At 39.2% G+C, this 71,438-nt stretch overlaps 5 protein-coding genes and 4 long non-coding RNA genes across 10 annotated transcripts in view; 5 read left to right on the forward strand and 4 right to left on the reverse strand.

Annotated features, from left to right (window-relative positions):
* Window positions 1-15,214: 15,214 nt before the first annotated feature.
* LOC133714492 (uncharacterized) lies at window positions 15,215-16,019 on the forward strand. The gene is made up of 3 exons (XR_009848696.1): window positions 15,215-15,449; window positions 15,536-15,607; window positions 15,956-16,019. It is a non-coding gene; the product is annotated as an uncharacterized LOC133714492 (long non-coding RNA).
* A 1,522-nt stretch (window positions 16,020-17,541) lies between these two features.
* LOC133714346 (uncharacterized) lies at window positions 17,542-18,752 on the forward strand. Its single transcript, XR_009848617.1, has 3 exons — window positions 17,542-17,787; window positions 18,245-18,373; window positions 18,481-18,752. It is a non-coding gene; the product is annotated as an uncharacterized LOC133714346 (long non-coding RNA).
* A 153-nt stretch (window positions 18,753-18,905) lies between these two features.
* LOC133713657 (uncharacterized) lies at window positions 18,906-20,884 on the forward strand. Its single transcript, XR_009848181.1, has 2 exons — window positions 18,906-20,406; window positions 20,564-20,884. It is a non-coding gene; the product is annotated as an uncharacterized LOC133713657 (long non-coding RNA).
* Window positions 20,885-26,743: 5,859 nt separating this feature from the next.
* LOC133717454 (protein NCA1) lies at window positions 26,744-33,746 on the forward strand. The gene is made up of 7 exons (XM_062144169.1): window positions 26,744-27,051; window positions 27,139-27,388; window positions 27,508-27,653; window positions 30,437-30,524; window positions 30,624-30,770; window positions 32,889-33,038; window positions 33,151-33,746. Exons 1-7 carry the CDS (start codon window positions 26,834-26,836, stop codon window positions 33,196-33,198), a joined length of 1,047 nt encoding a protein of 348 aa, XP_062000153.1. The 5' UTR covers window positions 26,744-26,833; the 3' UTR covers window positions 33,199-33,746.
* Window positions 33,747-35,008: 1,262 nt separating this feature from the next.
* Window positions 35,009-41,195, forward strand: LOC133715463 (CO(2)-response secreted protease-like). The gene is made up of 11 exons (XM_062141973.1): window positions 35,009-35,210; window positions 35,416-35,519; window positions 35,639-35,736; window positions 36,544-36,708; window positions 37,310-37,421; window positions 37,584-38,121; window positions 38,199-38,299; window positions 38,445-38,687; window positions 39,269-39,383; window positions 39,866-40,079; window positions 40,323-41,195. Exons 1-11 carry the CDS (start codon window positions 35,139-35,141, stop codon window positions 40,871-40,873), a joined length of 2,313 nt encoding a protein of 770 aa, XP_061997957.1. The 5' UTR covers window positions 35,009-35,138; the 3' UTR covers window positions 40,874-41,195.
* Window positions 41,196-41,800: 605 nt separating this feature from the next.
* LOC133718548 (putative germin-like protein 9-2) lies at window positions 41,801-42,673 on the reverse strand. Its single transcript, XM_062145410.1, has one exon. The coding sequence runs from the start codon at window positions 42,623-42,625 to the stop codon at window positions 42,008-42,010; it is 618 nt and encodes a 205-aa protein (XP_062001394.1). The 5' UTR covers window positions 42,626-42,673; the 3' UTR covers window positions 41,801-42,007.
* Window positions 42,674-61,190: 18,517 nt separating this feature from the next.
* Window positions 61,191-64,167, reverse strand: LOC133713476 (uncharacterized). The gene is made up of 3 exons (XR_009848035.1): window positions 63,227-64,167; window positions 62,391-62,467; window positions 61,191-61,460 (listed from the first exon to the last, which is right to left on the reverse strand). It is a non-coding gene; the product is annotated as an uncharacterized LOC133713476 (long non-coding RNA).
* Window positions 64,168-66,613: 2,446 nt separating this feature from the next.
* Window positions 66,614-68,494, reverse strand: LOC133713475 (putative germin-like protein 9-2). Its single transcript, XM_062139515.1, has one exon. The coding sequence runs from the start codon at window positions 68,334-68,336 to the stop codon at window positions 67,719-67,721; it is 618 nt and encodes a 205-aa protein (XP_061995499.1). The 5' UTR covers window positions 68,337-68,494; the 3' UTR covers window positions 66,614-67,718.
* A 1,901-nt stretch (window positions 68,495-70,395) lies between these two features.
* LOC133715468 (porphobilinogen deaminase, chloroplastic-like) overlaps window positions 70,396-71,438 on the reverse strand; it is a 2,352-nt gene continuing 1,309 nt past the window's right edge. For both annotated transcript variants that reach the window (XM_062141978.1, XM_062141979.1), the window contains exons 4-5: window positions 70,944-71,121; window positions 70,396-70,831 (exon numbers count right to left, since the gene is read on the reverse strand). In XM_062141978.1, coding sequence (XP_061997962.1) covers window positions 70,719-70,831; window positions 70,944-71,121 — 291 coding nt within the window. In that variant the 3' untranslated portion in view covers window positions 70,396-70,718. The remainder of the gene's footprint in view (window positions 70,832-70,943; window positions 71,122-71,438) is intronic.

Here is a 71,438-nt window from a genome sequence, read left to right on the forward strand (position 1 = left end):
TGGCTAGGAGGATACCCTAGTGACCTAATTTCCATTTCTTACTTTTCTTTCCTTTATTTAATTTAGTTGTTAATTAAAGATTTCATTTAAATTCTTGCACTTTAGTCTCTAGAAATTCAAATTACAATTTTGGCGACAATTTCTACCTCATTGTAAATAGCCATCACTAGGCTCTTAGTTTTGATTAGGCTTCGGTGCAAACCAAAGCCGAGCATTGCTAGGGCTTGGTGCCTTAGAGTAGCATTTTTATTTATTTTATTTTCTTTATTTTTCTTTTGTTTGCTTAGTGACTTTAGTTCCGACTACCCAAGGATTGTGGGTTAGCCACTAATCCCCGTGGTACGATAAACTTTGGGCTTAATATTTCCCTATCTTGACAATGATACGTACGCTTGCGTAAATGTGTATCAAGTCAGTGAACGGCAAGAGCTTGAGAATCTAGGTCGAAATCTACTTGTGACATCATTCAACCAATAAGAAAATTCCTTGAGAAGTAGAGAACAAGACACATTTGTAATGCCGAATTCTCCATGTACTTAGAGATAATTTCGGCCTCCTTGTATGTAGAGTCGTAATTCAATACTTATTCCTCTATTTTCTCTTCAAAAATTCCCAAGAAAATCCAAAATAATCCCAAAAAGATAATTGCCGAAATCTTTGATGTTCTCCTTTAATTTCCATGGCAAAATGCAATTAGAATGGGCCAATGACTCCTCTAAGACGTCAAGAAGGATCTAGAGACTCATGTGCAAGTCACATGCTTCAAACTTCAGGCCAAACTCTCCTAAAATGGGCCAATTCGAAATTATTCTTATGTATTGCCGAAATTCTTCTTTATTCTAGAACAATCTTGAACTATCTTGAGTCATCTTCAAGACACAACATCTCCTAGTCTCACCAGGTCTCCTTGCAGCATCAGGACTCTTAGTGTCATCAGGTTTCCTAGTCCAACTGGGACTCTGTCATTTCTCATTTTCGAACATCATTTTTCCGAGCTCACTCCTAGTTATGTAGGATTCCTAATTCAACTGGAATTCCTTTTCCGGGTAGGATTAGGAAAGCTTCATTTCTCCATTTCTGATCATTTATGCGCCTCATTTCCTCCTTGCCTTCATTTCTTTCATTTCTAGCTCTTCTTAGCTCATTTCCTTCGTTTGAAGCACAAATGTACCTAATTACAACAAAGTAAGTTAGAAATGATATTGTTAAGAGAATAACTAAGTAAAATGTAGAGAGAAATGTACTAAAAATGTAGTAGAAATTAGTCTCAACATTTGCCCTTCTACCTAAGAAAACCAATCGCTGATATCTCAGTTTACTCATTTTCTCCGTCTTCTCTCTCTCTCTCTCTGCGACTCTCCCAGGGAAGTGCTCTTTCTATCTCTTCATCCTCTGACGAACTATTCGTCACTTTTGTTTCTTCCGGCAACGGCGGTCAAGACGACTACGGCCTTCATCAACCATAGCTATGACCTGAAAGGCGAGAGATCTCGGCATTCTAAGCACGACGACCACTTGTCTAATTAAAGCATCTCGAGGTCCCTCTCACGACGCTAGCGATCGATTCTCTAATCAATTGCATCCACCTCCACTGGGAACGCGTTACATGATCAGCCGAAGCCATAACCGCAACGTTTTCGTCTTCGAGTCCCCGACTTGATTGCTTCGTCTTTGATGCGTTTCTCTTTTTTTATTTTGTTTGAAATTAATTTTGTTTCAATTCAAAACCTGAGCTTTGGAACTAATATAGAATTTAGATTGGATTCATTTCGTTGAAAGTGCAATTGGATGTGTTGTAAAGTGGATATGTATCATCATAAAGCCAATCGATTATGTTTGAATTGTGACTCATTCCCCTGTGTTTGGTTTGTGATTTTCATTTTGGTTCTACTGCTTTGGTCATAGAGTTATTTTGTGATTTTCGTTTTGATATCCTCTAGAAAAAGATACTGACCATCTCTAAAAATGTTACTGGAATAGTTTTGATAAGCTACTATTGCTATAAGACGAACCTATTATGCATTATTTGTTGGTTATCTGTTTTTTTTTTTTCTGGATAATTGATATACTGCAAAATAGCTACTGCTACATGTAACATCCCGTATCTTAATTCACCGGTTTACTAGTCATTTGGACAGTAAACGACAATTCGATTTACTTTTACTCTTTTTCGGTAACTTTAGTGGCCCTAAAAGTTGACTTTTTGTTCGGGTCAAAATTTGAGAAAATGTTCTTCATGAAAGTTGTAGAGGACGTTAAACCGAGCACGTGCATATGTGGTACGTAAAAATCGGTGCTCATATGCGAAAGTTATAAGCGAAATTGTGAAAGTTACTGTTCACGGTAAGTTTCTATAAATATAGGAAGTTACTGTGGTAAGTTTCCAAATTTGGGAAACTTACCCGGCTCTTTCTCTCTCCTCTCCCCCGACCTCTCTCTTTTCCGGTTCGGCCATTTTCGTCCTCCCTTCGATTCTTCACTTTCCGGCCACCAGCCGGCGTGCAACCGGTCACCAGAGGAGCGCCTCCTCCCTCCCAACACGCTAGTAACCTTGGTTTTCGAAGATTTGGCCGGAAAAGCTCGGAATTGACCTAAGAAGATCACTGTAGCAGTTGGGGTTTTTCGGCGATTTCCGGCGATTCCGACCACCTCCGGCCACCAAATCGCCGTCGAAGGTTTGGTTTTCATCACTGATCATTTCCCCTATGGCCTTGTATCATGATTTATTGTGTAGAAGTCGAATTGACGAAATGAAATTCTAGGATTCTTGGAAATTTCTGGGTTTGTGTTCATCAAATGATTTCGGCTGTTTTTACTTGTTATTTGGATGTGTTGTAGTTGAGAAAGAGGTTAGGTTTGTTGTTTTGCAGCTACTGCCAAAATTTGGTGGCCATCGGAGGTGGTGGCCGCCGGCGCGTGGGGCCCACGCGCTGCCACTGTTGGTGGCGCGTGGAGGTGTGTGGGGCAGTGTTTTAATTCCAGTTTTTAGCCCATTGAATTGTGTAAATGTTGTAGAGCTTGTATGTGAAGTTTGGTGATTTTTGGAGAAGCTTGGAATTAATTATGAATTTTTTGAAGTTTAGGGTTTCGATTATCGAATTATGAGAATCCGACCGTCGGATATCTCTCGGTTCTGACTTGGAACCTTTAAGATAACGAATTGGTATTAGTGGTAGAATGTGGGTTGAATCCGAGGAGAAGTGGAGATGTGATTATGAGGAATTGATTTTAGGAATCGTATTAATTTGTTGAATAGTTATTCACGGAATATAATTGTGTACAGGATGACGCACCGAGCGATTGCTCGACGAAGGAACTCGTATGCGTGATCACCGGAATAGTACTGTGAGTGGACTTTTATTTTTAAAGAATGATGCATGCATTTATTTTTCCCGAAATAATAATTCATTTATCATTTTATTATCGAGCATAATATTTTGCCTTGGATTATAATTTTGGCATTGTTTTTCCATATGAATTTCATATACGAATCTATTATGCTCAGATTTGGATTTCATGATTTGTTTTCGGAATATGATTAAATTTTCAGAGATTAATTATAATTTATTTTCAATTATGATTCGGGAATGGATTTTGAGCCTTTGATAAGTATCTCCGATATATGGTTTTTATTTGAAATCATGATTTAAGTGATTTTCGACGAATTACTTTCCGAGGTGATTTCCGGAATTTATTAATATATTTTATTCGTGGATATTGAGATTTTTTTTGGAATATTATCGGAAATGGGATTTCCTAAATAAATTATAATGATTTATTAATTCTCGCCCATTTGTTTATGATTTCGAGACTATCTTGGCGTGCGGGGTCACGTCGTTGAATACATGGATTTTATCTTGAGAGATTTTGGAGAAGCCTTATGGATTTACGGATTTACTGGTTTTCGATGGTTTCTCCTCACCATACGCGGGTCATGTGATTAGGTCTCCTCCTCACCGACTTTGTGTTGGTGAGTGGCAGTTGAGGTAGCTTATTCTCCTCCTCACTTACTTTGTGTTGGTGAGTGGCAGTAGAGGTGATTTATTCTCCTCCTCACGTGGGTGGCAGTCGAGGTTATTAGTTCTCCTCCTCGCACAATCTATGTGTGAGTGGCAGTCGAGGGTAGGTAGAGCCTGAGAGGCTCCATTCCCGTATGGTGAACTCTCTTCCCCGTATCATTTTATTGTTGTTCTTGACTAGCGGGGCTAGTCCGATTTCTGTTTAACCAGCGGGGCTGGTCCTATTTCTCGAGCATCGGAATTTATATTCTTCTTCGTGGTTATTTGTGACTAGCCCCATTTCTTGAGAGGAGCTTCTCGTGGATTGTTTTCATAATTATTGCATGCATCGAAAGTTTTTAATGAAATAATTGTGGGAAAGTATAAAAATCCATTTTGTTTAAAAATTGTTTATTTTTGTCCACTCACGCTAACGTTTTTATATACTTTTCCCCTGGGCCCTTCGGTTTCAAATGCCCAGTTTGCAGGCGAAATTAGTTGAGGTCGGGCGTACATGGAGTCAAGGCATAGCCAACAGCATTGCTTCCGCGTACTCATTCTATTTCTGTTTTCTTTGTTACTTAGGGGATTAGTATTGCTCTGATAATCTATGAGATTAATATTGTCTTTGGGTTGAGACTGATATTTGTGAAATTGGAGTTGTGATTTGGGGAGCAGATGGCTCCAGGAGAATAAGGATGGATGATTTAGAAGTGTAAATGTTTTCCTACAGGTTTTGGGTAGCCTACTTTTAGGGGAAGTTCCGCCAAATTTTTGGTAGAATTTCTTCTAAAGTGGGCCCCGCAGGGCCACTTCGGATTTCGGGGTGAAATCCGGGGCGGGTCTTGTCAGTTGGTATCAGAGCATTAGGTTGTCTGATTCTGTAGACCATTTTCTATCTTGTCACCTTATATGCTTGATGTTACACAGTACCTCCCGAGTGATGGCCCGACTGCAGCGGTTCCCCATCGTTTACTCTTCGGTGCTGATGTATGCATTAAGTGTGTAAGGTGCATGTCTAGATGGTGTTCCTTTAGGTGCTATGCCTCTTGTACGCCGACCTCCTAGGATTTTCGTTGCGTAGCGGAGTGTTTGCATGTTTTGCACATTTCCCTGCTGATGGTAGAGTAAGACTACTCTACATATTTGAGTTGTGCTGTGAAATACGATTCGAGGAAATGTTGTGAGTATCTCTTCCTTGATGCCAACAAGTTTGTTGGGGCATGGTTTGAGGTGCGAGACCGGAATTTGATTTTGCGCCTGAATGTTAGAGATGAGCGTCCATTGTTTTGGGCTGTCTCTGAGTATTATAATGGATTCAGAATCAGGATAGTGTTGGAATTGAATTAGTAATAATGATGGTTATGACTTTGAATCGAGTTTGGGGATTGTAGTACTTGACACAATCGGTCTTGTAAGTGGCATGTGGAACATTACTAGAATTCGATGGAGATTCTTTGTGAATCTTAGTGTTGGGAACTATTTGTAGAGGAATCCAGATTGCAATGATCTCTACTGGGCACCTTATGTCGGCGTCAAGTACGCATCACTCTCCGTTAGACAATAGAGAAATTTAAATAAATATTATGGGTGTTATGGCTAGAGGCTTCGTTTCAAGTGATTTTGGTCACTGATGTTGGCAAGTGAGAAGTGACGACAGTAATTGAGAGATATAAGTAGGATGAGATTTTTAGAAATTGTCATTCTGAGTCATACCCTAACCAGGGTGTATGGGTATAGTTTTGCTCGGAATAAAAGAATTGATTTCAGATACCACAACTTATAGTTTTGTCTTCCTGAGTCTTGGATGATAACGAGTAGGGAGATTAACAAGAGTGGGCTTTTGCAGTTGATATGTACTTGAAGTTCGAGAATCGGAAGAATGCTTAAGGTTTTATAATAGAGTTGCGACTTTGGTCGGTAAATAATTTGGAGAGTTGGAATCAACTCTTCGTATGTGATATTATGCAAATTGGTGTCCTTGGTTATCCGCTTTGAGTGAAACAGTTACACATAAGATTGGGGAATAGCGGTAATGACTTTGTTGGGTGTCCATAGAAGTTCGAACGGAATTACTATGTGATACGGAATCTGATTCGAGTTTTGAATCGCGGAGCCTTGAAGGTTGAATTGTGATAGGCTCTTGGTGGAAGTTTTGCTTGACAGATGGGTTGTGATATGATATTAGTGGTTGGTGGAATAATTTTAAGGAAATAAGTTTTCAGTTGGCTCCGAAAATTTTAAGTCAAGGCTTGACCAGGACTCTTGTTATTTTGGGGGGAAGGTATTGTAGCCTGTTTTTAAGTGACGTACTTCGGTAATGATTACTTTGAGGAAATTGGATCATTATTGTGGTGGGACCACGTTCGGATCCGGATATTGCTTGGTGTGATACAAAATGTTGGACGGGTGTCCTTTGATTTATTTTTAAGGATTGTCCAGGAAAGACCTTGTGAATTGTGTTACTACCTCGGGGAATTAGTTATTGCTTGAATTGAATACATGTAATGGACTTCTTTAGAGAAATTGAGCGAGTTTTACTACCATGGTGACCCTTAATTGGAAATGTATAGGAAGTTGTTGGTACGAGTGAATCCGGTCACCACTTGTCTGACGGTAAGATGACTTGAACAGGAAGTAGGAGTTGAGTTGGTATAAATTGATTGAACTTATGTTCTAGCAAGGTTTCAACAGATATTTAAGTACTAATTGTTGAGCTACTATGGTTAAGTTATGTTATTGGATTAAATCTTAGTGAGAAGATTTGGAAGAGTTTTGGGTACAAGTTTGGTTAGCACAGGAAAGTCATAGAGATTCTTGTTGTAGCTGAAATCTTATAAGTCAAGTGTCGATCGAGGAACGGATTTGTGGCTATTTTATCCTCTTTTCGATATGGATAATAGACGTTTATTAGTATTGGCCTTAAGTTAAATAAGAAGAGTTGGCTATATTCTAGTATTTACAAGTTCAACGTTGTTTGACATGACTGATTCTTACTGATTCTTGTAACATCAGATAGTGAACTTTTTCGATATCTTATTTTTCTTGTCTTAGGAGGTAGACTGTTTCCGTGGTACGCAAAGTGTTATTTGTTTAATTAATTGACTTTGAGCTTTTCTATTTGGGCTCTTATTCGACTTTCTTTCCAGGTTGTTTTGAGTAAAAGAGTAGTTGCAAATTTTTGCTTAGCAGTGGCTAAGAGTTTTCGGTAATGCTTGAGGGCATATCTATATTTTTTTAGGACTGTTGAGCCAACGGGGGATGCTGTGAATTTTGTTGGGATTGCTGTCACTGGCCAGATTCCAGCTGGAGGATTTGGTACATACTGGATTTGGAACATATCCTTGTTGTCGTACTTGTAGTAGAATTGTCATGAAGTGACGTCGGACAGTTGGTTGGAGATGTTCTGCATTGGGCTAGTGAAGCAGTATAAGAGCGAGTTTTCCTAGCTAACTAAGGAAGCTATTTTATTTGAGTTTGATCAGAGTTTTAGTCAAGTATTGTTTTCAGTGGTGGGAATTACATTGGCATATTAATTAGAATTATCGTTGTGGCATTAGAGGCCAGGGAGAACGACATAGATTCAACTAGATTTTAGACCTATGATTATTAAAGAAGTGTAGCCTCAGCTGAGAACAGCTTTAGTGTGATGCATCTCCTCTTGGATTTGAGTCTTTGGGCTGGAATAGAGTGAGTAGTTACGGATCTTTCTCTGCACCAGGTTTCGAAAGACGTTGTACATGTTGTGAGTAGTTTTGATTGGAGACGTTGGTAATTAGTAGATTCATTGGAACGCATTTGATTTAGAAGAGTTTTCCACCACATTATATTTATACGAAGTTTTCAAGGGACAACGCAAGATAGCTAGGTTGAGATGCTAGTGTGGCCAGCAGGGTGGCTATTAAATGAGTTTTTCTTGTGACTGGGAATGTCATTTCAAGGCGTGATCGATGTTCCAGTCAGTTATTTGAGTAGCGCAGAGAAAGTGTAGTGACCCTCTTAACTTACATGATTAAGAACTTATAGGTTTGTTCGGAGCTACCCCTTGTTATACTTGACAATTGTGGAACCTTTATGTGAATGATATTTGATTAACAATCTGTGCAAACAGACAAAAAGAAAGTGTTGTTTTGTGGTAACTAAGGAAATTACTTGTTTTGGACTTGTTGGGTAACAGTAACCATCTTGTGGTGTGTTAGTAGCGGTTGGGTTACCCCATGAATGCACGCACGGAGACAAAATGTTTTAAGTATGGATTATTATATATATATATTATCGCAATGTTGTTGGTGAACAGGGTGGATCTTCATCGTGCGACTTATATGAAAAGGTTATGGATACTTCTATTCCAACCGAATGACTTGTGATGTCAATACCTTGTGCTATCTGAGCTATAAACATGTTGTGATGTGCTTGGGTAGTTTGGATTGTCAGAGACTATATAGATTGTCAAAATGGTGACGTCTGAGCTAACCATTGAAATGAATTTTTTTTCTTTTACACCGGAATTCATGTGCTTGCAAGTTTATGGTGCAACATGGTTCAACAAGTCAAGTGATTTGACTTTGGACGTTGATGATTTTGGATTATGAGCATGTTTTCATTGCTTTTGTAGTGGGGATCATCAGAGTTTTGTTGGTTGTTGACTTGATGTTGCGAGAAGGAAAGTTTAATCTGAGGAAAAGTTGATAAATTTTGAGATTATGGTATTTTGAATCAAATGGTGTGTCATTTCTCCTCTAACCGGCGTGAAATTTCGAGGGCGAAATTTTTATAAGGAGGGGAGAATGTAACATCCCGTATCTTAATTCACCGGTTTACTAGTCATTTGGACAGTAAACGACAATTCGATTTACTTTTACTCTTTTTCGGTAACTTTAGTGGCCCTAAAAGTTGACTTTTTGTTCGGGTCAAAATTTGAGAAAATGTTCTTCATGAAAGTTGTAGAGGACGTTAAACCGAGCACGTGCATATGTGGTACGTAAAAATCGGTGCTCATATGCGAAAGTTATAAGCGAAATTGTGAAAGTTACTGTTCACGGTAAGTTTCTATAAATATAGGAAGTTACTGTGGTAAGTTTCCAAATTTGGGAAACTTACCCGGCTCTTTCTCTCTCCTCTCCCCCGACCTCTCTCTTTTCCGGTTCGGCCATTTTCGTCCTCCCTTCGATTCTTCACTTTCCGGCCACCAGCCGGCGTGCAACCGGTCACCAGAGGAGCGCCTCCTCCCTCCCAACACGCTAGTAACCTTGGTTTTCGAAGATTTGGCCGGAAAAGCTCGGAATTGACCTAAGAAGATCACTGTAGCAGTTGGGGTTTTTCGGCGATTTCCGGCGATTCCGACCACCTCCGGCCACCAAATCGCCGTCGAAGGTTTGGTTTTCATCACTGATCATTTCCCCTATGGCCTTGTATCATGATTTATTGTGTAGAAGTCGAATTGACGAAATGAAATTCTAGGATTCTTGGAAATTTCTGGGTTTGTGTTCATCAAATGATTTCGGCTGTTTTTACTTGTTATTTGGATGTGTTGTAGTTGAGAAAGAGGTTAGGTTTGTTGTTTTGCAGCTACTGCCAAAATTTGGTGGCCATCGGAGGTGGTGGCCGCCGGCGCGTGGGGCCCACGCGCTGCCACTGTTGGTGGCGCGTGGAGGTGTGTGGGGCAGTGTTTTAATTCCAGTTTTTAGCCCATTGAATTGTGTAAATGTTGTAGAGCTTGTATGTGAAGTTTGGTGATTTTTGGAGAAGCTTGGAATTAATTATGAATTTTTTGAAGTTTAGGGTTTCGATTATCGAATTATGAGAATCCGACCGTCGGATATCTCTCGGTTCTGACTTGGAACCTTTAAGATAACGAATTGGTATTAGTGGTAGAATGTGGGTTGAATCCGAGGAGAAGTGGAGATGTGATTATGAGGAATTGATTTTAGGAATCGTATTAATTTGTTGAATAGTTATTCACGGAATATAATTGTGTACAGGATGACGCACCGAGCGATTGCTCGACGAAGGAACTCGTATGCGTGATCACCGGAATAGTACTGTGAGTGGACTTTTATTTTTAAAGAATGATGCATGCATTTATTTTTCCCGAAATAATAATTCATTTATCATTTTATTATCGAGCATAATATTTTGCCTTGGATTATAATTTTGGCATTGTTTTTCCATATGAATTTCATATACGAATCTATTATGCTCAGATTTGGATTTCATGATTTGTTTTCGGAATATGATTAAATTTTCAGAGATTAATTATAATTTATTTTCAATTATGATTCGGGAATGGATTTTGAGCCTTTGATAAGTATCTCCGATATATGGTTTTTATTTGAAATCATGATTTAAGTGATTTTCGACGAATTACTTTCCGAGGTGATTTCCGGAATTTATTAATATATTTTATTCGTGGATATTGAGATTTTTTTTGGAATATTATCGGAAATGGGATTTCCTAAATAAATTATAATGATTTATTAATTCTCGCCCATTTGTTTATGATTTCGAGACTATCTTGGCGTGCGGGGTCACGTCGTTGAATACATGGATTTTATCTTGAGAGATTTTGGAGAAGCCTTATGGATTTACGGATTTACTGGTTTTCGATGGTTTCTCCTCACCATACGCGGGTCATGTGATTAGGTCTCCTCCTCACCGACTTTGTGTTGGTGAGTGGCAGTTGAGGTAGCTTATTCTCCTCCTCACTTACTTTGTGTTGGTGAGTGGCAGTAGAGGTGATTTATTCTCCTCCTCACGTGGGTGGCAGTCGAGGTTATTAGTTCTCCTCCTCGCACAATCTATGTGTGAGTGGCAGTCGAGGGTAGGTAGAGCCTGAGAGGCTCCATTCCCGTATGGTGAACTCTCTTCCCCGTATCATTTTATTGTTGTTCTTGACTAGCGGGGCTAGTCCGATTTCTGTTTAACCAGCGGGGCTGGTCCTATTTCTCGAGCATCGGAATTTATATTCTTCTTCGTGGTTATTTGTGACTAGCCCCATTTCTTGAGAGGAGCTTCTCGTGGATTGTTTTCATAATTATTGCATGCATCGAAAGTTTTTAATGAAATAATTGTGGGAAAGTATAAAAATCCATTTTGTTTAAAAATTGTTTATTTTTGTCCACTCACGCTAACGTTTTTATATACTTTTCCCCTGGGCCCTTCGGTTTCAAATGCCCAGTTTGCAGGCGAAATTAGTTGAGGTCGGGCGTACATGGAGTCAAGGCATAGCCAACAGCATTGCTTCCGCGTACTCATTCTATTTCTGTTTTCTTTGTTACTTAGGGGATTAGTATTGCTCTGATAATCTATGAGATTAATATTGTCTTTGGGTTGAGACTGATATTTGTGAAATTGGAGTTGTGATTTGGGGAGCAGATGGCTCCAGGAGAATAAGGATGGATGATTTAGAAGTGTAAATGTTTTCCTACAGGTTTTGGGTAGCCTACTTTTAGGGGAAGTTCCGCCAAATTTTTGGTAGAATTTCTTCTAAAGTGGGCCCCGCAGGGCCACTTCGGATTTCGAGGTGAAATCCGGGGCGGGTCTTGTCACTACAGTTTTGAAATGCTGCTGTCATGCTTTTCACAAGCTACTATCATTAGCAAACAAAGCTATTGTGCATTACTTATCAATTACACTTTGTTTTCATTCATATCAAAACTAAAAGCTATCTGATTAATAGAGTCCTCATTATTAGACTAATCTTTGTCATATCTTTGTTCTTCCATTATTTCTTCGTTGTTGAATGCACTTAGTAGCTTTGTATAACTATCATAGTGACTTTATTCTGTTCTGCTAGCATTTTTTCAATATGATTCCAGTAGCTTTTGTTTATTCTCTAAAGCTTCTATTATGAAGTCTCCATTGATTAGAAGGCCATCTGCCCGGTCAAAATCTGTTCGGATGAAGTCTATTGCAGAAGGTGGCATGATGAGACCTATCAAAGGGTGGTCGGTGTGGTGAGTAGGGGCTCCACAACAAGGCAACATGTATGGTGCAAATCTGAAAGCTGACACTAGTACATGAACAGATGCATAACTTTCTAAAACATTGAGAGTGGCTTTTGACAATATTGGGAGTATATTTCTTTACAGCAATGGGAGTAGTTTTTACATCAGCAATAGCTTTTACTATATTGGACTTTTTTTACAATGGGAACAACTTCTGCAATAACTTTCAAGATTGATGTTGAACTTTGGTGTTTAACTTTGTCAAAATTCCAACAGTTTCAATTTGTTGAGAATCTTATTAGATGTCTAAGCTTTTGAGTTCATTACATTTTTACAATTTTTGCTTTACCTATTTTTATTATGTTTTTAAGTTACACAATGGTTATGTAAGATTGGAGTTGCCGCCCTTTTCATTAGTCTAATTCATGGAAATATCAGACATAAATGTGCCAAACTGCCTATAGCAAGAACAATTACAAAATGAAGTTGGAAAAGGACATTCATGTTAAAGATGAAAATTAATGCTGAAAAGATCAAAATAGACATCATTTTCCATCAAATATCAAAGCTGAGAATTAAACATAAAGCTACTGTCAACATTTCATCAAGCCACTATCAATACTTCAAAATTTGTCGTGAGTAAATTTTTCATCAAATATCAAAGCTGGAAATAAAACAATCATAAAGCTACGATAACACATGAAAATGCTACTTTCATAGACTAAAAAATCTACTGCTTGTCACCACTACATGAAGCTACTGGTCTAATTATCATCTAATGCCTCTTGCCGCTCCTTGTTCTGTTATTGGCATAAATGAACTCCTTGTCTTCAGTAGGCTTGCTTTTTTATGCTTGATTCGAATAGAGAAATTCAGTCTTTCAGCTTGCTTCCTCCCTTTCCTCTTCTCTTTAACTAGTTCCTCTTCAAGTTCTTCTTCTTCAAGGAATTGGAAAACTACTGCCAATTAATATAAAAGCTACTGTTAATGAGCACAAAAGCTACTGACATATTCAACATTAATTAGGAATGCTGCTCCTATGAAACACAAAAGGTACTCCCATATATTAAGAACGCTACTCTCAAAGGTTCAGAAAAGTACTACCAAGCTAATCATATCAACTATTAGAAAAGCATAACAACAATTAAATGTCATGCAACTAAAGTACTAAGAAGTATGAGTGCTGCAAGAATAACAATTATGTAGTACTCATCATAAGAATTTGTATCCAACAATATCTTCCCAAGCATTTGTGCTACAGTAATAGCAAACAATGAAAAGCATGAGCACCGAAGCTTTGCTGCAACCAAGGAACACAAGCTACTCCCTGGGGCTAACAAAGCTATTCCAACGATTGAGAAAGCTGCTACTAAGAAACAGAAGTTGAAAGCTACTCCTAGAGACTGACAAACCTAGTACCAAACAACATGAAAGCTACTCCCAAATTGAGAACGCTATTCCATATGAGTGAGGAAGCTACTGCCCAGCAACACAAAAGCTACTCCTAGAGACATGGAAGGCTACTACGAAAGACTCAAAAAAATACTAACAACAAGCATGAAAGCTACTGTCGATATGAAAGTGAAAAACCTGAAAGCTCTACCAAACAGAAAGATATTGTAGATGAAGCATAAATCTATTGTTAGAGAACACTAAAGGTACTAATACAAAACTATAAAGCTCTTGCTAAACACAAAAGCCAGTAATCGTTTTAGAAGGTTTAAAAGCTACTGTACACATATGAAAGCTATTAGAGCAAGTTCACTCGTTGGGTCACCTGGTCACCTACTCTCACTAGGCCAATAACCTTAACATACAACACTTTTTACACAACGAAAAAAAAAATTTCGTTGTGTGATGTGGGAAAGTGAATCACACAACATGTTTACTAAACTTACGTTGTATAAGGTGGTTAAAATTCTAAATTTTTTTTTAGAAGGTCATTGCACAACGGTTACTGTTAATGCTCAAAGTCTGGCGGTAGCCAAACCTCCGCTTAACGCGGGTCCGGCGGGCGGACCGCTACTCTGTATACTTGGTGATTCTTGCTGGCTGCCAAATGAAAGACAGGACGTCAGAGGGAGACCGCGTTGGGCGGTCTTCACTTCTCCGATGCCTAAGTCAGTTGATATATAGGCAGCACAATAATAAATGAGTAGTTAATGCGTTCATAATGAAGGGAGAAGAGAGGACCTTTTATAGGTGAGGAGAGGTTTGATCTTCTCCTTGTTTTCGATGTGGGACTGATGTGCCTCAGTTCCCAGTTTCAGTAGCTTCTGATGCCGCCTTGGCAGAGTGCGTGGCGGCGCGTCAGCGGTGATCCTGGGGAACTCTTGTGCTCAGGCCGTGGCCCGCCTGGCTGCCTACCTGTGGGTTACTCCTTTGACGGTAGTTGGTACCTCTGGCGGTACGATGAGTGTGGCTGATTATAGCTAATTATGCTTTGCAAACGTACAAGTAGGTACAGTTACAAGAATAATCTGTTGTGTGAATCAAAAAAAAAAATGCGGCGGATTTCCCTCATAGATGGACTCAAATTTGGCTCCAAATTGTACCCTAGATGCCACTAAATTGTACAACAGTTTAGTTACTTGTGTTGTAGGAGTGTACTTGAAAATCATCATACAATGGTTTTTAATGTGCTGTTGTGCAAGTGAGTGGCAAAATTTGGAGAAGTCTCCAAAATGGCATTCATTCTCTCCCCAAAATGAGTAAATTTGGCTTCAATGGTTTGTTATGCTTACAAGTTCCTACAACACAATGAACTATTTCTGTTATGTGATTGAGAAATGTCTAACCTCAGCGCCAAAACTGAAATTTTGATTGCACAGGCTGGAAATTTCCATCTTTGTTCCCTCAGCTTTGCTACACTTCAACAACATATATAACTCCATATGTTGTCTGAGTAATTAAAAAAAAAAAAATTAATGCGTGGTGCCTTATACAACTCGAGGGCACCATTACACACACTTTCGTTTTTCAAGTCTAAGAGCAAAACCCCGAGCCCTTTCTTCACTTCGAGCAAAATCCCGAGCCTTCCATCTCTCACTCCCACTTTGGCCTTAGAGAGTTTTCAGCTAAAAAACTTCCACACTTCCCCTCTCTCTCATTTCAGTACTTCCCTCTCTGTGATTCTCTGAGTTACAACCCTAACCCTCTCTTTTCTTCGATTTCCGATTTTCAAACTTTAAGAGGTGTGTGATTCTCCTTTCTCCAGTATCTTGACTTGGGATTAGGGTTCTTCATACTGAAAAAAGAAGAAGAGGTTCTTCGATTTGCTAGTCCAGGGTATTGGGAAGAAGAGAGGCTTTGAGGCCGATCTCAGCGACTATCGCAACAACTAGCGGAGGCCGCCGTTCGCGAACACGGAGGAGAGAGAGAAGCGGAGGCTGGTTACGGCTAAAGAGAAGGAGGTGTGAGGAGGACGATGTTGTGATAGAGGGGTGTGAGGTGAGGACGAGGGAGAATACTGGGTTATTGAGCGTTTCGGTAATTGTTTATTGTGGTATGGTTCAGATCTGTTCTTGATATGGCTTGGACTTGTAATTTGTTGATGATCTATGTTAAAGCGAATTTGATTATGTGTTTCAGATGACCTGTACTAAGCAAACTACTTGTAAGTCAACTTGAGGAAAGGCTTCAAGGAAGCAGCTCGCCACCAAGGTTTGTAGCTGTGAATTTGCAATTCTGGGTTGTGTTTGTTATATGGGTTGTGATTCTTTTGTTTATGTTGATTGGTAATATGATTATTGTTTTGTAATAGGGAGTTGATTGATTGTTTCTTTTTAAGTAGTTTAAGTTTCCAGTGTCTTGGTTTCAATTGTGGGTTTCTTTGTTGGTGTAATTGCTTATTTGGCAATGAATTGTGTTTGTGCAGTGAAATCCATAACTGCCACAAATAGAAGTTTGGTGAAAAAAGAGATATTTAGGAGTATATATATACACCAACTAAAATTCAAGATTGCATCGATTTGTTTAATTTTTTAACATGTTCATGTTTTTCTTGGTCAGAGAGTCAGAGCCAAGTAGCTGCACATTGATATTATAATGCAGCAGCGAACAAACGGGATTAAATCACTACTAGAAATCTGTTCATAGACATCGCATGTTTTAAATCGGTCAGACTTGCCCACGATGTAAAAAAGTAATCTAACATCGTTTTACGAAAATACCGATTTAAATGTATGTCATTAACACCAGTTCTTAAAATGACCGGTGTTAAAAGTTTAGTTCGAAAATTTGCGGGAACCTATTTTTGCAAAAAATGCTAAGTTTTTAAGTGAAATGAAGAAGCGGGGACTAAAACTCAAAACTTTCACACTTAGAAAAAAAATTGCGCCCAAATAGAAACAGATGGAAAACCCTAATGTTACTCTCCCTCGACTCCTTCATTCTGAACTCCTCCCAAACTCGACCTCCATTCTGGACCCTAAGCTCACTCGAACTCGCCGCCATTCTGGAGCTCCTCATTGCTTCCTTCATCTCCCTCTCTCTCCCTCCCTAGTTTCACAAGTAGCTAGCTCACACAAATCGAGCCATGGCTCCTCCCAGTATTCTCGGTCCTCCCGAGTTCCACAAACCCTCACCCACCACCACCGCTCCGCGCGCCACCCCAACCCAAATCCAAACCCGACTCCAAACCCACCACCGGCGAATCCTTCGTGGACCTGATGGTGGCGAATTTCAACGACGTCGGAACCAAGCACGACCTCCCAATGGGCCTAACGGAGAACGGCTCTGCCACGTTTCTCTCCACCGGCAACCCCTGCCTCGATCTCTTCTTCCACGTCATCCCAAACACTCCAGGCGACTACCTCACGTCCTCACCGATGGGACTCCAATGGTGGCCAGTGTCGTGTCACTGGATTCTTCCTTTATCGCAATCACTTCATCTTCTTCACCTTCATATTCTTCTTCGTTTTTAACGAAACTAAGGCACGCGCCGAGTCTGTGACTTTGTTTTGCAGTCACGCCCTTGAGTGGGAAGAAGCACATGGCTCACACAATTGCTCACATCACTCTCGGCCTCACTCAGATTTCTTCTGTCTTTGAAGCCCCAAAGGTTTTGCTCTGCTCCGTTTCGCTGAAATATTTGGAATTTTAAAATTGCTTGGCATGTATGTGTTATTTGTATAGAGATTTTGTTATCTGGATTAGTTTTTGGTGTTAATTTTAGGAAAATAAAAATCTGATCTAGAACTACTTTGTAGTTGTTCATGATTGCTCTTATTAGTTGTTTGATTGATCTTGAGCTTTATACATGTAAAGGATCGATCTATTTTGATGTGGTGATTCGATTTTTGTGTTTATGTGATTGACTTTTGTGGAATTGAAGCTATACATAATATGTGAGCAATTTGATTTGATTGTAACTGGATTTCGTTGTGTGATGTATTGATTTGATTGTGATTTATGAAGCTCACTAGCAGAAGAGGCCTCAAACATTGCTTCCTTATATAGTGATGTTCTACAGGTAGAGGTTCTGGGCTGTTGGTTGGGCTGATTGGGAAAAGGTGAAGTTTTCAAAGGTTGAATTGCTCCCAAAAGGCTTGGAAATCCGGACTGAAGTTTTCAAATGTGAACTTTTTTATTTTTTGCGTATCTTGAACGAGGTTGAGTATGTTATACTGTTTCCACTCAATATTTGGAGTGCGAAATCTTGCCAATGTTCTCACACCTGGTTCATTTTAGCTTTACTATTGCCATTTTGGTGGGCCATACTTGTAATTTTTATGTTGATTGAGTTATATCTAGTATTGCTATGTGCTTGCTTCCTCGAAGGCTTGGAAATCCGGTTTCAATTGCTCGCAATAGGATTGGAAATCTGGTTTCTTTCACAGAAGGTATGGCCTTCAGCAATATTAGTTGCTCTGTTTTTTATTTTCCTCCAGTTCAATATTGCATGTAAAATCCTTTTCTGAACTCAACCATGCTTTGTTCTTTATTTATTCAACTCTTAAACTAAGGAGATATATCATTTGTGTTTATCTACTGGATGTGTGGTTGTAAATAGCATCATGGTCTCAGAGTTTACTGCATGATTATTTTTATTTGTTGTAAATAGGATCATGGTCTGAAAGTTACACATTTTGTTGAAAGAAGTTATTGTGCGTTTGTACTATTCTAACTTGCATCAGTTAGGATTACGAGGTTTAGGGAAATTGATATCAAAGAGGTGCCAACTTTTGCAAAAGGATCAAATTTCTCATTATTCATTGCACATGCTGAGATTAGTATAAACCTTGTGAGTGTGCTATTTCACTTTGTTCTCTATGATTGATGATATGTTTAAACTTACAGATTTTCCTCTGCTGAACTTGCTACGAGGACTGGTATAATCTAGGTGGTTTTCAGGTAGGAGGTGGGATCAATTCAGATAATTCTTTGCAATACATAGAAGAAGGGGCTACCCACGTCATTGTCACTTCTGTGAGTTCTGTTTTTCTCCTCTTCTAAAATTGAAAAACCATGTATATTTCTTAGAACAATTGATATCAGGAAAACATTTTCTAAAACTTGTCATGGTTTTCTTGCAGTATGTATTTAATAATGGGCAAAACCTTGAAAGGCTTAAAGATCTTGTTCGTGTTGTTGGAAAAGAAAGGCTTGTTTTAGACCTTAGCTGTAGAAAGAGGGTATGAAGTTATCCAGAATTATACGTCTTATGTCCTTCATTTGTTCACTTTCTTTACGAGGCTAAGCAGTCTCATTAGACTACGTATTCTTGAGCAGTTTTAATTATTGCCTTTGAAATATCAGTTTATTAAAACTCAGATCATATTATGAATGCTAGAACACAGTGGACGAGTTTTGCAGCAAGCTACTGGAACTATTGTATTTTTTTTTTCTTTAAGCATTTTCAAGTACCATGTTTAATATATAATAGGCTTTTGTGCTTTAGCCTAATAAGCAACTGTCACACATTCGCCATCTCATTAATTTAGATTTGGCTTACCAAGAGTCGAAGTAGTTTAGATTGAAAAGATTTGGCTTATTGCTGCTTTTTCCGTTAGTTTTAGGCAGTGTTTGGTGAGACTTCTTCTGATAATCAACTAGCAGAAGAACATATGTATAGCTGGTTTGACTTTTGAAGATGATCCAGTCGATAAAAGTGAAAAGCTGGAACGAGATGGGAAACAATGGGTTGATATGTGCTCTTCAAGGTGTTATGTACCCAGAGTGCATGATAATGTCCTGCTGCAAAAGTGGCTATGTGAGAATAATACAAAACGTTTTCTTTAGCATAATTTACCCCAACCTAACACTGGCTGACCTGAATAAAGAACTGTTCAGTAATTGGTGCTAGGGTAGGTATTCACAATCTGGTCAGTTCAAGTGTGTTTATTATACAAATAAATAAAAGCACATTTATGTAGATTATGTTAAATTTCTACTTGTTTCTGACTATATCAGGAGCTCAGTTAAGGCCCTGGAAGTCTCTCATTTTGCTAGTTACTGATGTCACTGAAAACATGTGCATATAAGTATACCATTTTTCTTGTGCTCCTTGAATCCTGTTTTCTTTTTCTTAATTTTTCTTTTTATGGAGAAGAGTGCTCCTTGAATCCTTAAGCCTGATACTCTTAACTTTCATTTTATCTTGTGCTTTACAGATTATGAAAATAATGTTTCTGAATACAGGGTTTGTGCATCTGGCTTCTGTTATCCTTATTCTTATCTTTTCCCATCAAGTTCTTTATATGGGCAGTTTTATTATACTGTTTTCCTATGATACATCATAACTGCTTCTTGGAGTTGTTGTGATAGTGTTTTTTTTTTTTTTTTCTTTTTCTCTTTTTTTCTTTTCTCTGTGATAGCTTCTCTGAGCGTTTATATAATTCGCTAGTATGTGATTTTCATTGTTATATCAAGAATCAGTTCAAATTGGAGCTAGTCTTATGGTTGCTCAGAATTATACTGAAATGTTCAACCAATGATACTTAAATTCAAATAATAAGTGATGCATTTTGAAATCCACAATCAGAAATTACGCAAGCATATATATTTGGCTGATTGTAAAGTTGCTCAAATGACATGGCATGTTAGCATTCTTCTTGTAGTTTGTCCCCTAAGTAGTGGTAAAATTAACAATAGCATTCTGCTGCCTATCAATGTTACTGCAGATCACTATCTTCTCTTTGATTTTCCAACACCAGGAATATTATCATGAAACTCATAAAGAAGTTAAACCTCAGGTTATGATTATATTCTTCTTTTGTGATATTGTTGCTTTGACCATTCACCATGACCATGAATGATTGATGTGCCTTCTGCTCTTCATTTGGTTGGCTTCCTGATTTTCTGCAGTTGGCTGCAACGCATTTAGTTGATGCCCATATATGCAGTGACGTTGCAAATTATGTTACTGCATTTCTTCTTTTTTATCAACCATGATACATATGGAGCTCCCACACATAAATGTCTTCTCTAAGATTGATTTGATACATAACTATGGAAGCTAGGTAATGGCTGCAGCTGTCTTCCCTTTTTTTTCTTTTTCCCTTTGCTTACACATGACTTGCAATGTAACTGTGTGGAAAGGTGATATGGGATTATGGGGTTTTGCTGCATTTGGAAAACGAGTTTGCTTGCAATTTCATGTCTTTGCTTTTGACACAGGTACTTGCATGAACTTCTTACTCAAAGAGATGAATTTGACACCATTGCTTTGTTGATCCGGCATCTACATATAATTGTCAAAGAGACGACTTTGTACGTATTGAAGTGGCTGATTATATACAGAGTTTGGCTACCAACATGATTTTGAGTAAGACTAGTTTTTGCTTTGAAGCAAAGTTTGGTGTTGAACTTTTGTAGTTGGTTGCTAATATGTTTATAGGCTAGCCTTTGTAGGTTTTGGGGTTTTATTTTGTGAATTATGTAGAATCATGAATGAAGATGAGAAAATTAATGGAAAGCCCCAATTTTTGAATGATGAGAATGTATTTCAAAATATTTTCCCACCACCAGCAGCTAGATGATTATTTGCACATCATTCTTATATATATGAACTGATGTATATAAATGGGGAACAAAACAATAATGACAGAAAATGATGTCAATTCAGAGATTAGAAATCAGTACCTAAAACTGGACTGATGTCTCATGAATATCAACATATCGAAATGTCACCCCAAAATCGATGTACACAAAATCAATGCACATCGATATCTAAACACCAGACCGTTATCTAGTGTCAACGTACAAATCAGCTGTTATAAAGTAAACCGATTTACCATGAAATACAGGACATCGGTTTTGAAAAATAGAAATGATGTCTACAAAACTACTAGACATCGTTTCAACTAACGAAAAGCGATGTTCCTAGTAACATAAAACATCATTCTTAATAGATTAACTGATGTTGCCTAAAGGTACATACATCGTTCTCTGGAGAATAAGACGGCAAGATGCACGTAAAAATGGACACGAACAAACAAATTTTTTTAGAGACTGATGTCTACGAGTGTATTAGACATCATTTCTGAAATTGTAATCGATTTAAATGTTCACTTAGGTATTGTTTGAGATATACTTTATTAAGCATAAAATGTGAAAATATGAAGAATTAGACATACCTAACATACAAAAATATGATGATTATAACGATTATACATCGATTTGTTTTTTAGAATCGATGTTGGTTGTTGTCTGGGACATCGGTTAAAAACGCGCTTATACTGATGTCTATATCTTTCTCTACACTCACTAAGACATCGGTCGAAAATTAGTTTAACATCGGTTCTGGGCTGATGTCTATGAACAAAATTCTAGTAGTGAATATGGAACTATGGAAGTAGGGAAAGACATGTAGGCCTTGGGAGTCATAAATTGTTTCTATTGATAGACCAAAACAATCAGGTTAAATTTCTTTGATTTTAATTTATGCTTTTGTCCAAGGACAAAAACATGTTTTCTCACAACAAATATATGGTATCAACAGCATGGGCATTTGCTTCCCTTAATCTTCAAACAAGCATATAATTAACTTGCTCAATTATAGGTGGAGAAGAAGGAGAAGGATATATAAGTTGAGTTTTGACAGTGTTGATCTAAATGCAATGCTTATTATCTATCAATATTCCTTTTGCTTTCTTCTTGATTTAGTATTATATATTATATTCTTCTGAACATAGAAGAACATCTAATCCTTTTTCTATAATCATCCAAAATAAAAGAACAAAATAATTGTCCTGATCAGGAAGTTGCCATTCTAGAGGCTTATTCGTGAAATTGACCAGGACTTCAAGGTATATATACATACAATCTATTGATGACTCTTCAACTCAATACAAACATAAGCCAAAGAGGGCTCATACAATGTATGAAACGAATTGGATTTCCTGTCATTAATTATATTATAAATGACACATAATGATAATGTTTTTGTTTCTTATAAATTTTGTTTTTGTATTTGCAGATTTTAATCGGCTCAATGTCGATATTGGACTGTCGAAATGTTCCTTGGACTTTGTTGTATCACAGGTCTTGTGCAGCAAGTAAAAAAGAAATTGTGCAGTAAGGTAGGAAAACTACTACTATGAGATTGTTTAATTACAAAATTACACATGAAGGAATAACTTGCTAAAAATAGTGCATTATCTGTAATTGATGCTAAAATTTGGTCCAAGTTGCACATGTTCTAATTATCCACCCCATAAGAGAGGTACAGGTCTTATCTCTTTGGTTTTCTAATAATTTTATTTTCATTTTACATATTTCTACTTCTTGCTGATAGACATTATTCTATGCTCTTTTTGCTGGTCTGAATGTTCTATGCTTGATATAAGCAATGACGGAAACATTCTACCACCATGATTTTCTTTTGTTCCAGTCTTTTCGCTGCAGGAATGGAAAAGCTTATCTTTTCAATAATGTGTAAGTGTTAAATCAAAGCTGTGCATGCGCTTATATATATCTACCTGATTTTTTCTTCAGGCAATTGAAGGTTTTTACTTATAAGACATGTAAGTGTTGTATAAAAAATAGTAATTATACAGAATCTTTTCTTATGCATGCCTAGGTTTGTATAATTCCAATTCCAATTCCTAACTGCCTAAGAAGATGCATCAATTTCATCTGATTGAGTTCTTTTGTCTGTGTAGGAATTTTGATAGAAATAATTTTAATTGATGTTAGATGGTGCAGCAGCTGCTTCATCAACTCAAGGCCTTGGTTGATGACGGCAAAAGGACCTTCCAGGTTATTTTCTTTAGGAATCTATTTGATTACTTCTGCTGTTAGCTTGCCATTAAATTGTTCTATGCTCCGTTTTCAAATTTGAAATGGAAAAGTTAGGTTTGTGTCATTGTGAAGCTTAATGAAGGCTAGAACTTATTGACAAGTGGCTTTATGTTTTAGACGTTTGTTTTGACAATATGCTTTAAAATGTTGTGCTTTCTAATTAATAATGGAATCTTGGTTTTAGAGGCATGAAGTCATCTGTTATAACTATTCATTGTAGTGTTACAAACTCATTAGTTCATAAGAGATGATTTTGTTGATTTTCAATTGTAGCCAAAGTAACGTAATTTCTTTATGCCTGCAGGTCAATAGATAAAGATAAGTTTATAAGATTCAAGGTTATTATTTTGGCAGTCCCTTGTAGGCTCCAGAGTTGATATCAGGTTTCTGTCTTTCTCATTTTCTTAAGCATTTTTCATATGCTTAATGCTTCCTGTGATGATTCATGTTGCATGGAGCCACATTGTGCAGCACAGACCTTGTCCTGCTTTCTAAGTTAATATATGACTTTTTTTTTTAATGCACAGGTAGATAGATTTGGTCTCATGCATCAACATCAAATGCTTTAGTTTTCTTGTGTTATGTGCCCAAGTTAATCTGATGTATGAACTAGATAATGTATATGAGCAGCAAGGTGAGACTTGTTTATGATCATTGATACTGCTTTGTAAATTTGAGGCATAATTACTAATTTTCTGAGGCATAATTACTAATTTTCTTGTCAATTTGAAAGCACACTCAGGCTGAGGCATAATTACTAATTTTCTTGTCAATTTGAAAGCACACTCAAGCTGAGGCATAATTACTAATTTTCTTGTCAATTGAAAGCACACTCAGGCTTAATTACAGATTTTATCTTAAGTGCACTTTTGGTGGCAGATTAAATATAGCATTGAAGAAAATAACAAGATTTACTTTTCTTAGTTACTGTTTGATACTATAGACGATGAGGTAAGTAAACTGTAAATAGTTTTGGATATGAGTTTATGCCTTCTTTCATTGCTTGGATTATATATAATTGAAATGATGAATAACTGGATCAATGTATTGTGTAGGTTGGAGCTGCGTTTTCCATGGTATACATATTTGGAGCTCCGGTCATGTTTGTTGGGTGTGGGCAGTGCTACACACACCTCAAAAAGTTGAATGTAAAATCAATTGTGAAGACCCCTTTGGTTAGAATGCTTAGGTTAGAATGTTTTTGTTCTTTTAATGTTGGTTTGGATGATTGGGAAATGCTCCTTTTTTACATTTGAAGTTTATAGTACGAGTTCGATTAATCATTTGATGTTTGCAATCAGTTTTGTCCAATTGATCAATGTTCATTAGGTAAAACTGAGCATTAATAATGCACAAAATTCAGGAAATGAAAATGATCATACAACCGATTTTAATAAATGGCAATCAATTTGGGTATCTATAGAACGCATTTTTATATATCACACAATGGTTTTACAAAAATTATGTCTTCTCATTTACAATCACACAACTGTAAAAATTGAACTATGTTGTCCAAAACTAAGTCACACAACAACCATACTCTACAACTGAAGTGTGAGTAGAAATCAGACGACAGTGAATTTCAAAAAAATGTTGTCTGACTAAGCTTTCCAACAACAGTTTGTAAACAAGTTCTGTTGTATGAAGGATGCACCTGCCATGCGCAGCATGGTTGCACGGCAGCTGTGCCTGACATCTTCCGAAAGAAGGCACAACGCTGATAACAAAAAAATGTTGAGTGTTTGTAAGTCATACAACGGTGCAGAACCGTTGTGCCATTTTTCATCACACAACGCCCCGATACACAACGGACATTGTCCATATCCCACAACGAAAAATGTCTGTTGTCTGTTTCGTTTTTTGGCCTAGTGTCTTCACTGTCTTTTAGTGTTAATTTCCACACTCTGGGTCACAGGCACAATTTCCAATAAGACCTGGGTCACCAGGTCAGCTTGCAAGTCACCATGGTGACCCAGAAAGTGACCCAGGGTGACCCAAGGCACGAAATACACTGTGCCCGTAACCTAGAGAGTAAAAATACACATAAAAAGCAGTGAATAGTAGGTGACCTGGTGACCCACGGGTGGACTTGCTCTTACCAAGCAATCTTAAAGCTACTACAAAGCATGAATGAAAAGCTATTACCAAAATCAACTACCACATATGTAAATGTTACTGCAATACTATTTAGAACTTTCTTAGACAAATACATAGTAATAGAACTGCATATTTTAGTGTCAATGACGCTTATGAAGCCGAAGTAATAGAAGAGAGGCGTTGATTCAAAAATGCTCAACTGATTTCTTTGATTCTTCATTCTTGCTTCTTTGCCGCTAAGACACGGGCCGACCGTCGACAACTCTTTGGAATTGTAGTCGGAGACTCGCCGCTTCTGCGAGGCTCGGTAGCGACTCGATTGTTGGCAGCGCCGGGGTCCTATCAAATTTCCATTCTAGAGAGAGAGAGAGAGAGAGAGAGAGAGAGAGAGAGAGAGAGAGAGAGAGAGAGAGAGAGAGAGAGAGAGAGAGAGAGAGAGAGGCGGTTTCTCATTCAAAATGACCTAGAACGTGAAATTGGATTTGTTTAGAGACCAGTAGACCTGTAAATAGACCGGATTTGGATTGGATCAACCTAAATCCAAATCCGTTTATTTAAAAAAAATTCGATCCAAACTCGCTCCGTTAACCCGGCGGATCATTAATAGCTCGATCCAAATCCGTATTCGCCGGATTAACGGATACCCGATCCGCTTATCCGACCTGTTTATAATTTCAAATATTTTAAAATTTTAAATAGTAATATTAAATTTATATCATGATATCTCATAAGATATTAATAAAATATTAAAACAACATGAAAAGTATCATTAAAAGTAGAATTACATTATCAAAATTCTTAATGCTTCTTGGAATTTTGAGTGATGGACTGTCCCTTAAATTTCTACAAAAAATTTGTATTAGAAATTCTTCATATTTTATATTTAAAGATAATAATAATATATTAATAATTAAAAATAATAATATATTAATAAAAATAATATTTTATTATTACGAAAACGGGCCGGATCATTAACGGATCGGATCGACCTAAATCCGTATTTGATCCGTTAAATAAACGGGTTAACGGATTTGGATCATTAACGGATCAACGGATCAAAATTTTCGATCCAAACCCGTCCAATAGCCACGGATCTGGAGCAGGTCCGGATCCAAAATCCGGTCCATTTACAGGTCTAGAGACGTTGGCATAGTTGTAATTTTCTTTATTTTTAATGTTTAAAATTTAACCCTATTCTGTATCTGGTGGCCTTATGAAGGAAGAAAATATTTGGTGGCTAAAATAACTCTTCAAAATACACTTATACATAATTAACCCTAAAGAACTCAAGTGATTGTTTTTTATCAGTCACGAGAAAAACAGAAAAAAAAAAAATTGGGAGAGAGATTATTGAATTGAAAGGAGGATAATCATTAATCACACAATTCCCCGTTCCCAATTCCAAGACGATCAAGTCGAGCTAGAATTCATACGGCGTCGTATCGGCAATCCTTTATATCTTATATCATACGGCGTCGTATCCGCAATCCTTTATATCTTATATCAAATCCAAAAGGGGAAGGGAAGGATTGGAAGAAGAAGAAGAAGATGAGACCGGTGTGTCCGTTCGTGAAAGCCGCTCGACCGGCGGAGCCAATCAAGAAAGAGAAAGAGCCGTCGTCGGCGGCGGCGGCGACAGTCTCCCCAAAATGCCCCTTGGGTTACGATTCGCAGACCTTCAAGCTGGGCCCTCTGAGCTGCATGATATGCCAAGCCCTTCTCTTCGACTCTGCTCAATGCGTCCCTTGTTCTCATTCCTTCTGCAAGTAAGTAACCTTCTTTCCTCTCAAATTGAATTGGGTTTCTCTCAATTTTCTTGATTTTGGATTGGGTCTGAACTGGGTTGGTTTTAGAGTCTGTGTGTCGAGATTTAAGGACTGCCCGCTGTGTGGAGCTGACATTGAGAAGACGGAACCCAGTTCCGAGCTCCAGGGTTTGGTGGATCGCTTCATCGAGGGGCATGCCAGAATCAAGAGGTCTCATAATGCAGAGGAGGACACTAATACTAATACTAATACTAATAGTGAGAGCCATAATAAGAGAGTGATTTATGAAGACGTGTCTTTGGAGAGAGGTGCTTTCTTGGTGCAACAAGCTATGAGGGTCAGTTGTTGTGTTTTTATTATTATTTTTTTTCCCTTTGAAATCTTGATATGTTTCGCATTTCGGCTTTTTTTTTTTTTATTTTGTTGTTGTTGAATTTGGTGGTTGTAATTTCGTAGGCATTCCGAGCCCAGAATATAGAAAGTGCCAAATCAAGGCTCAGTCTCTGTGCAGAAGATATCAGGGGTCAGTTGGAAACCATGGGTAACACTTCAGAGTTGTGTTCTCAGCTAGGAGCCGTTCTCGGAATGCTTGGCGACTGCTGGTTTGTCCCTCCCTCTCTCTTTCTCTCTCTATATGTATCTATACAGTATGCATTTGGATAATTGGATGTTTCCTTTATAGTGGTCATAGTACATTTTTTTTTCTTCTATTCAAGTCAAGTGTTAGCATAGAGAAAGAGTTATGTAAAGAAAAGCAATACCAGTAATATCCTAGTACGAACTAAGCGTGTGAGTTTATTCAATCTATTGGCTTTAAGTTTACCAAATGATGGAGAAAGCCTACAGGATTGGACTTTGGGATCGAGGCCCCAAATGCTTGGGGAATTAATCTTTTGTTTGGTTCTATTTTCTAATTGTTTCTCTCAATAGGATTCTTGTATGTCTCTGCCTGTCACCACGAAAAAAAAAAAAACAATTTGTCCTCCAACCACATATGTGCAGGTATAAAGGATAAATGCTGTCATTTGTATACAGGGAAACAGAAAATACTTGGTTTCATCTATGGATGCTTCCAAACAAATTGCGTAGGAGGTTTAATCTTTTCACAACAAATTGATTCTACATACCTCATATCGCAGTAGTATATTGGATATAACATTTATATAAATGTAAATGTAATTTATGTAGAATTTGATTGAATATACCAGTCTTCATTTATGTTACTCCTCCTTTTCATCTTGTCAGATTTTTAGTGCTCATTTTTAAGTTTAGTTCTTGCTTTCCCTGTGGTTAGACCCAAAAACACATAATTCACTTTGGCTTTAATATGTCACTTAAACCTTGTATCTTTTGTTACACCAGATGGCTAGTTTGATAGAAAGTAGTGTGTGTGGCACATTATGTTTTCTAACTTGAAGTGTAGAAACCAAGTGGTGAAATGGGTGAAAAGACTGTCACCCCCTTATTCCTCCATGCTAGCTGATATTTTAGCTGTATTGATCAGTTTAAGTCATTATTCCATTGTAATAGATTATCACAATATCATTATTTTTCATTGCTAGGATGTATACTAATCTTTCTTTTGAGTTGGGATTCTGAGTGAGAAGAAACTTGAGGGACAGGTTGAGAAATTTCTTTCATTGTTCTCTCAGTTTGATGGTGTTGTGAAATGCGAGACCTTATTAAGCATTGCAGAAGAAAGGGCCTGTTGATAAAGTTGGGCGGGAAGAGCGATACTAGTTTTCAGGTCAGAGAGACACCTGGCCCGTAAGATAGCCCCCTTAAAAACCCATTACTTAATAAGGATCTGTTATGCACAATAGTACTACTCGTGGGTAATACAAGAACTTTTTGCCCACTTCCTACAATCTGGCCTGAACCTCTGGCCTCATATAGACCAGACAATAGAAGGTGGTTGATGGAGGCTTCAAGATAGTTTGCTTGAAACTCCAATTTTAGGCAGTTGATGGACGTCCTCAACATATTGCCTCTATAGTTTGGAAGGCTGAAAGTTCATCCTAAAAACAGGTGTTAGGCAGTTGCAGAAATACCTGTTTCCCTCTTCAATTCTTGCAGATTGCTGTGCCTTTATTGGAGTTATTGTAATGGTCATTGCTGGTTGGGTCTGATGTGTTTGGTTTATTTGGCTGCTTTAGTAAGGTGTATTTTATCACTTTCTTTACCTGTAATGAAGTACTGGTGGCTTTAATTTAGTACAGTTATACCATGAGGAAAGGTCTCTAGATGCTTCTTGTGCATATGCTCTCTCTCTCTCTCTCTCTCACACACACACACACACACACACAATAGTGGTAATTTTCGTATGTGAGGATACAAAGGGTGGAGCAGTTGGATGCCTGAATTATAAATTGGCTTGCTCGTCATTGTAGTTCGACTTTGGTAGATATGTTGAGAGCCAGCCTGCAGGTTTAACTGCGTTATGTGGTGAAATCTGCCGTTGATTCTTTTGGCTGTTTGTAGCTAATGCGTCATGTTGTGTTGTTGAAGATTATGGAGGAATGAGTATTTATCTGGGATTTTCTGGTTGAGTATTTGTAGAGCTGGTGAAGTTTATTGGATGTGGATATATATACTCATCGGGCTTCATGCTGTTTGGTTGTGTGTACATCTCATTCGTTTCGGTTATTATTGGGCTTGTCTAAGCTGTTGCCATAGTCTAGGTTGTTTTGCCTAGCTTTATCTTCTGTGGATTCCTTGTCCACCCTTGTTGTGTTGTGCTTCTCTTGAGTTTTCAATAAAAGCTGTTTCTTTTGTTAAAAAAAAAAAATATTGGGCTTCAGTTTAAATAGAACTGCTTGACTTGTGTATGAATTGTTTCGATTTTTTATTTTTTTCCCTTTCTCTTTCGTTTTTTTGTGGTCTGAAGAATTTTGAGGAGGTTGTGACGCAGTGTTGTGTCTTCCATGGGTTGAACAGAAGCTTGTAACTTTTTGTTTTTTGGAGACGGAATGTTATTTTTCTTGAGGAAACATCCACATAAACCATAAGTCTTGTAATGGTGATTGGGCTTTCCAAGATAAGGGTAAGGCAGGTTTGGGTAGAACGTCAATGATTGCCGTAGTTAAATTGCAGATGTTTTGGTAATTGCAAGTTGCGGCCCAAAATGGACCTCTATGTCTTTGGAGCCTCCTTTCATAATTTATTTGGTGTTTGGCAATTATATGAAATGAGTCAGAGAGAACAGAAAAGATATTTAAGTACCTGAGTTGAGATTAATTTTCTGAAATTAGAGTTTTTGGAAAATTATAAATATAGAAAACACTCATACTCGAGTCTGTTACTGGCTTCATGATGATTGCAGCAATGATATTTGGTATGTTTGCTTGAATGAGCTTTTAACCCACTCCAATATATTTTATTTCAGTCGAGCAACAGGAGATGCTAGTTCTGCAGTCAATTATTTTGAAGAGAGCGTTGAATTTCTTTCAAAACTGCCAGGAAATGATCAGGAGGTTATTGCATTAAACCTTTATTGTGATATCAGCATTATGACATTATGTCCTCGATGTGCTTGCCCTGAAATTGTGATTTTTCCTTAATTTCTTTTACAGATAACACATACACTCTCTATCTCACTTAATAAAATTGGAGATCTTAAATACTATGATGGAGACCTGCAAGCTGCAAGATCTTACTACTTCAAGTCACTGAATGTTCGACGCGATGCTGTCAAGCATGATCCAAATCCTAAATCCCAGGTAGCAACTACTTTTTGTTTCTTCCACTTATTTCTTTATATTTTCCATTAGGGTAACAGCATAGTCATCAGACTAAAAAAAGAAAAAGGATTAAAGGTAACAGCATAATCAGGTTCTATGATAGTACAAAAGGAAAGAATAGTCACTGAACTCCTGAAGATACTAAAGCCTGTAAACTTGACCATTGAACTCTATCCCATAAGTGCTCCACCTTGTTCCCCCTACCGATCATAGAGGATCGTTCTATTTCTTTCATCCAATGTCCCCAAAAAAGGGCATCATCGCACCTCCCCAGTTTCTCTTTTCTTTCCACCAACAACTTGTTCCTGGAACAAAAGTTACCAAACAGAGATGGCATCAAGTTGGAGCCTTTCAACTCAAATCAACCTATCCTAAAAAGCCATCACCATTAAGACAGTGCAACTGGATAGTTAAGAACCAAATGATCCGAAGTTTCAGCTTAGTGTCTACACACCACACATCAAGGGGGATAGGCAAACAGAAGGTCGTTTACTATGAACCATATGACATGCACTCAACCTCCCATAGCAATAATACAAGTTAGCACCTGTCTTCAGAAAGAGCAAGAGAGAATTGTCCATTAACTGCCTTGAAACTGGTTTACAAGAGAATCCTGACAATTCCACCCTCCAAACTCTTCTGCCTAGATGGGACCACATTACATTTTCTAGACTAAACCGTAAAGAAGTTGACTCCTGCACTTTCGTATCAGTTGATTCCTAAAATGCCCAAAGTCACAGTTTTCCCTCCCTGTCAGCAAATGATCTTCCTTCCCCCCACCACGAATAGTTGTCATCCACTTATCTATCTCATCTGACCAAATGGAGGGGCAAAAAAAAAAGAAAAAAGAAAGCCTTCTCTATCTCTTAGCGCTACTCTTGGGAAACCTAAAGACCAGGAAACCCTATTACTTTGTAGGCCATCTGTTACTTCACAACCCAAAACCAAGGCTGGATGACCTTTCTGATTATTTGAATACATTGAAAACATGTGATATTGTGATATGAAATGCTTGATTTCAGACGTTTCTTGATCACATGAGGGTACATGTTACTGGATCATCATGATGGTTTGACTAAGCTGCAACCAGTCCATCCCAGTTATGTATTGAATATATATCTGAGTAAAAAATATACCGATTGAGGGTTAGCATTTCATTGAATTAGGACCAAAGTTTCAGCAAATATCATTGCTGCTAGACTATGACACTCCATTTTAAAGAAATTAGGTTTGGGAATCACGGTCCAGCACACAGGTTGTTAATGTATCTTGTTGTAGAATGCGTTGGTTCTTAAGTTGTAATAGTGGTCCTCAGACTGAAAGAAGTGAGACTAGGAATTTCTTGCTGTTTTGCCAGGACATTATGCGTATGATATTTTCTGTCATCATGATTAGTAGCAAGCGATTTGTTAATTTGAGAAGAGCAAAGGAATTTAAGTTTGAGTTTTGTATTTTGCTTTTATTGAAAAGGAAAGGTAATAAAAATATAATGCCTTGCATGAAAATATAAATGATAAGCCTCCATGAATTGCCAATATGCTTTTGATTGGAGTCGCCAACTATTATTTGAGCACGTAATGAGTCCATGCAGTTTTTACCATACGTACTCCGATAAACTTTTACCAGTCTGTGGCTGAATTAGGTCACACGAGAGAGGCAATGTTTGAGGATATATAGACACGCATCTGACATTCTAAGCTTGCATCACAATATTTACCCTCCTGAATCTCTGGCTGATGCCAATTTGTTTCGGGTTGGACAATACCTTACCAGAAGGTTAATTGAAAGACTTCAAGGACCTTAATTTAATTTCAAACTTTATTTTCATGGAGCTCTTTATATGTGGACATTTGACTCCTTTCTTTTCTCCCTGTCTAGACGATTTTAATCAACCAAAAGAAACAAGATTATATATTTTATTGGTTTATACCAACTGTAGAAGTTTGTGTAGTTAATTACATATGTGACCCAGATTGATAACAGAAATATGTTATGCTGGTCATTAGTGTTTTTCATATTTTAGTTAAAGACATAGTTTTATACAAATGTATTGTGGTTTTTAATTTTGTCATGTTGCATTGCTTTTTGCGATTACAGATTCTGGATCTAGCTGTTTCATTTGCAAAAGTCGCTGATGTTGACAGAAGTCTAGGGAATGAGGATGTGGCAATTAATGAATTTCAAGAAGGAATAAAATTGTTGGAATCTTTGACATTAAATTCTGAAGACACTGGTCTTGAGCAACGGGTAAGGTTCCCTTGGTTTGACTTCATTTCATTTCTCTGGGTCATGTGTTGATTTCATTTCATAGGTTGTTTGCATTCTAAAACACTGATTGAACAATTTGTTTAAAATTCAGCGGCTTTCGGTGTTGGAGTTCCTTAAGAATCAAATTGTGGAGAAATAAACCAAATACAATATCTGACTTCAGCTCTCCAACAGAAAGAGAGAACCAGAGGGAGATATTGAATAAATTAGCTTTGCTTCAGTAATAAGCTCAGTTAGTACTCGGATAGCATGGTCAATCTGAGGCGCATCTAGTGTTTTGAGGGATGGAGAATGAGGTACTGGGTGCTATTTGCTCCCATATTTCTTCACCGACTGATGCCTCCTAGTCGTCACTCATCACCACTCAGTTGTATATAAAAGTGTCGTCCCAATATTATTATTAGCAAGGGCATTTCCTTTTTTCTGTTCTTTTCCTCCTCACAATAATCCACTTCCCATCTTTGGCTGCATTTATTGAACTTTCTTTTGTGGTAGTAGGTACGAAATTTCTCTTCAGACCGTTTAGACCATAATAGTTCCACTTATTTGTATAATCCGATTTTATTTCCCTTTTTCTCCTGATGCGGATGGTGAACTTAATGTTGTGATGGAGCAATGTTGTAAAATTGTATAGATCAAGTACATAATTTTTAAATTTTATGTATTTATCTATTTTTGTTTCCTGAACTTAACCGTCACCAAAAAATGAAGAATGATCTTCCTGAGTAGGAACTTAATGTTGTTACCATGAGGTTAAAGTGTTCCTAATTAGTTTTGCAATTAACTTGGCAAGCAGGATCATATTGGATAATGTATTCGACTTTCAGATCAAGTGTCCTGTCTGATTCTGTTGATACCTTGGTGGTAGTTGGATGCGAGATTTAATTTGTTTCAGCAACCTGAATGTTTGAATTGCAAAAGCCTACCGGGCGAGAAACAAGATTGACGAGATTAGGATATGCTGATGTTTGCTCATGAAAGTTACAATATGATGGTGATAACATGTACCTAAATTTCATTCATCTGTTTTTGCCTAGTGATGCGACTCTTCATTACTGAGGAAATGGAGAGAGATCCTGTTTCATGTCACAGATAAACTGGATTATTGAATAGCGGTTTCAGCTTGTCATAGCTTTAAGCTAGTATAAAATGTAGATTATCAATTGCTTTTAGTCTTTTAGGTCTAATTTCGCTCCGTTTATTTTAGCTGGAGATTCAATCCCTAGTGCCAGTTGGATGTATCTAATAGACAGTTCTCTCTATCTTTAGCTTTATTAGAAGCTTACTGATTCGTATAATGCTTAAAGTCATAACATGCTACTTATGCTTTCAAGGATTGGAAGGTGTTGCGACAAAGCCTATAATGGTGCTTGCAAGGCTTAGCTGTACTACTTGTTATAATATAATTCCAGACAGCAGAAGGTATAAACTATACTGAGAAATGTGTGAAGGAGAGAATAATGGAAAGGAAACAGAGGAGTAGAGAATAAAGGAAACAGAAAAGAAAATAGCACATGGCCATCCATTCATGCAATTAATTCTCCTCCCCTTATACTCTTTTGTTGGGAAAGTGACATTGCTTACTTGCAGTTCAAGTTTATAATCTACTTTTTCCATGAATAATTGAAAATGATATAAAGAAAAAAGAGTGGGAAGTTGTAGTAGAAGTGAGACTGTGAAGTAGAATAGAAACTTATAATATTTCTGCTTAATATATTGTGTTATAGCTTATAATCATGTGAAGCTCTAATAAAGAAAAAAAATCCATACCATGATCTTTTAGTCTATTACATAATTGATTGCCAAGTGTCATGAAGATATTTATTGTGTTTTAGCAAGGATACATGGAAGATGCAATTATTTCTGAAAAATTAATTATATAACATGTATTTTTTCTATATAGGATTGCAGATCTAATGATGTTAATTATGAATCAAAAAAGTATCATAGATGCTTTGCTCAAGGTTCAAGCATAAAAAAAGCTTTTACTTCAAACTTAGCCTGCAAACTACATGTGTGGCTGCATAAGTACATATTCTAAACAACTCTTCAGCAGTTCACTCCCTACACTGATCTTCCATGACTCCCCTTCTTCTTCTACTCCCCTGCTTTCTTCTCTGCGTTGTAACCGCCACTTCAAACATCCCCAAGGTAATTTCAAGAGGGTTCATTTCCACAGTATCCTAATCTGCTTTACACTTCAGTAGTTTTACTCTTAATCTGCTTTATTTGTCAGAATATGAATACGAACATGAATTGTATTACATAATTGGAATTTTGCCAGAAGAATTTCACCCACATATCGAAATCACATGACATTTTTAATGTGAAATCAATGTTCTTGTTTCTTTGGCAGCATCATGTAGTTTACATGGGAAGTTCGTTATCCGATGGAAATAGAAGAGATGCTGAATCTGCAGAATCAGGTTATTTGGAAATGCTGTCATCCATTGTTCCAAGGTTATCAAATTATCATCACCATCATTCATCATGACCTTAATAATAGTGTTGAACTTTTTATTATTTGATCTTCTACGTACATACCCACTTTCAATTATATAAAAATGTTTTTCTGCCAGCCATCAGAAAGAAAGAACATCTATAATTCACAAGTATAATCATGCTTTTAGAGGATTCTCTGCCATGCTTACAGAGAGTGAAGCTTCAGTTCTGTCAGGTAATAATTTCCTGTCTGTTCTTTTTTTATCACATAGCACTTTATGTTTGTATTTTCGCATACATTACCTGTATGCTACAAAAAGAATTTTTACTGATAATTTGGTAGAAGGGTACTACTCTCTGATCCTTTTGTTGTTTATCTCCATGAATCAATCAAGAAAAATAAAATTAGAGAGTGATAGTTAAGTAGGTAGCTTCAAACATGAATTTACCATACCATAGAGCAACTCAATTTTGACATCAACAAATAGGCCAGCATGTATCAACTAAACCAACCACCCCAACAAAACCTTCTTTTTTTATTTTTCCTCGGATGAGAACTGGTAATGAGTTTAGATCATATTTAATACAACAGTCACTACTTAGTACTGTAAGTACCAAGTTACCAACATATTATGATACTAAGGAAGAAGCTATTTTGACATTTTCCAACTCATCGATATTGTTATTGTACCTCCTTGTCATGTAATGTGCACCATTAAAGAGTGAATCCAAGTGTTGATCAAAAATCTATAGCAAGTTGGTAAAAGAAGAGAAAAGGATGAAGAGTAATTTTAAGAGGTAAAACAGTAAAAGAGACTCTACTTTGTGTCACTTTTTTATTTTTTTATTTATATTTATACAAGAACCGGTGGTGTATGAGTCGAACTCAAACCTTGTGCCACTATGTTTTGTGTCACCTTTAAAAGCACATAACCTGTAGCACACTATTAAAAAAAAAAAAAAAAAAAACTTGTATGATAGTAATCATAGATTCATATTTCATAGTATGACTGAGCTGGTTCTTATTTCCAACATAATGTAGGGCATGATGATATCGTGTCCATATTCCCCGACTCAATACTTGAACTACACACAACGCGTTCTTGGGATTTCATACAAGAAGCGGCGGCAGAATCAGGCAGAGTCTCATATCGGGCACGCCCAACAACCACTAGTGATGACGTTATTATTGGAATGATAGACACAGGTACCACTTCCTCCATCATCACTTGGTTTCTGATTCCCATTAATATGTTTTGGCTGGTCTCTTTTGTCTTCTTGTTATTATATTTTCTATGCAAGGGGGCTGAGGAACAAAACCTTGATATATTTAAGTGTAATGAAAGTGATGAAATGGTAGCTAAGCCAGTTCCGAAGCTGCAAACAAAATTGGGGATGGAGATAGGGAAGGTAGGCTAAAGCCAGTACTCAATCAGTTTGAACTTTGAACTTATAGCCATTAAATAATGAATTACTAGTCAGACACACCAATTTCACACAAGATGAAAGGAAAAGAGTTTTACCATGATAGGTTGTGTGGGAAGGGAAAAAAAGCTAGAAAGGTTTGATACATAGAAAAAGAAACAAAAAAAAAAGGTTTGAGTTTGTAAACAACTTGTCATTGTTCTAGTGGTTTTTCGACAAAATATAAAGGTACAATGACCGCTACTCAACATTCTATATGGTCTAGAACTGCAAAAATATTTTGAGTATTTATGGATTCAACTAGTTAGCTCTGAAGTTGCAAATTTCTGACATGCAGTCGGTAATAGTACAAGCTTCTAACATAGCAAAATTTATTGGTAAAGGTATATGGCCCGAGTCTCCAAGTTTCAATGATGAGGGAATTGGTGCAGTCCCTTCAAGATGGAAAGGGGTCTGTATGGAGGGCCCCGACTTCAAGAAATCTAACTGTAACAGGTAATTACGTTCTCTCAAGATCTATCTAAAATTGCACTTCTTGGATTAGTGACAAAGCGCTTTTACAATGCTTCTAATTAATAAAATCAATACTTCAGAGTTATATTTAACAGTTATGAAATTGTCCTATATCTTGATTCATTACCATTATATTTGCCTTAGAAAGTTGATAGGTGCAAGATACTACAATATGCAAATGACAATGATTGGTAACCAGAGCCATTTAGCTGCACCAAAAGGCTCACCAAGAGATTTTGTTGGCCACGGGACTCACACTACATCCACAGCTGCGGGTGCACGAGTTCCCAATGCTAGTTACTATGGCTTGGCACAAGGTACAGCAAAGGGAGGCTTGCCATCAGCTAGGATTGCATGCTACAAGGCATGCTCGGATGTCGGTTGTTCTGGTGCCACCATATTGAAGGCCATTGATGACGCAATTAGAGATGGAGTAGACATGATATCAATTTCCATTGGGATGAGCTCACTATTTCAACCCGACTACTTAACTGACCCCATAGCCATTGGAACATTTCATGCTGAACAAATGGGAGTCATGGTCATTTGCTCTGGAGGAAATGATGGTCCTGATCCTTACACTGTTGTTAACACAGCGCCGTGGATCTTCACTGTTGCAGCTTCTAACATTGATAGGGATTTCCAATCTACTGTAGTCCTCGGAAATGGGAGAACTTTCACGGTTAGTTACTTAATCAAGTTGTGTATATGACATGTTATTCTGTTTTTGAAAAGTCTCTTGTATCCATGTTCTAATAGGGTTCAGCCATTAATTTCTCCAATCTGACTCGCTCGAGGACATATCCTCTTGTGTTTGGAAAGGATGCTGCTGCTAATTTTACACCTGTTTCAGAAGCAAGGTGGTCATAATTTTAACCCTCTTGCTTTTTGATTCCCTTTTTGGTTGTTATCCATTGGGAGGAATTTGATGGTGTCACATTTGGTAAATTCCACCAGGGCAATAGAATTTATCAGTTGACTTTTTATTTTTATCCTAAACTGCAGAAATTGCTATCCAGGATCATTTGATCCAGAAAAGGTAGTTAACAAAATTGTTGTGTGTGTTGCTGATGATCCGACTGTTTCAACAAAAATCAAGAAATTAGTTGTAGAAGATGCTAAAGCCAAAGGGTTGATTTTGATCGATGAAGATGAGAAAAGTGTGCCTTTTGATTCAGGCGTTTTCCCATTCACAGAAGTTGGAGATATTGCAGGGTTTCAGATTCTCAATTACATTAACTCTACCAAGTAAGCTCTGTAAAGTGTCCTCTTTGATTGGCTTGCGTGTTTACTTTTGTCCATGATCTTGGTTTCTATGCTGAATAGCGATTGCTTGTATTGTTTTTCCATTTTGAGATCTTGTCTGCCAGCTCTTTGCTCTGCCATATCACAACCTTCGGTCTTGTGTTATGTTCCCTATGTGATGTACAAGGTTGCTAGCCATCACCTAGACATCTCTTGTCGCAAAAATTTCAATTTGTTATTATAATATGCATATATCAGTTAGGACTGCAATTAAATAATTAGCATTCCATATTGTAGCTGCAATATATCTAATCAGTCTGGTCAGACCAATGTGATAGGATGAATCCTCGCTAAAGTCTGGTTAATGCTCCACTTGAGTCATATTCAAAGTTCTCTAGAAAATCTAAAGTTCCTCTCATCTAATTATTCAAATTATCATCATGCAGCATGTACTAATCTGAACTTCATGTTTTCTTTAACTGTTGTAAGGGCACTCTTGGGTTCTATAGCACAGCTTTCTTAAAAATGCATCGCTTCCCTTACAACTCTGACAGGACACTGACTTTGCTATGTCTTAAACACAGAAACCCTACAGCGACAATCCTCCCAACAGTTGACATTCAGAGGTATAGACCTGCACCAACAGTCGCGTATTTTTCATCAAGAGGTCCTGCACAGCTTACAGAAAATGTTCTCAAGGTAATTTTCTTTTGCTTTCACCTTCACAATATAAAGCTCGATGTATATTGACATGTGAAATTTGTATGGCTTGGGAGTTGGGATCAGTATGTAGGAGGCTCATTGATCAACATATTGAGAGCGCACTCTCACTCTCTCTAGGGTCACTGAGCCACCATTGACTCTGAAGAACCATGCTAGTTTTATTATACACCTGGAAGTAGTCATCTTATCCCCAGTATTTCTACACACACAAACCCTACTTTTTCATGGATCTATATCTGTCTCAACTGCTGTACTATCCATTTTAGGATTTCTCTTGCTTAATTCTCTAGTCTCTTTGCATTTCCACATATGTACTCAATTTTCACATATACTAAAGGGGTCCTGATTAACACATGTTTCTGACATGAATTAAAACATGTAAAGTATGCATATTCTAAACTTATTTGTACTATGAAACATTAACAGGAGTTTACACTCTTTCTTGATGTGCTTTTCAGCCTGACATAATGGCTCCGGGAGTGGCCATTTTAGCTGCCATCAGTCCCGAGAATGAATCAGGGAGTGTCCCCCATGGAGAAAAGCCATCCAAGTTTTCCATAAAGTCTGGAACATCAATGGCTTGCCCACATGTAACAGGCGCTGCTGCATTCATCAAGTCAGTGCATCGTGGATGGACATCTTCCATGATCAAATCAGCACTTATGACAACAGGTAATTTTATATGAGGTTGAAATTCATAACTAAGAGTCTCTTTTGCACCTTTTATATAGCATTACTTCTTTGATTTCACTATAAAAATTTAGGACAATACTGTGCATGCCAATGGATATAGCTGTTGAATACTTCAATTTTGAGAGATTACGTAGATTATGGTTATATCTATTTGACATGATTTTAATCCAAGTACCAGAACATCAGAAAAGATATTTAATTGGATCTGTGGTCTTATTTCAGCAACCATGTACAACAACATGAAAAAGCCTTTGATAAACAGCACAAACAACTATGCAAATCCACATGAAGTGGGGGTTGGAGAAATAAACCCAATCAAGGCTCTTAACCCAGGTCTAGTCTTTGAAACCATAACAGAAAATTATCTTGAGTTCCTCTGTTATTATGGCTACAAGGAGAAGAATATAAGATCAATGTCAAACACAAAGTTCAACTGCCCGAAAATCTCTACTGAAGAACTCATCTCTAATATCAACTACCCATCAATCTCTGTTAGTAAACTGAACCGGCACGAACCTGTAATGACAATTAAAAGAACTGCAACCAATGTCGGAGCCCCGAATTCTACATATATTGCAAAGGTGAATGCGCCTGTAGGCTTAGTAGTCAAGGTTCTACCAGAGAAGATAGTTTTTGCTGAAGGTGTGAGGAAGGTGTCTTTCCAAGTCTCATTTAATGGCAAGGAGGCTCCTACTGGCTACAGTTTTGGGTCAATAACATGGTTTGATGGTCGACATTCAGTTAATACTGTGTTTGGTGTGAATGTAGAATAATTAAGAATCTGTTAGTTTTACTGCTTGGAGTCAACTAAAAGATAAAGAGAATTAATCCTTGAGGGGGAATAGTGAAAAGAAATGAAATCAATAGTTCCATACATGTATATTTATGTATCTTTATGTCTGTGGGTGTGTATCTTAATATTAGAAGTCCCAGTTTGATTTCTCAAATTGGTCTATATGTCATCGTAAAACTCTTGAATATGTATAAAGAAAAACAGCCAGTTTGAGCCGAAGGCACTTACATGTTGTGTAATTTGATGAGATAAAGGCAGAATCTGGACCATTTTGATGTATTTACACATTATATTCCTCGTCCCCTTGACCCTATCTCAGTAATTGTCCTATCCTTCTGTTGCTTGAATTGTGACTAGTACTTTAAAGTTGATGTGCTCGCATTTTCATTAACACACAATTTGTATTACCCTTTTGTTGTTAATATTGATAACTTTTAGCCATTGTTATTTTCATTTACATTGCTAAATCGTTTAATTCCTTAATTGTAACAGTTTCATATAAATTGCATTTTACAAAGTATATTTGGCTGCAAAGTGATGTCACTGCAAAATATCAAGGTTAGAAATTTCAAGACTTCACACTTATATCAGAGTACATAAAAAACAAGTAAACGATAACTAAGAGTGAGCACCTTTGTCTTCTTACCTTTCGACACTTCAAACTTTAGCCATAGTTTGTTGCCAATATTCCTTTCGGTGATGGGCACATGCAAGTTTTTGAAAGTTGTGTTCTTAAACCTTGACTTGTTATGTTACGATTTCCATGTGAGGAAGATTCACTCTTGACATGAATTATGTTTCCTTAGCTAATAAAATATATTACTGGTTAATTGCTCTTCATGTTGCAGTGCTGACTATGGTTGTTATCTATGTAGCTGCATATAATGATTGAAACTATGGAGAGGGATACAACATAAGCGCAAAGGTAGCTGCATAATTCCACAAACAGAACAACACGATACATGAAACAAGGAAGTAATCAAATTTTGCTTGTGCAAATCTTAACATGGAAAAGAAATGGGGTGCTGTATGTGACCCTTTATTCTCTTTGTCCGAAGCCTGTTTTTACACAGGTGTACAGGACAAAGATTATGGTGTTGGTTGATCAATTATCTCATTTATGAGGAGCAAGGCCAGCCTTGATCTTCTCAATGGTATCAACGTCAGTTTTGAATGACTTGGCGAGGATTTCATCGTCAATCTCAGTAGCAAACACTGATAGTGGCACCGAAACTGTTCCGGCATTCGCACTTCCAAATGCTGAAACAGCAATGGCTGGCATGTTGGGCTGTGAGTTGTACTGATAGTGGACTAGTCCCTTTGGAAACACAAAGATGTCTCCAACTTGAAGCTTTTGACTATAGAGAACATTTTTTGTGTCGACGAACCCTACATCCAAGGAACCAGCAACAAGGAACAAAAGTTCAGCTGAGCGAGGGTGAGTGTGAGGGGGGTTTACTCCATTTGCTGGAAATTGAAGCACCGCATATGACACACTTTGGCCGTTAAGAGCAGGGAACTCAGTCAAGGCAGCTTTTGTTACCTTAAAGGTTTCAGGAACTCCATCAAATAGTCCACGGAATTTAGTGCAAGTGAAAAATGTTCCATTAACTTTGGTATTATTTTGCGGCACTATAAAGTCGGAAAGGATGTCAGGATCTGCTACGGCCCTTTTAGAAGTAGTGGCCAGGGCAAGTACTACTGTCAGTACTGCAAAATATCTCAAGGCCATGGTTAATGTAAGGATTGATCGCTAGGGAAATTATGGTGCTGTGTAATCATTATCATGCTAACCTGCTATTTATAATCTAAGAGATCATTTACTAGGAGCTAGTTTCTTGTTGCCAGCTGCTGTTGAAATTTACTATGTTGGTTCTGTGTTTTCTTCTTCTTCGGCATGATTGAAATGTTACTAGCCTGCCTGTATATGGCCTCTATATATCTCATTATCAGAACATCATTTTGACTGAACTTCTTACGATGCATTGTATGAAAATGACCGGAGTTTTGAAAAGCATCCAGTAGAATATGCCCTCTAATTAGAGGATGGATATATATAGCATTTGCATTGGTTTAACAGGTAGTATTTATACTGCCAAAACAAAAAACAAAACCCAGCAAGAATACAGATGTTCAACCCTTTTTTTTTTTTTTTTGGTCTGAAATACATCTATTGATAGCCAAGAAGCAAAAAGCTAGCATACAACCAAATGCACAGAACAACAAAAGTTCCAATGTCTATGACAAAAGAAGCCAAGACACAATAGGTATAAATACTAGGATGGTCTTCCTGGTCCTCCTCAGATGTTCAACCCTAAAACCCAAATAACCAGAGATAAATGATCTAGAATTTGTGAGAAAGTGAATTTTTAATGTCAGGAAATCAGGAACTATTGAAAGAGACTTTATTTCTCTGTTTTATGTTTTGTTATGGTTCTACTTGCTGTCTCTTTTGCTATTTGGTACTAGTTGTTTTATTTCTGTATATTTGTTAATGGCATTGTTTGTTTGTTAGTTAGATTTTGATCTTTTTTATCTGGTGACTTGCTGTTTTCTTGGGTTTTTGCCTATATATTTCTTCATATTTAGTTTTACTATATGTTTACTCAACTAATTAAATAAAGGAGTTATACATCATATATGCTTTTTCTTGGGTACTTTACTTGCACCATGCATCATGTTTGCTGGTAGCACTGTGTACAAACCTAATAGATGGTAGCTAGAGAAGTTCTGTGTGTTTTGCTGCGATTTCAGAATTTTGACCTCTCCCGACAATGTTGAAAAGAAATGCCTAATTTTTATATTTGGTTAATTATGACCAAAACGAAGTGTAAAGTGCAAAGTGACAACTTTCCAACTATCTAGTGCAAATATATAATATAATAACATCACTTGGGCAATGTTTTGAGTAATATGAGAAAATTCTGATTATTGTTTAAGTATATTGGTATTGAGAGAGATTGATGAGAGAAGTGCATTTCATTATAGAGAATAGGAGCCCTATATATAGGGATTACAAGTGCATAATCTAAGAGTACAAGGATTCCTTATCTAACTTGGAGTAGGAAACCTCTCCTATTACAACTATAGAACTTATCCTAGTTTGACTAGGCACACTAAGTGTCAATATCCTTCAACACTCCCCCTTGTGCCGCTCAAACTTGGTGGTGACGCTTCATCCGTTGCCTCGTTAAAAACCTTGCTCAAGTGAAAAACCCTGTGGGATAAAAATGAACTCGAGGAGGAGAAAAGAGTGCAACACGTCCTTGATCCTTCGAGACTGAGTAACTCCCCCTGATGTCGAAATCTCCCCCTGATTGCTACAATCATGGGAGTTCGGATAACCTTCTTAATCCGATACTCTTCACATGTTTCTCGAAGGTGGATTTAGGTAACGACTTAGTGAATAAGTCCGCTATATTATCCTCTGATCGGATTTGATTCACTTCAATCTTTAGAAGTGATTGTTGTTGCTGATTATAAAAGAGCTTAGGCGATATATGCTTGGTGTTGTCGCCCTTGATGAAACCTAACTTCATTTGTTCAATACAAGCTGCATTATCCTCATAAATGCATGTAGGTTCATCTGTGGTAGACTTCAAACCACAACTTCCTTCAATGTGTCGAATTACAGACCTTAGCCATACACATTCACGTACAGCTTCATGTAGAGCAATAATCTCTGCATGATTTGAGGAAGTAGCAACAAGGGTCTGTTTCGTAGACCTCCAAGATATCGCAGTGCTTCCCATGGTAAAGACATAACCTGTTTGGGAGCGACCTTTGTGAGGGTCAGAGAGGTACCCTGCATCAGCAAAACCCATCAAGACATCATTGTCGTTTTGATGGAGGGAGATAGGAGGACGCCGGCCACCATGAGCGGCGGCGGCGCCGGCGGCGGTAACATGGCCGGCGGCCATTCCATGGACGGGGGCGTTTTGCCTTTTGGGGTCCGATCCCAATTTTCCGTCATTCCTTTTCTCTCTGTAGGGATAGAATAGGCCCATATCAATCGTACCTCTTAGGTATCGAAAGATGGTCTTTACACCAATCCAATGGCGGCGTGTTGGCGCAGAGCTGTGTCGAGCTAACAAGTTCACTGCGAATGAGATATCCGGTCTTGTGCATTGAGCTAAGTACAATAATGCGCCTATTGCACTCAAATAGGGCACTTCGGCCTCTAAGGGTTCTTCGTCCTCATCCCTTGGACGAAACGGATCTTTTCCGGGCTCAAGACTACGGCCGATCATGGGAGTACTCGCAGGCTTCGCTTTATCTTCATTAAAGCGCCTTAGGACCTTCTGAGTATATGCAGACTGATGGATCAAAATCCCATCACTACGGTGCTCGAGTTCTAAACCGAGACAAAACCGTGTTTTCCCAAGATCTTTCATCTCAAATTCGGATTTCAAGTAATTAGCAGTTTCCTTTAACTCATCTAGAGTTCCAATTAGGTTCATGTCATCGACATAAACTGCTACGATTGCAAATCCGGAACTTGTTCTTTTAATGAACACGCATGGGCATATTTCATTGTTAATATATCCCTTACCAATCAAGTAGTCACTTAGACGGTTATACCACATCCGTCCAGATTGTTTTAATCCATATAGTGAGCGTTTTAATCTTATTGAAAACGCGCTCCGTGGTTTAGAGCCACTTGATTTGGGTAATTGAAGTCCATCTGGAACCTTCATATATATCTCTGAATCTAGATCCCCATAGAGATATGCTGTAACCACATCCATAAGCTGCATGTCAAGTTTTTCGGAAACTACCAAACTGACAAGGTAGCGGAACGTTATAACGTCCATTACGGGAGAATATGTCTCCTCGTAGTCGATTCCAGGGCGTTGTGAGAAACCTTGCGCCACAAGGCGGGCTTTATATCTTACCACCTCATTTTTCTCATTACGCTTTCTAACAAAGACCCATTTATGGCCAACAGGCTTTACACTTGGGGGTGTCTGCGTTACAGGCCCAAATACCTGTCTCTTTGTTAGTGAATCCAATTCAACCTGGATCGCATCTTTCCATTTAGGCCAATCTGCTCTTCGTTGACATTCTTCAACAGAGCGAGGTTCGATATCATCATATTCTATAATCCCTTTCGCAATATGATATGCAAATGCATCATCAATCGCCATAGAATTTCTATCCATCATCTCATGTACACTAGTGTAATTTATGGAGATCTCTCTATTCTCTGGAGTTGGTTCTGACATTGGAGCGTCCCCCAATGATGTCTCTTGGACATAACCATAATCCGGAATATTCTCATGAGATGGATTATTTATATCGATGATTAATGGATTATTTTGTGCCAAACTCGCTTTCTTTCTTGGGCGAGAATCCATCGAACCTATGGGCCTCCCGCGCTTCCTGGCGGGAGCCGTGGGCCTAGCCATAACGTCACCATCATTTAGAGATGGGACGTTGGCGCCATGCTCATGCATTCTTGAGTTGGCGTCATGTCCTCTACTTTTAGGGACATCAATCCTTGCAGGCACGTTTGCAGCAGGTATGTGTGATCTCGTCACTTTAGCGATATCAGAAAACGCATCAGGCATCGATTCTGCTACGTTCTGAAGATCGAGGATTCTCCGCACTTCAATTTCGGACTGTGCGGTTCGGGGATCAAGATGAGACAGAGTGGGAACAGACCACGACAATTCCTGTCGTTCCTGTTGAACATTGATGTTCTTATCTCCCCCTAACGACGGGAAGACTGTCTCATCGAAGTGACAATCCGCAAATCTAGCGGTAAAGAGATCGCCTGTCAAGGGTTCTATGTAGCGGATAATCGTTGGAGAATCATAACCAACGTAAACGCCTAATCGTCGTTGAGGACCCATTTTGGTGCGCTGTGGAGGCGCAATTGACACATAAACTGCGCACCCAAATATGCGTAAGTGTGAGACATTGGGCTCATACCCAGTCACCATCTGGGACGCAGAAAAGGGTTGAGTGGCAGTAGGCCTCAGACGAATAAGTACAGCTGCATGCAATATTGCATAGCCCCAAGCAGAAATAGGGAGATTGGTGCGCATCACCAATGCTCGAGCAACCATTTGTAGTCGTTTAATGGTGGCTTCTGCGAGACCATTTTGGGTATGAACATGAGGAACAGGATGTTCAACATCAATCCCAATGGACATGCAATAATCATCAAAAGTCTTTGATGTAAACTCTCCAGCATTGTCTAATCTTATAGACCTAATAGGATGATCAGGGTGGTGAGCCCTTAACTTAATTATTTGTGCTAGGAGTTTAGCAAATGCAGCGTTCCTTGTGGACAATAGCATGACATGTGACCAGCGTGTCGATGCATCAACCAATACCATAAAATATCGAAATGGTCCGCATGATGGTTGAATAGGTCCACAAATATCACCTTGGATTCTGTGCAAGAATGGTATATTTTCTTTGGTGTCCTTTGCATAGGATGGTCTCGATCCTAACTTTGCTAAAGAGCAGGCTTTGCAGAACGAATGATGGGCTTTAGAAACAACCAATGAGGAGTTTGGTTGAGCCATGAAGTCACAATGGACTTTAGAAGTAGAAATTCGAGTCAGAGGAGCAGAGGGGGCGTCAAAGCCACCCTTGAGCCGCAGGGGGATGGCGGCGCCGGCTAGTGGTGGCCGGACTTGAAAAGGGAAGGCGCCGTGAGGCGCAGGTGCTCCTCCTTGATCCAAATTTCGAGTTTTACTTCCTTTCGTTCTGAAAAAGGGATGTCCGTGTGAAGTCTTTAATATACGGATCATCATGTCACGACCTGGGTGTCCCAAACGGTCGTGCCAAAGCCTATATGTGTCGGAATCCCATAAATCGTCTCTCATGACATGGTTGGATTCAATGACTCGAATAGTGGTTGCGTACAACCCACTAGAGCGACACATAAGTTTCTCTAAGACTCGTTTATGTTCGTAGTCATTAGAGGTGATGCAAAGGAACTCTTGTCCATTCTCACAATGTGTTTCCACATGAAAACCATTGGCTCTTATATCTTTGAAGCTTAATAGGGTTCTTCCTGCCCTAGGAGCATAAAGAGCTTCGGTGACATTTAAACTCGTGCCATTTGGCAACATAAATTGGGCTGGTCCTCGACCATGGATCAATCGAGATGATCCAGCCATCGTAGTCACGGAAGATCGAGATGGTGTCATCCATAGAAATAGCTGTCTATTTCGAAGGATAGTATGTGTAGTTGCACTATCCACGAGGTATTCTAGCTCTCCAGGAAACATACTGAAAAATAATAAAGTTCGAATTAAAAATATGTCCAAGACATTGTATAGAACAAATCGAAAACTTTATTAAAATAGCCAATGATTACATCAAAGTTTCTTGACCAAAATCTAATCCAATATAAAAATCAAACTGTAGACAAATCGTAGTCACTCAATCCGTTCGGTAATTTCAATTTAGTTGTGACCAGGTAAGGTAAGGCGAGATTTTGGTGGAGCGTTGCTCACTTTTAAAACCGTTCTCTCAGATCAAACCTTGCCTAGACATCACAAGTACTCTTGAGTACGCCTAGAGGGAAAAAGTTAATACAATAAGTCATTTTATTGATTTAAGGCATAATTGTCATGACATAATTCTTGGAAAAGTAAAGGACTATACTAATCAAAATCTGCAGCATCCTTGTGCAATTCTTTGTCAGATTTGAAGTCCGCTATGGTGAGATTGACGTTGGCATCATCACCATCTTCTTCTATATTTTCGGCAAAATTGGCTTCATGCTCTCTGAAGTCTCTAAATGCCTTGTAATGCGCAGCCAATTGTTTGCTTGCTTTGCATTGTTTGAACCAGTGCTCACTAGATCCACATCGATGACACATGTCATTGTGATTTCCTCCCTTTAATTGAGGTGCATTGTTTGCACTTGGGTGGCGTCCCCCATAGGAGTTGGCGCCATTCCCACGGCCCTGGGTGGTTCCTCCATGTCCTGGAGCCCCACGGCCTCCTCTCCCACGTTGCCATGTATTGCCACGTGATCGTCCTTCATTCTGACGAGTACCTTCCTTTGTAGGGCGGTTATATGGACCAGAACGTCCGTTGTGTCCCTTATTCTTAGGGTTCCGCTCCTTGCGCCCTCCTTTGGGTGCATTAGTATAATTCGCCTCATGAACGCTCTTAGTTCCGATAGGCCTTGAATTATAATTCTTCACGAGGATATTATCATGCTTTTCAGCTACAGACATAATAGTAATGAGCTGATGAAATCTCGTGATCCGTCTAGTATCGAATTCCGTTCGATATTGCTTTGAGAGCAAAATTGCTGAGACGGGGAAGGTGGAGAGAGTTTTCTCAATTAGTTCTTGCTCTGTGACGGGTTGTCCACAGAACCCCAACATGGTTTTGAGGCGTAGAACTTCTGAATTATATTCAGCTACAGACTTGAAGTCGGCGAATCGTAGATTGCCCCATTGAACTTTCAAGTCAGGGAGGAGGGTATCCTTGATATTACCAAATCGCTCTTCTAGCGCGACCCATAATTCTCTAGCATCCTTGATTGCCATGTACTCCAATCGGAGTGATTTATCCATGTGGCGCCTCATCAAGATGAGGGCGGTGGCATTGTTCGTAGCCGTACGCTCAAATATGAGAGTAGGATTAGGAGCTTGAATTAAGGGTAGGATCCCTTTTGAAGTGAGATGGTGCTCAACATCCGTGGCCCAACTATGATATTCCGAGCCAGTTGAGGTAAGTGCAGGAAAGTCAAGTTTCGACATCCTGAAATAAGAAGAAGGAATATATTAGTTTCGGAGTTAAAACTTCCACGACAACTAAATATTAAGATTTCCGAGCTATGCTACCAAGAAATCGATTTCCAAGAAAATTGGATTAGACCGAAACAATGATGTTTATAAGGTCATAAATCGATGCTTGCGGACGCTCTTAGTCCGAAGTCTTTACGAACACTCTTAGTTCGTTTATAGCGCGAATCCCCACGATTCCGCTTTGAATCGAACCCACGTTCTATGAAAGGTGGGATGAAGAAGAAGGGAGGTTTTTAAGTCCCCGAGAAAAAGAAGAAATATTCAAATTTCAAATTTTAGGAACTTCAAAACTTACTCTTTTGAATACTTACTTTTTGGTTTTGGATCACGCGCGTGTCGATGCAGGCGTGATGGAACGAAGCGAGTCGAGTAAAGGTGTGCAGTGGTGCGCGGCAGCAGGGGCTGCAGTGGCAGCGAGTTGCAGGTGTGCTGCAGGGGGTGCAGGGGCTACGGGCGCGAAGTAGGCAGGCCGGTTGCGGGGCAGCAGTCGGTGCGGGCAAGGCAGCAGCGAACGTAGGTGTGCGTAGGGGCTGCGGGGGCAGGTGTACGCGGGGCAGCAGGGGCTGCGGAGGCGTGCGGGGCAGCAGGGGCTGCAGCGGTGGCTAGCACGGGCTAGGAGCTGCGGCAGTTTTGGTGATAGGGATTTCTTTTCGGGTTTTGGCTTTTGCTTTTTGTGGCTAGAGTCGTGCTGATAACGTGTTTAAGTATATTGGTATTGAGAGAGATTGATGAGAGAAGTGCATTTCATTATAGAGAATAGGAGCCCTATATATAGGGATTACAAGTGCATAATCTAAGAGTACAAGGATTCCTTATCTAACTTGGAGTAGGAAACCTCTCCTATTACAACTATAGAACTTATCCTAGTTTGACTAGGCACACTAAGTGTCAATATCCTTCAACAATTATTGAATTGTCCAAAAGCTATGATAAGAGGAAGATGGCTATTAGGAATTGGCAAATCAGAAGATGTATTGTTAATTTACCATCATTGGATTTGGAAGGGTAAGAGAATAATCATACAGAAAATAACAGATGGATATGCAAAATCAGTACCTTGAAAAGATGTTCAAATTAAGGTAAGAAAATGTGAAAGTCATCTCAAATTGTGGATTAAACTTTAGGGCGGTATTATGAGACTTTTTAGGCACCCTAGATTGATGCCTAAATGGGTTTTTGAATCATTTCTAATCTCAAATGCCTAAGTTTTGTTTATTTAGAACAAGTGGCTTGATGGGCGATCCATTGGATGAGATAGTTTAACTTGGAGAGCAAGTAAGCACAGGATACAAGGGAGTAATTATTCTATAGCTGCGGAGCAGCACCTATTCGTGGTCTTGACTCTTGACCAGGAGGGTGAATACACAGGCCAAAAGAAAGGCACACCTTGTAGTCTGGACCGTTTTTGTAGAATGCCAGATGCAGCACAGAGCAAATGCAAACTGCAGAAGAGCAAGGTGTAGAATCGCTGTAAATCTGTATGTAATTAGGATTTTATTTAATTAGGATATCCTGTAATTATGGAAAGATTGTTTCCTATTAGAGTTAGACTACTCCTTTGTACTTGTATATATACCCTCATTGTGGGATGAATAGAATTATCAAATTAACCCTGAATTGAAGTATTCTTTTCTACTTGGTATCAGAGCAGATTCAATCCTTTGAACTTGCACTGCATCCTTTGAATCCTGAATCTTGAAGAACACCACAAACCGCTGCGTACCACCACCATTGAAATCAAACCATCCTGAATTTCAAACCACCATCACCCTACATTTTTTCGAAAAAAAGAAAAGAAAAAAAAAATTTTCTTTTCCAAAACATTCATATCCATCTTGAAACCCTTGAAAATCCAAACCTGCTAAAATCATGAATTCCTCAATGATGCAATCAGAGAAACAGGCTATTGGGCATTCGGTGACTACCGAATTTTCTGTTATGGCTCAACGCAAACAGGGTCCTCCTCCAGGCTTCTCAGGACCTTCTCCACGCCGTCTTCTGGGTAAACCAAATCCATATGCAAACAAAAGGTGCGTTATCTGTGGGGAATTAGGTCATAGCAAGGAGCGGTGCTATGAAGTGATTGGTTACCCTGATTGGTGGGACTTCACCAAGAAACCGCGAAAGAATCTGGGCAAGGCCGCTGTTGCTACTACAGAGGAAGTTTACCTAGACAATGCCTCCGCTAATGTAGCGCAGTCAGGTATGAAGGGTAAGGTTACTTTTAATAGTACATGGATAATTGATACAGGTGCATCTGACCATATGACCAATGACCCAAGTCTTGTGAAAAACCTTAGACGTTCCCCTCAAGACGTTGTCTCTACTGCTGATGGTACTCCAACTCCGGTCACCGGAGAAGGTTCTATTGCTTTATCTGATACCTTAACCCTTGAATCTGTCCTAGTTGTTCCATCACTAGCCTATAATCTCCTGTCTGTTGGTCAAATTATTTTAGCTCTTGCATGTATTGTGACCTTCTATCCGTCTTTCTGTGTGTTTCAGGACATTCTGACTCGACAGATTCTTGGTTATGGTGTTAGAAGGGGGAAATTATACTATCTGGATCTGACAGAGACTGGAAAGAAACAGAAGCATCTTTTGGGACAAGCTAATCAGATCAACGGGGTAGAGAATGCGAAGGAAGCTGTATGGTTATGGCATCGCCGTTTAGGTCATCTATCCTTTCGTTATCTTAAGAAGCTGCAACCTCAATTGTTTTCAGTTGTTAGTGATTTGGATTTCCACTGTGACATTTGTGAACTGGCCAAGAGTCACCGTATTTCATATTCACCAAGTCTTAATAAAAGTCCTGTTCCTTTTATGAAGATTCACTCTGATGTCTGGGGTCCTGCGAAAATTCCTTCTCTTTCTGGAGCTCGGTATTTTGTAATGTTTATTGATGATTGCACTCGCATGACATGGGTGTCATTACTGAAGAATAAGAGTGATGTATTTGGAATGTTTACCGAATTTCACAAAATGGTGGCAACTCAGTATCAACAATCCATCAGAGTGTTTCAGTCTGACAATGGTGGAGAGTTTGTGAATGGCCCTATGATTGAGTTTTGCCGGTCACATGGAATTCATCATCAAACCTCCAATCCTTATACTCCTCAACAGAATGGTTTAGCAGAACGGAAGAACAGGCAGTTGATGGAAGTTGTTCGTGCTTCCTTGTTTGGAATGAATGTACCTCGGTCCTATTGGGGAGAAGCAGTGAAATCAGCAGCATATCTTATCAACCGTACTCCTTCACGGGTGATTGAGTTTCAAAATCCTCATCAGAAGCTTCATACACTTTTGACCATCCCTTCTATGCCTAATTTGGAGCCCCGGGTGTTTGGGTGCACAGCTTATGTTCATATTCCCAAGCCTCAACGCAGCAAGCTTGATCCCCGTGCCCGTAAATGTATATTTGTTGGTTATGCTGACTTCCAGAAGGGTTATCGATGTTATGATCCTCTTACTGGCACTTTACATGTCTCTCTTGATGTTGCTTTTCGTGAATCCGAGCCTTATTACTCAGGGGGAGCTTCTCAGTCTTCCCTTCAGGGGGAGAGAGGTTGTGAAGGGAATCCTCGTTCTATTATTGATTTTGATGTCTTTGAAGACTTGGAAAATTTGGAGGATACATTTGAGGGTAGAAATTTGGAAACAGAAAATGCAGTTGCCGAACAGAGCATTCTGAATTCCGAAATAGACAATGCGACTGCCGAACGAAGTGTTGCGAATTCTGTCACGCCCCGAATTTTGAATAACCAATTCAAATCCGAAACATGAATAAACAATTAATACAAATAACGTTCTGAATTTTTTTCTCACAAACAAACACACCACTCGCCACTCAACACAAAAACTCGAAAACCTCGAGTTAATTATTACAATTCACTCTTACAAAGTAAAATTGCAAAGCTCTAAATGAGCATAACAAACCTCACAATATAATGCTGTAATTCACATAACACTACTCTAAGCAGCCCGATCACCGTCCTGGTTCTCCTGACCTGTAGGATTTCCCGCTACACAATTTGAATAGTGTACCGGGAGTTGCAACAACACAAAACCCGGTAAGCTTTTTACAGCCAGTATGAGTAAACAAGAAAGAACTGTTGATTTTAAATTACAATTCTTATAACTCAACAACACAACCAACAATCTCAACATCCACGACGCAAACGTCAAACCCATTCAATATCACCATTTTGGTCCTATCTCACAACACTATCACCACTTGGGTCCCATCCCATAACACGTTAGAGCTCTAACTGCCTCGTTACCTCTGACACCTTGGCCTAGGGTCAAGCAACGGCAAAAATACTTCGGTTAACACTATAACCGTCGCGCTTTGGACATCCCCGTCCTCAGCACCATATACTTCGGTTAATAATAAACCGTCGCGCTTTGGACATCCCCGTCCTCAGCACACAACTTCGGTTAATAATAAACCGTCGCACCTTGGACATCCCCGTCCTCAGTACACAAACACTCCGGTTATCCTTAACCGTCGAACTTCGGACACCTCATCCTCAGAACCCTACATTCTCTGACTCTATACATCCTCCAATGTAAATCATGAATATTAACAAGAACTCATCAATCATGTTCATCACATATAAATATGGTAAGTCACATGTCAATTTATAATAATTTAATCATCTCAATTTCACACTCTTCAATGTCACGCCATTCACATATAATCACGTAAATATATATATACGTAATTATCCGCTCAGGGATAATCACTAATACCAACTATAGTTCACACAAGAAAATCGTGAAATTCATTTTGTATAATTAAAATCATTTTACTTACCTATGGACCGTAATTGATCAAGTCCATATGATTTTAAAACAAATATTTATTCCATAAATATTTTCACGCAATTACGACAAAATAAGGTAATTAAATTTATTCGGTTCGTAATATGAACCACGTGAGGTTTACTCACCTCGATAATCCCGCTGCGTCTTCAATTCAGCTCAAAATACGATCCACAATCGTCCACCAACTCAAACCGTCAATAACCTAATCCAATAATGATCTTAACTTAGCCAACAACTCATAAATGTAATTAAACGACGATCCAACGGTCAGATCTGAATATAATGATGATCCAACGGTCGGATTCAAATTAAACGATGATCCAACGGTCGGATCTGAATTTAATGATGATCCAACGGTCGGATCCTCACGGATCGCCCTTAGGATCATCCTCCAAAATTATCACGAAGATCCAACGGTCAGATCTTCCTGAATCGCCCTTACTAACATCTCCACAAAATTATATGAAAATCCGACGGTCGGATTCTCACGAATCGCCTTCCGAATAACTATTTCTCAATTATACGAAGATCCAACGGTCGGATCTTCGCCCGTGACCTCACAAAGTCATCGGGACAGTCATACGATCAACATACTAAAATTTGAAGTAAAACCGATGGTCTGATCTTCACAGATCGTAAACCGAAGATAAAACGTAAAAACCGTAAATAGTAACGTAAAAACGTAAATCCACTATTTATCAACTTTTTCTAACATGACCATGTTATATATCAAAACGCTCGTAAGGATGCGTAGATCATCACCTAGATAATAAAAACTCAAAATATGGTCGAATACGCCGCCACAAGCGGCGGTCAGTGGGCGGTCAACGGCGGTCAACGCGGCGGTCAACCACCTCCGATGCAAAAGTCGTCAACTACAAACTTGTTCAAAATGACGAGTTGATCCACTTTCATAACTAGCATGAAGTCTGAAAACGAAAGGAAGTGGTCGGAAATTACCTAGAACAGTCGAGGTGGCCGGAAAATTTCCAGAATCCGGCGAAATTTGCAGAATCCGGCAAGGCTTGATTTCGACGTCAAAACTTCAATTTCAGGCTTCGATTCCTTCTAGAGAGTTGTTAAGAAACTCAAGACGAACGCATTGGTTCAAGAATCACAGAAAAATATGGTCTGTAGCTCGAGATATACCGATCGAAAGCTTCGGTGGTCGGAAAATTTGCAGAATTTTGCAGAATCCGGCGAGGGCTCCGATCGACGTAAAAACTTCAATTTCAGGCCTCGATGCCTTCTGGAAAGTTGTTCAGATCCTCACTCTGAGTTCACCAGTTCAAGAAACACTCAAAACAACATCCTGTAGCGCGAGATATGTCGATCGAAGCTTTGGTTTTCGATTTGATCGGGTCTGGCTTCCAGCCGCCACCACGAGTAGCGCCGCCGTGCAAGGCCACTTCTGGGAGCTTCAGGACGTTGAGGTGAGCTTGTGGATGGAGTTTGGTGAGGAGTGGTGAATGGTAACTTGAGATATCAAGCTTGAAATCAAAACGGGGGTAAACCGGCCTCGTGCTCCACCGCCGTGTACGGCCCACGAGACGGCGAAAGGCTGTTACCGGCAGCTGCGAAAGGAAGAGGCGAAGCTGTGGAACGTGGTCTGGGTCGATTCAAAGGCCTGTGGAGCGAGAACAAGCTTGGAGAAGGAATGCTCTGTTTTGGTTGCTGGTTTCGGCAGAGAGGGAGAGAGTGAGAGATTTTCTTTCTTTTCTTCTGGAGCTGGTACACCACCATCTATCAACATGTAGAGTAAAATACAACTAGTGTCGCACTACCTCTCTTAATGCTTGAAACACAAAGAGCACACCTCAATTTTTTTAAACAAAGTATTTGCCACTATAAATTTGTGATAAAACCAGAAAATTCAATAACTAGTAAGTGGAAGATGAGGTTATTACAATCTACCCCCCTTAAAGGAATTTCGTCCCGAAATTCAAGTACTCAACTCCCCAAAGAGCTGTGGATACTTCACTCTCATGTCAGACTCTAACTCCCATGATGCATCGCCCTCGTCATGATGACTCCACAGCACCTTCACAAGATTAACCTCCTTCCTACGAAGCTTCTTCGTAGACCTATCTAAGATACGAACAGGTTCAACCACAAAGGTTACATCCGTGTTTACCTCAATCGTACCATGATCAATTACATGGGACTCATCTCGGACGTACTTCCTGAGCATAGACACATGAAAGACATTGTGTACACCAGACATGCTAACTGGTAAGGCAAGACGATATGCCACTTTCCCAACCCTTTCTAGAATCTCAAAGGGTCCAACATACCTTGGTGCGAGTTTTCCCTTCTTGCCAAATCTCATTACGCCTTTCATAGGTGAGACCTTCAAGAACACGTAATCACCCGTCTTGAACTCAACTGGTCTTCTCTTTAAGTCTGCATAACTCTTCTGTCTACTTTGTGCTATTTGGATCCTATCCCGAATAGTAGTGATCTTCTCTGTAGTCTCCAGAACAAGTGCAGGACCAAAGAGTCCCTTCTCCCCTACTTCTGTCCAACAGATAGGAGTTCTACATGGCCTACCATAAAGAGCCTCATACGGGGCCATGCCGATGCTGGCGTGATAACTGTTGTTGTAGGCAAACTCTATCAATGGTAGGTGATCCGCCCAACTTCCCTTAAAGTCCATCACACAAGCTCTAAGCATATCCTCCATCACCTGATTCACTCTCTCAGTTTGCCCATCTGTCTGTGGATGAAATGCGGTGCTCATAGCTAAAGCTGTGCCCAATGCCTTATGGAATCTACGCCAAAATTCTGAAGTGAAACGAGCATCCCGATCAGAAACAATTGTAACAGGCACACCATGCAGCCTTACTATCTCATTCACGTACAACTTACACAACGCATCCCCTGAGTAAGTTTTTGCCACAGGAAGGAAGTGTGCAGACTTCGTCAATCGGTCCACAATCACCCAAATTGAGTCATAACCTTGCCTGGACCTAGGCAATCCAGTCACAAAGTCCATGGAGATATCTTCCCATTTCCACACCGGAATCGGTAATGGTTGTAGCATCCCTGCAGGCCTCTGATGTTCTGCCTTCACTCGCTGACATGTAAGACACTTCGACACATGTTCCGCCACATCCCTCTTCATTCCATACCACCAAAATTGTCTTCGTAGGTCCATATACATTTTAGTACCACCTGGATGTATCGTGTATCGAGATCTATGAGCTTCCCGCATGACCTCCTCCTTGAGGTTATCAACACTTGGAACATACAATCTTCCTCGAAATCTCAACCCCCCATCTGCTCTAGTAGCCCACTCAGAAGGGCCCTCCACATCAGGATTAGCAGTCATCTCTGCAATCCTCGCCTGGGCAAACTCATCAAGTGTCTGCCCCTGAATGATCCTGGAAATCAAGGTAGACTGTAAGGTCATACTACCGAGAAAGATTTCATGTCCACCTCTTGTGGGCATAAGATCAAATTCGGATGCAGCTTCCAACATGAGCCACTCCTGTACCATAAGCGATGCCATGATTACTCGGGGCTTCCTACTCAAAGCATCTGCCACTACATTGGCCTTTCCAGGATGATACTCCAAAGTGAAATCATAGTCTTTGATGAGCTCCATCCATCTCCTCTGCCTCATGTTCAACTCCTTTTGGGAGAATAGATATTTCAGACTCTTATGATCTGAAAAGAGTTCAAACTTCTCACCATACAGATAGTGTCTCCAAATTTTCAAGGCAAACACCACTGCAGCTAGCTCTAGATCATGAGTGGGGTAATTCCGCTCATGAACCTTCAGTTGTCTAGAGCCATAAGCAACAACACAACCATTCTGCATCAACACACACCCCAAACCCTGATGAGATGCATCACTGTAGATAACTAAACCACCTCTGCTAGTAGGAATAGTCAACACTGGTGCCGTAGTCAACCGGGTTTTCAGCTCGTTGAAAGCCTTCTCACACTCATCCGTCCATACAAACTGAGTGTCCTTCCGTGTCAACTTAGTCAAAGCTGAAGCGATACTAGAAAACCCCTCAATGAAGCGCCTGTAGTAACCTGCTAATCCGAGGAAGCTACGGATCTCTGTAACAGTAGTGGGGCGACTCCAACTCATCACCGCTTCAACCTTCGAAGGGTCCACAGAAACTCCATCCTTCGAAACTACGTGACCAAGGAACTTGACTTCCTTCTGCCAAAAATCGCACTTCTCGAGTTTGGCAAACAATTTCTTTTCTCTTAATGTCTGTAGTACAATTCGCAAATGCTTCTCATGGTCACCAGACGACTTTGAATAAATCAAAATGTCGTCCACGAAAACTACTACAAACTGGTCCAAGTAGGGACTGAACGTGCGGTTCATCAAGTCCATGAATGCTGCTGGTGCATTAGTTAGACCAAAAGGCATGACAAGGAACTCATAATGTCCATACCTAGTTCTGAACGCCGTCTTTGGAATATCCTCATCCTTCACCCTTAACTGGTGATATCCAGATCTCAAATCAATCTTTGAGAACACAGTAGCCTCTCTAAGCTGATCGAACAAGTCATCAATCCTAGGTAAAGGATACCTGTTCTTGATGGTCACCTTGTTCAGCTGCCGATAATCCACACATAATCGAAGTGAATTATCCTTCTTCTTCACAAACAACACTGGTGCACCCCAAGGAGATACACTAGCCTGTATGAACCCTTGAGTCAGTAATCCATCAATCTGAACCTTCAACTCCTGAAGTTCAGCTGGAGCCATCCGATAGGGTGCTTTCGATACAGGGGCAGTACCTGGTATCACATCAATGGAGAAGTCCATTACCCTTTTTGGAGGTAACCCTGGTATCTCCTTAAACACATCAGCATATTCTGAAACTACAGGAATCCCTGTAATCTCAGAAATACTACTCCCTGACTCAATATGAGCCAAAATCCCTGCCCTCATGGCAACGTCGGACCTCAGACAACGGTAATGAAACACCGGTTGTCCAGGAATACGGAAGGATACAATCATCCTAAAGCAATCAATCAATGCATGGTTCGGGCTCAACCAATCCATACCCAAAATCACATCATATGTGTGATCCGGAATCACAATCAATGATGCAGAGAACTCTCTACCACCTATTTCAATAGGGCAATCATCACAAAACATATCCAGCTCAAGAGACACACCCAGAGGTGATGTAACACATAATGATCTAGTAAGAGGCATGACAATCAATCCCAACACATCCACTACTGAACTAGATATGAAAGAGTGGGAGGCTCCCGTATCAAACAATACTCTAGCAAGATAGTTATAAACAGATAAAGTACCTTCCACCCCAGTGCCTCTCTGACCGATTGCAAAGACTCTAGCTGGTACTGGAGGTAAGAGCCTTTGCTGATTACCCTGTCCTCCAACACGGGGTCGAGTACAGTCCTTGGCAAGGTGTCCAGTCTGTCCGCAACGAAAGCATCCCTTAGCCCTGGGTTTAGTGCAAGCCCTAGAGAGATGACCCAACTCATCGCAGTTATAACATCTCACAGGCGCTGCAGCTGCAACTTGTCTGACAGGTACGGCCCGAATAGGAGGAAGAGGAGCTGCTGCTACTCTAGCTGGGGCCTGATGGTGGAACTGAGTCTTTTGTCTCTTCCAGTATCCACCCCTAAAGTCTCTGGATCCACTGTTACCTGCCACTGCCTTTCCCTTTCCCTGAAAATCCCTCTCAGCTGTTTCCTTCTCCTTAAGAATCAAGTTCTGTTGCTCAATGATCAGAGCCTTTGCTAGAATTTCCTTCATGACCTTCAGTTCCAAAATGGCCACATCACGCTCAATGGAAGCATTCAACCCCCGCTGAAACTTCTTGGCCAAATCCTCAGCATCCATTGATTTCACAAACCTATATAGCCTAGAGAACTCTGCCTCATACTCTGTCACCGTCATCTTCCCTTGTGTTAGTGAGAGGAACTCCCGTTCCAATTTTTCTCTCACTGAAGCTGGAAAGTACTTCTCTCGGAATAGTCTCACAAAACCATCCCAAGTCAAGGTGGTCACATCAATGGTCTTTTGCATACAATTCCACCACACCCTAGCCTCACCCTTTAGCATGAAAGTGGCTAACTTCCTCTTTTCGATCTCATTACAGTCCATCATCTCGAAATAATTCTCCATATCCTCGACCCATTGATCAGCCACCATGTAATCCATGCTTCCATGAAACTTGGCTGCTCCCAGATGATTAATGTCTCTAGCCAATCTCAACAGACGACCAGGGTCAGCCATTTCACCCATGGGCGGAGTAGGTTGTACACCGATAGAAGACTCTACATCATCATCATAAAGCTCCTCTATGGGACGGAACCTGTCCCTATCACCAGTTCTACCTTCTCTTACACCCCCACCACGACGTCTAGGCCCACCCCTCGGAATTTCCATTACCTAGGAAGCATAGTATGTTTGGTTAATACATGTATAACACTCAACATAGTATAAGTCAATACTAGTCCATATTAACCAAGTCGATACTACAAGAAAAGTATTCACGTTCCTAAGACTACTTAGCGGCCTAAACGACTCCTAACACTCACACATACCCAATGACTTAGCCAATACCGAAGAGCACACGATGGGGATCCGCTGCAGACGGGCCATCACTCGGAAAGTATTGACACATCACCAAATATGCACCTTACGCTTTGATACCAAACTGTCACGCCCCGAATTTTGAATAACCAATTCAAATCCGAAACATGAATAAACAATTAATACAAATAACGTTCTGAATTTTTTTCTCACAAACAAACACACCACTCGCCACTCAACACAAAAACTCGAAAACCTCGAGTTAATTATTACAATTCACTCTTACAAAGTAAAATTGCAAAGCTCTAAATGAGCATAACAAACCTCACAATATAATGCTGTAATTCACATAACACTACTCTAAGCAGCCCGATCACCGTCCTGGTTCTCCTGACCTGTAGGATTTCCCGCTACACAATTTGAATAGTGTACCGGGAGTTGCAACAACACAAAACCCGGTAAGCTTTTTACAGCCAGTATGAGTAAACAAGAAAGAACTGTTGATTTTAAATTACAATTCTTATAACTCAACAACACAACCAACAATCTCAACATCCACGACGCAAACGTCAAACCCATTCAATATCACCATTTTGGTCCTATCTCACAACACTATCACCACTTGGGTCCCATCCCATAACACGTTAGAGCTCTAACTGCCTCGTTACCTCTGACACCTTGGCCTAGGGTCAAGCAACGGCAAAAATACTTCGGTTAACACTATAACCGTCGCGCTTTGGACATCCCCGTCCTCAGCACCATATACTTCGGTTAATAATAAACCGTCGCGCTTTGGACATCCCCGTCCTCAGCACACAACTTCGGTTAATAATAAACCGTCGCACCTTGGACATCCCCGTCCTCAGTACACAAACACTCCGGTTATCCTTAACCGTCGAACTTCGGACACCTCATCCTCAGAACCCTACATTCTCTGACTCTATACATCCTCCAATGTAAATCATGAATATTAACAAGAACTCATCAATCATGTTCATCACATATAAATATGGTAAGTCACATGTCAATTTATAATAATTTAATCATCTCAATTTCACACTCTTCAATGTCACGCCATTCACATATAATCACGTAAATATATATATACGTAATTATCCGCTCAGGGATAATCACTAATACCAACTATAGTTCACACAAGAAAATCGTGAAATTCATTTTGTATAATTAAAATCATTTTACTTACCTATGGACCGTAATTGATCAAGTCCATATGATTTTAAAACAAATATTTATTCCATAAATATTTTCACGCAATTACGACAAAATAAGGTAATTAAATTTATTCGGTTCGTAATATGAACCACGTGAGGTTTACTCACCTCGATAATCCCGCTGCGTCTTCAATTCAGCTCAAAATACGATCCACAATCGTCCACCAACTCAAACCGTCAATAACCTAATCCAATAATGATCTTAACTTAGCCAACAACTCATAAATGTAATTAAACGACGATCCAACGGTCAGATCTGAATATAATGATGATCCAACGGTCGGATTCAAATTAAACGATGATCCAACGGTCGGATCTGAATTTAATGATGATCCAACGGTCGGATCCTCACGGATCGCCCTTAGGATCATCCTCCAAAATTATCACGAAGATCCAACGGTCAGATCTTCCTGAATCGCCCTTACTAACATCTCCACAAAATTATATGAAAATCCGACGGTCGGATTCTCACGAATCGCCTTCCGAATAACTATTTCTCAATTATACGAAGATCCAACGGTCGGATCTTCGCCCCGTGACCTCACAAAGTCATCGGGACAGTCATACGATCAACATACTAAAATTTGAAGTAAAACCGATGGTCTGATCTTCACAGATCGTAAACCGAAGATAAAACGTAAAAACCGTAAATAGTAACGTAAAAACGTAAATCCACTATTTATCAACTTTTTCTAACATGACCATGTTATATATCAAAACGCTCGTAAGGATGCGTAGATCATCACCTAGATAATAAAAACTCAAAATATGGTCGAATACGCCGCCACAAGCGGCGGTCAGTGGGCGGTCAACGGCGGTCAACGCGGCGGTCAACCACCTCCGATGCAAAAGTCGTCAACTACAAACTTGTTCAAAATGACGAGTTGATCCACTTTCATAACTAGCATGAAGTCTGAAAACGAAAGGAAGTGGTCGGAAATTACCTAGAACAGTCGAGGTGGCCGGAAAATTTCCAGAATCCGGCGAAATTTGCAGAATCCGGCAAGGCTTGATTTCGACGTCAAAACTTCAATTTCAGGCTTCGATTCCTTCTAGAGAGTTGTTAAGAAACTCAAGACGAACGCATTGGTTCAAGAATCACAGAAAAATATGGTCTGTAGCTCGAGATATACCGATCGAAAGCTTCGGTGGTCGGAAAATTTGCAGAATTTTGCAGAATCCGGCGAGGGCTCCGATCGACGTAAAAACTTCAATTTCAGGCCTCGATGCCTTCTGGAAAGTTGTTCAGATCCTCACTCTGAGTTCACCAGTTCAAGAAACACTCAAAACAACATCCTGTAGCGCGAGATATGTCGATCGAAGCTTTGGTTTTCGATTTGATCGGGTCTGGCTTCCAGCCGCCACCACGAGTAGCGCCGCCGTGCGAGGCCACTTCTGGGAGCTTCAGGACGTTGAGGTGAGCTTGTGGATGGAGTTTGGTGAGGAGTGGTGAATGGTAACTTGAGATATCAAGCTTGAAATCAAAACGGGGGTAAACCGGCCTCGTGCTCCACCGCCGTGTACGGCCCACGAGACGGCGAAAGGCTGTTACCGGCAGCTGCGAAAGGAAGAGGCGAAGCTGTGGAACGTGGTCTGGGTCGATTCAAAGGCCTGTGGAGCGAGAACAAGCTTGGAGAAGGAATGCTCTGTTTTGGTTGCTGGTTTCGGCAGAGAGGGAGAGAGTGAGAGATTTTCTTTCTTTTCTTCTGGAGCTGGTACACCACCATCTATCAACATGTAGAGTAAAATACAACTAGTGTCGCACTACCTCTCTTAATGCTTGAAACACAAAGAGCACACCTCAATTTTTTTAAACAAAGTATTTGCCACTATAAATTTGTGATAAAACCAGAAAATTCAATAACTAGTAAGTGGAAGATGAGGTTATTACAAATTCCGAAACAGAAAATGCGACTGCCGAACAGAGTGTTGTGAATTCCGAAACAGAAAATGTAACTGCCGAACAGAGTGTTGTGAATTCCGAGACAAAAGAGATGACTTTTCTGGATAGTTTGAATCAAAATCAAGACGTATCTGAAGCTCACTCACAAGATATTCCCCCTTCTGCATCACCAACTGAAGATCCCGGTCAGAATGATCCTCCTCAGGTACCCCTAAACTTTAATGAATCTTCTGGGTTAGAAAGTGTCGAACCTAGGAAATCACAAAGGGTTACCAAGGGAATTCCTAAGAAACAATATGAACTAGATATCAAAGCCAAAGCTAAATACCCTATAGCTAATTTTATGTCTAACCATAGGATTTCTGGGTCACATGCACTTGTTGTTGATCAATTATCTACTGTATCTATTCCTAGTAACGTGCAGGATGCATTGACTGATCCAAAATGGACAAAGGCGATGAATGAAGAATTGGAAGCTCTTCAAAAGAATGCAACATGGGAGCTAGTACCTATGCCGGTTGGAAAGAAGACTGTAGGGTGTCGTTGGGTATTTACTGTGAAGCTTAATGCAGATGGAACTATTAATAGATACAAGGCGAGGTTGGTTGCCAAAGGATATACACAACGCTATGGGATTGATTATGAGGAGACTTTTGCACCTGTGGCAAAGATTAATACTGTCCGGATTCTAATCTCACTTGCAGCAAACAAAGATTGGCCCTTGCACCAGTTTGATGTGAAGAATGCGTTTCTTAATGGGAATTTGGAGGAAGAAGTGTACATGGATGTGCCCCCAGGTGTTAAGAATTACCTAAGTGACGTTGGCAAGGTGTGTAAATTGAAGAAGTCTTTGTATGGCCTGAAGCAGTCTCCAAGAGCTTGGTTTGGAAGATTTTCAAAATCCATGAAAGCCTTTGGGTACAGACAGAGCAATTTTGACCATACCTTGTTTATCAAACGCAAGAATGGTAAGATTACAGCTCTTATTGTGTATGTTGATGACATGATTGTTACAGGGGATGATCCGAAAGAGAGGAATGAATTGCAAAAGTATCTGTCAAAGGAGTTTGAAATGAAGGATCTGGGACAACTGAAGTATTTTCTGGGTATTGAAGTTGCAAGGTCTAAGAAGGGGATTTTGCTTTCACAAAGGAAGTATGTCCTTGATTTACTTGCTGAAACAGGGATGCTGGACTGCAGACCAATGGAGACACCCATTGAGATGAATCACAGACTTGCTATTTATCCTGATCAAGTTCCAACTGACAAAGGGAGGTATCAACGTCTTGTAGGAAGGTTGATTTATCTTTCACATACTAGACCTGATATTGCTTATGCTGTGAGTGTTGTTAGTCAATTTATGCATTGTCCTAGTGAAGAGCATATGGATGCAGTCTTTCGTATTTTGAAGTACTTGAAGATGGCGCCAGGTAAAGGGTTACTGTTTCAGAAAAAAGATGAATTGGAAGTTGTTGGGTACACAGATGCAGATTGGGCTGGTGATAAAACTGACAGACGTTCTACATCTGGGTACTTCACTTTTGTTGGAGGGAACCTTGTCACTTGGCATAGCAAAAAGCAGAAAGTTGTTGCCAGATCAAGTGCAGAAGCTGAGTTCCGAGGTATGGCACACGGAGTCTGTGAAATGTTGTGGATTCGTAATGTCTTGAAAGACTTGGGTTACAAGCTTAAAAAGCCTATGGATTTGCATTGTGATAATACAGCTGCCATTGAGATTGCACATAATCCAGTTCAGCATGATAGAACAAAGCATGTGGAGGTTGACCGTCATTTTATTAAAGAAAATCTTGACAGAAAGGTTATTCGTTTTCCATTTGTAAACTCAGAGGAGCAATTAGCTGATGTTCTTACTAAAGGAGTGTCCAGGAAGGTATTTGACAGCTCAGTTGACAAGTTGGGCATGATAGATATCTATGCACCAACTTGAGGGGGAGTGTAGAATCGCTGTAAATCTGTATGTAATTAGGATTTTATTTAATTAGGATATCCTGTAATTATGGAATATCCTGTAATTATGGAAAGATTGTTTCCTATTAGAGTTAGACTACTCCTTTGTACTTGTATATATACCCTCATTGTGGGATGAATAGAATTATCAAATTAACCCTGAATTGAAGTATTCTTTTCTACTCAAGGCTCTACCAATTACTCCTGGTAAGAATAATTACTTTGTTTTAATTCAATTGTATATAACTCTGTAGAAAAACTGGATTTGAAAATTTGGAGATGATTGTATGCTGATCATGAATTTATTTATCGTCTGTTTTCTTTATTTTTCTTAGCCTCACTTTATCATGTCCTTGACATGCATATATCTGATAATCAATTGGAATTATTTTGCAAGTATAATGTTTTTGTTTTGGTTTTTTTTTTTTTGCAAATTCAGTTTTTCTTCTTGACACTCTCAAGTAACTGCAGAAATGATATGGCAGTTCAATAACATCAGAGGCAATAAAAGTTCCCCAAGCCGTGATCATGATTCTTATGGAGAAGGTAGTCCTAGCTGGAGATGATGATTATGGTTATCTGGTCTGGAGCTTTCACTTTTTTTTTTTTTTTTTTTTTTTTTTTTTTTACTTTTCCCTGTGCTGCTTAAGGATAAAGAAAGTGAAGTCTCCTGTCCGGACAAAAGGAGAAAGTGATGAAAAGACGGGTGATACTCCATCTTGAATTGAAGCTTTTCTATCAGTGTAACATCTCCAAAACTTTTATTTCCTTCTTTTTTTGTATTTTTTGACTCCTGTAGTCTTTAAGCACCAATTAAGGTAAAAAACACTGGCAATGCTATATCTAGCTAGCCAGCTGCAATGGTTACATTCTAGGAAAAACGACTTTCTATATATCCAGTCCTTGTGCTTTGTACGGTCCGGTTTACCTATGAATATTGGTTGATGGCTCTTTATAACTTTTTCAAAATTTCCTCAACTCCTGAGGTTGTGGTTGAATCATTTTTTGTTATGCCCTTCTGTAATGGTGTTATTACTTTCCTCAGCAATTTTAACATTGGTACAAAGTAAGGAGTATCTTTACATCTTAGAGGAATGTCTAACTCGGATACCTTAAAGTCTAGATCGATGATCCACATAGGAAAAAGCACAAAAAGGGGTTATAGGAAGTTTTATTTTCTCTGATTTTGCAGGAGACTCTCAAAGCTATGGAGCTCCATGCCGTCTTCTACAACTTCAAAATGGAGTCAAATAAAAAGGAAAGAGGAGAGAAAAAAAGGAACTAAGTCAAGTATGCTTAAGTTACTTGAGTGTATTGTTATTCTACTATTCTAGCTAGGTTGTTTATGGGAGTCAACTGAGAATCGCCCACAACAGGCATGTTACTCGTCCAAGACTTTAATTTTTATTTTTCCTGAATGTTGAATCAAAGCATTTGACACAATTAATCAAACAATTATAATTTGCAGCTGCAGAAAGCAACAAGATACAGAAAAGAAGAAAAAGCAATCAAGTTTTACATTTTGTCAAACATATTGGAGGTGTTTTGGTATTTTAATCTGTCATTTATTTAGAGGTGAGGCCAACCTTGATCTTCTTAATGGTATCAATGTCAGTCTTGAATGATTTAGCGAGGATCTCATCATCAATTCCTGTGGCAAACACTGACAATGGCACTGAAACTGTTCCAGCATTTGCACTTCCAAATGCTGAAACAGCAAAAGAAGGCATGTTTGGCTGTGTGTTATACTGATAGTGAACTAGTCCCTTTGGAAACACAAAAAGGTCACCAACTTGAAGCTTTTGAGTATACAGAACGTTCTTTGTGTCGACAAACCCTACTTCCAAGGAACCAGCAACAAGGAACAAAAGTTCAGCCGAGCGAGGGTGTGTGTGAGGAGGGTTTAGTCCACCATTTGCAGGAAACTGTAGCACCGCGTATGACACACTTTGGCCGTCAAGAGCAGGGAATTCAGTCAAGGAAGCTTTTGTTACCTTAAAGGTTTCGGGAACTCCATTGAACACACCACGCAGTCCAGTGTAGGTAAAGAAGGTCCCATCAACTGTGGTGTTATTTTGTGGCACTATAAAGTCGTAAAGAATGTCAGGATCACCTGCTAAGGTCCTTTTGGAGGTGGCCAAGGCAAGTACTAATATCAGTAGTGGGAAGTATTTCAAGGCCATGGTAGATAACTGGTTTTTTTTTTCTTTTTTGGCAAAAAGCTAACTGGTTAATTAGGCTTGAAATAACCTGCCTGCTGGGGATAGTGGTGCTGGTAATCACTATCTGTTAGGTATATATATATGCTAAATTTCTGGGAGCTAATGAGTTTCTGGATATCAACCAAAAACGATGAGTTTTGTTATCAACCAATAAGATGAGTTTCTGGTTATCAACTTCTAGTTTGAAATGTTCTACGCTATTTCTTTGTTTTCTACTTCTTGGCCAGATTGAAATGTCATAGGCCGGTTTTTAGCATACCTAACTATAATCAACTTGACTGAACTTCTTATGATATGTCACAATTCAGTGCTGACTGCTGACTGCTAACATGGTTTATAGAGGGATAAGTAACAAAATGGACAAGGAACATTCAAGCGGGTGCCCCGAAGGCCGGAAGCAAGAGCGTTGCTTACTTCCAAAGGGGAAAACAACATTGATCATTGGCAAACTAAAATCCAGAAAATAGGCGGAAAGCAAGTGAAAGTCTACACGCTCTTGTACATTGTGTCACATTAATTGTACACCAGATCCCTGGCTCTATAGCACTGGATATAGTTAACAGCTCTTGGTGGGAATCACCTGGTATATCATTGGAAATTTGGAATGATATCATGAGAGGAAAATTAATTTTACAAATGAAATTCCATTTCCAATTAACACTTCACAGTATCATCAAACAAGGAGAGGTAGGCAGACTTCATTGAGATCATCCACAACTTTTTTCATCTGAACTAATTTCTAGCTAGATATGAGTTGCTTACATCAGTGCAGTATCTTATATATGCTCACGTAACATGAAATGCGATCAATGCGTGCAGATTGGTAATGCACCAATAGAGGATGAAACAGATCAGAAGGGATTATTGATTGCTTAAGCGTAGGATCAGAAATCGATTTCTGACCGGCTGTACAGTGACATTAGGAGAGAATGCAACTTCAGTGAGTAAAACATATCCAAAGTGTGTAATTAACTTTGAGGTGTACAAAATCATAGACATGTACAGGATGTACCCTTCCGCGCCATTGAAGGCACTCCCGCTTTTCTATAGCTGTGAGTCACACTAGCATAACTAGTTACCGTGAATATATGTAGGAAGGACGGCACAAGAGACCAGTAAGGTTATTTGTACTTCAATAATTCAGAAGTCCAAAAGGCACTGCATGCCAATGTCACCGCCATTCCCTATACTTGGACTCACTGCAGCAATCACATCACCTTCTGGAAGGATGCACTATCATCATTTCTTCCCGTGATCGAAAGCTTGTAGAAGGGGGTCGAAGGGGGTCTCGGCATCTGGGTTATAGGTATGTACAGAGTCACATACATTTACTCCTTTCACTTCAATGATCAAAGTGTTGTTCTAGCGGACATATATGTACTCTGAATAGATGTATCTGCAGTGGAAATACTGATGGCAGAGTTCCAGTGACATCAACTGGATATGCGTTGAAGAAAATGGGATTGAAGATCAAGCAAGACTGGACTCCATGATACAATACCAAACAGGTAACTCAATCACCCTTGGCCTCCCTCCATATCAATCTTAGCTTCTACTCTTATTATTTGCGTAAATATGTCCTGACAAACTGATTAATGTTTGCAATATTCGTAGGTGGGCTGGTGAGAGTTGCTGATGATTACGGGCTTATGTTTGTTACAATTAAAGGAGCAGGTCATTAAGTTCCAGTTTTTGCACCAAAGCAGGCGCTCCTGCACTAGGAGTCTCCAACATAAACCATATAAACATCATCAGTCTCCCTTCATCGTTTTGTCAATGCATAGATCATGAAATTGCCGAGTCTCTGACCTATAGCGGTTAAAAGACTTTCATTTTTACTAGCCAGAATACAAGTCTTCAATGTCATTGTTTATTTGTAACTCTCAAACTAGTTAAAAGAACAAAATCATTGTGGAATTAAACAGATGATTTTTTTTTTCAGTGCTTCTTTGTATAGTCTGAGCAAAAAAAATTTCAATGCCTCTTTGTACCAAAATTTTCTCTATTAATATTCTCAAAAAAAAAAAAAATCTCTATTAAATCATTTAAATGAACTCAGATTACATCAAACAAGCTATCTATGCCTATTAAGTGACTGACTTCTCTTCTAAATTCTAATATCCAACGTCACTGAAACAATCATCCTTTTTTCAAATTAACAGCCATTCTAGCAACAATAAAAAAACAAACAAACAAAAAATACTATCCAAAAGGATGATCATAAAGAAACCTGACTACTCTTGTTCATGTTGGTGGCAATCGCCAAAAATTGGATACAGAGGGGGAGAAACCGTTGGTTCCCACTGCTTTCTTTTCCCTACTCTTCTGTCAATCTTCTTCACTTTAACAACCAAAGAAGCCAGGACCTGCCTGTTTAAGAAGTTCCTGTCCTGCATCCTTACCTATCTCCATCATCTCTTTATAAGCATACAGGCCTTTCCTAGACGTCTCTAGTACTGAAACTCAGACAGAAGAAAGTATAATTAATTGCTGCCAAAGATTACTCTAACAGGAGAATGAGCTAATAAAGACAACCGAGTTTTCATCAAAGCATGAGCAAGAGCATACCGCGGGTTCCATCAGGGGAAGCCACCAAGCCTTTGAATATGCAATTACCATCGGCATCTTTGCTGGCATATCCAGCAATAGGAGTTCGGCAAGACCCATCAAGGGTCAAAAGAAATGCCCTCTCACATGCAACTGCTAGTCTTGTTTCTTCATGATTCAATTTGGCAATATATTCAGCCTGCGACGAAAAATTGAAAAATACCTTAGTGAGGCCAACTGCAAGTTTAGCACGACATAAATATTACAATAAGTTTCTCATTAATAGATGAGATCTATCAACTATTGCTCCTTCCACATAAATTGATCCAAGTTGGTGGTAAATTATGAAACACCAAGTGTTCAATAACATCTATGATTGATCCTTAATTAAAGTTTTATGCATCAACACGATAAATACAGGATAAAAACTATCCATCTATCTCATTTTCAAAACACAATCTGTCCACATACTAAATTTGCTTCATCCATGATTTCTAGCTAAACCCATATTCACAG

Source organism: Rosa rugosa, chromosome 6, assembly GCF_958449725.1.
Source record: "Rosa rugosa chromosome 6, drRosRugo1.1, whole genome shotgun sequence".
In the NCBI taxonomy this organism is placed as follows: Eukaryota; Viridiplantae; Streptophyta; class Magnoliopsida; order Rosales; family Rosaceae; genus Rosa; species Rosa rugosa.

Bases quoted from the DNA above. Each gene is read 5' to 3' on its own strand.
- LOC133717454 (XM_062144169.1), top strand. From the start codon at position 26,834: ATGAGACCGGTGTGTCCGTTCGTGAAAGCCGCTCGACCGGCGGAGCCA. The intron at 27,654-30,436 runs GTTTGTCCCTCC...ATTTTATTTCAG, and splicing joins GGAATGCTTGGCGACTGCTG to TCGAGCAACAGGAGATGCTA. The intron at 33,039-33,150 runs GTAAGGTTCCCT...TTTAAAATTCAG, and splicing joins ACACTGGTCTTGAGCAACGG to CGGCTTTCGGTGTTGGAGTT.
- LOC133713475 (XM_062139515.1), bottom strand. From the start codon at position 68,336: ATGGCCTTGAAATACTTCCCACTACTGATATTAGTACTTGCCTTGGCC.
- LOC133715463 (XM_062141973.1), top strand. From the start codon at position 35,139: ATGACTCCCCTTCTTCTTCTACTCCCCTGCTTTCTTCTCTGCGTTGTA. The intron at 35,520-35,638 runs GTTATCAAATTA...TTTTTCTGCCAG, and splicing joins CTGTCATCCATTGTTCCAAG to CCATCAGAAAGAAAGAACAT. The intron at 38,122-38,198 runs GTTAGTTACTTA...ATGTTCTAATAG, and splicing joins GAAATGGGAGAACTTTCACG to GGTTCAGCCATTAATTTCTC.
- LOC133718548 (XM_062145410.1), bottom strand. From the start codon at position 42,625: ATGGCCTTGAGATATTTTGCAGTACTGACAGTAGTACTTGCCCTGGCC.